Here is a 72,089-nt window from a genome sequence, read left to right on the forward strand (position 1 = left end):
ATGAGGTACAACCTTGGAAATTTCTCCATTAGTGGCATACCATTATCAGTCCAAGGATCCTCCCAGAATCTAAACTTTTCACCTCCACCCACCTTCCAAGCGGTTTCCCGTTTGATTACTAGGTTCTGCTGCTGCTGATGAAGTGAAACCAAATCCTTCCACCATTTGGATTAATGATTTTCTCTTATGCCTTCCTCCAATGCCCTCCATCCACCATACTTTGAGTTGATTACTTTTGCCCATAGCTCCTCCTGTTTGTGAAAGAGGTCCCAATGCCATTTCGCCATCAAAGCTGAATTAAATATCTTGATGTCTTTAATTTCGAGGCCACCTTTGTCTTTTGGTTGACATACTATCTTCCAATTGACCCACGCAATCTTCCTATGCTCTGATCCTCCTCCCCAAAGAAATCTTCTCTGAATGGCTTCCAATTTAGCTATTATTTTTTAAGGCACCCTGAAAAAAGAGAAAAAATAAATAGGAATTGCTGTTAGGACTGCATTTATGAGTCACTCTCCCCCCAAAGGATATGTGTCTGTGTTTTCAATTGGCTAGTTTTCTCTCACACTTTCTGATCAGAGGATCCCAAAGCTCACTACATCTTGGGTTATCCCCAACGGGGATACCCAGGTATGTGAAAGGCAAGGACAAGATTCTACAATTCAGGTAATCAGCCGCCTCAATGCACCATTGCTCATCCTTCCCAATTGTCCCAAAGCTGCTCTTAGCCAAATTTATCTTTAGTCCAGAACACATCTCAAAACTTCTCAAAATGGATTTAATTGTCTTCACATTCTGCATTGTTGCCTCCCCATAAAATATGGTATCATCTGCGTACTGTAATATGTTGACAGGTGTATTATTTCTCCCCACAAGGAAGCTGCTGAATATACTCTTATCTAGTGCTTCTCTCATCAGTCCAGTTAAACCTTCAGCAGCTATGTTGAATAGAAGAGGCGCTAGTGAGTCTCCTTGCCTTATTCCTCTGTGTGGTATGAATTCACTTGTGGGGCTACCATTGACCAAGATAGAAATTGAGGCAGATGTGAGCAACCCTCTATCCAACACATCCATCTAGGGCAGAATCCAAGTCTCTTCATCATATATGATAGAAAAGCCCATGAAACTGAATCATATGCTCTTTCATAGTCCACTTTGAATACCAAACATGGCTTACATTGCCTCTTTGCTTCCTCCACTGTCTCATTAGCTATCAACACACTGTGCAACAAGTGTCTTCCACTTATAAATGCAGACTGTCTCTCATCAATTATGCCTGGTAATACCTTCTTCAATCTATTCGCCAGGAGCTTTGCCACAATCTTATAAATACTACCTATTAGTGAGATAGGTCTATATTCATTAAGATTTTGTGGGTCTTTCACCTTTGGGATGAGGGCGATGAATGATGTGTTGCTGCCCCTCGGGAATATCCCATTTGCATGGAATTCATGAATGAAACGGTTGATGTCAGGCTTTAGAACCTCCCAGAACTGTTTGATGAACTTAAAATTTAAGCCATCTGGTCCAGGACTTTTTTCACTTCCGCAATCCCATACTGCCGCCCTTATTTCTTCACCAATGAAAGCTCCCACCAGCAAGTCATTTTGGTGCTGACTAATGCCACGGAATCTGACTCCATCTAGGACTGGTCTGCTGTGATCAGATTCACAGAATTTGTTGCTGAAGAAGCGGAGGACCTCTTCTTTCACTGTTGTGGGGTCATTGTTCCAAGCGTCTTCAATATGTATTCCTTTGACTGCAGTGTTTAATCTTCTAGAATTCATCAACAAGTGGAAATAGCGTGAATTGCAGTCCCACTCTAATTGCAGTCCCCCTCTTACATGTTTCTTGCTTCGTAATTAATTCATTTTAGTATACTTGTAGTTTATCAATGAACCAGATTCGATTTGAATCACTAATTGTATAACTCTAAGTACAAGCATAATCCCTATGGAATTCAATACTCAATCTTACCATTTTAATACTACTTGTACAATTTGGTACGCTTGTCAAGGAGTCAATAACATGACAGAACTAAAATATTTAGATTTATCCTAAAACCGCACACAACTCCATCTTTTATCTATCCATTTCATTATGCTTGATTCAAGACATGTTAAATCTTGAATCTCACAATAATTGCTTTCCCTGATTTGGAAAAGATATAATAGACTGGACTGTATTACTTTTAGATATAAATTTTTGCTGGGTGTGACAGATTAAAATGATTTTTTTAAATGCTCTTACAAGTTTTCAACATGGCCCTAAGTCCCTGAAGCAGATCTAGACATGGATTGGTGCGTACAAGTTACATGCTAGAGCACGAAGCAAGTCTAAAATGAACGGAAATAAGAGTTGATGGTCAAATGTATTTCTTCAGAAAAGACTGAGGTTTCTTCATATTATGGACTGCAATTAATGATGGGATTTTGTTTTTACTCATGGAAGTTTTGGTAATAGTTGAGGATTGGTTTTTTTTCGTGTTATATGTTTACACAGATTCCTCTGCAAAACATGACAAAGAAATGCTGAAAATTTTATCTTCAATTATTATTATATTTTGCTAAAAGAACATATTAAAACAAAAAAATAAGAATGTACTTCAGGCGGAAGAATATTGAAAAAGAGAGAGGAAAGCAATAAGCCAATGTGGCTAAAAAATGCACCAAAACTGGCCAATCTCTTTGAATATTAGTTATAAAATTTACTCATGAGAAGAGAGATCCAAAGAAAAGCCACAAATAAACATAATCCCATAGCATAGCCAGACCAAAGGGATGCACGATAAAATGAAGGCATCCCTCTCCAACCAATTGAGACACATAAGAAATAAAAGGATAAGAGACAAAAAGTATTGGGCATAAGGATTCCCAACGCACAAAACAACAGTTAATCATAGAACATAAACAGGGAAAAAATAAAACCAAAATGGACATAAAAAATTTGGATAACCTGCTTTTAGATAAAGTCTCAGAAAATTGTTACATATGAAGCAGCCTAAAAGAAATGTTGTCAAAATTGAATGACAAATCAACCTCAGCTGAATTTATACATTTAAGTGCAGTATTAATTTAGCAGGGGAAAAAACGAAGAGGATTATATAGATCAATACCTTCAATTTTTGGAGCAACATTTCCAAGGGACAGCTTGCTGAACTTCAAGGAAGAAATTCCAGCTGGTCTGTACTCTTCCAATATCGGTTCAACAGATTCTCTAATCACCAATGTTGCTGCCTAAAAGTAAACATAACCCAAATCAAGATAAAGTCAGCAATTTAAGCAATGCAGGAATACTCTTCTGAAGCACAGATTTGCAAGAAAACCAAAAAAGAAAGGTCTCCTAGAGCCTAAGGAAAGAAAGATGCACGTTGCAGAGAACAGGCACATTTTTTTTTTTTTGCATATATAGAAAAAATGTGTTGTTCTCTCCAGACATAAGGATTAGATTTCAGGTTCTTATCACAGAAACAGCCTCTCAACTCAGGGTAAAGCTGCATACATCTAATCTTCCCCAGATCTCAAAATGGTGAGAATTAAATTAATTGAGGGAAAGGAGGAGAAATACAACTAAAAGGTGTGATTCAGGACAAGTAGGCTGATCATAACCATATATTACAGTAATGTTCATATCACCTCAGTATGTGGTTATAATTGATGAGAATAAACATGACAAAATGAAGGAATGGGTTATCAGAAACAGCAATCTGATAGGTACTGGTTGAAGGAATTTAGTGTCTCCCCGTAATCATCAGATCCAACATACTCTCTTTTCCTCCTTCAAACTGAACAACTACTGGGGTGTTAGAACTAGGAAACAATATTGTATCATACCATAATAAATAAATAAATCTAATCAAAATTACAATTAAAAATATTGTGTGAAAAAAATAACATACTACAGAAATAAGGGAAACATCAAGAGACATAACATAGAAAGTTTAGTAAAAAATTCAACAAACAACACCTCACAATTGTTGTAGAATATCAGACAAACATATAACATGTGTGAAAGTTTACTCACATCTGCCACAAATGGCCAAAGTTTGGACAGCTGCTTGTTTAGCCATTTCACCTGAAAAGGCATGCAAGGAAGGTCATACACAGAGCACATGCACAGTAATCAATTGGGAAACAAGAGACAATGTTTCTATATTTTGAATTTGCAGCTGCATTTGATGCTTTGCCAATAATATATACGGATTAACTGGAATAATAGGAGAGCTGTGTCAAATCACTTCTGTAGAAAGCTAAGTAATCACAATAACGGACAGGACTCTCACCTGCTCATATACAGGAAAAGATATCCATTCAGGAAAATTATCCCCACAAATTTTCTTTAAATCATCTCTGTTAAGGGACCCAAGGAGCTTAATGTCAACTGCCTGTAAAGAAAAATGAAGAATGTTAAGATAAGGAAAATAAAATAATATATATATATATATATATATCTTTACAGGTTAATACACTTTTTTTTGTTAAATATAAACGTGTTCAGTCCAGAAGTGCCCTTGAGTCTTGTTAGTGCTGCAGTGCACAGGATACAGACATATGACTGATAAACTTGTAACTCATAACAGAGATAACAGTGTCAAATGTTATTAGCAAAGGTTCCTGGTTTAAATGTTATTCGTAATAGACCACTGCGCTGTTTCACACAGACTTACATCTATGCACTTATAGATGTGTACTTCATCTAACTACAGACTGACAATTCCAGACCAAGATATATTTCTTGTTTCAAAATTAATATGCCACTCCGATTATGGCAATGGAAATTCTAAATTCATTTTATCATTCCTCAATGCAGGATTCAGAAAAGGAAAGAAAACATAAGATGACACACAAAACACATGCACCCACCAGACATATGTATTATTCAAAAAAGGAAAGTTACTTGGTTTGAACTTTGAACATAACGATAAGTTGATCAATTTGAAAGTATCTGCGTCCTGATTTTACAATTTTCCCTCTTTACACTTTGTTACTCATTGGCGAGTGTAATTTTTCAGTTTAAATCATATGTAGGCTCTATTGGATTGTGGAACAGCGGAATGCAAAGGGAACCAGGGGGATGGAAAATATTCCTGTGTTTGGATGCAACTTTGGCCAGGGGGTGGAAACCCAAAACTGGAATGGTTCTTGCCTTTTCAAGAAACTCTTAATGATCTTCCAAGATTTTCTTTCAAAAATTCAAAGACTCAGCTCACTGATTGATTGCATCTTTCAAATTCATCAACTGCTCTTCAACGTTGCCCAGCACAATGAAATTAAAAAAAAAAAAAGTGCACCAATAGGTTATCGTTAGCCATTCCATGAACCCCTTAAAGATCTTCCAGATTTTCATTTAAATATTCAAAGATTTCACTCACTGATCCATTGATCATCAACTTTTCTTAATTCATCAACTTTTCTTCAACATTGCCCAGTACAATGAAATCCATAATTTTTCTTCAGTAGTGTTGACGAAACCCAATCCTTGGTGATTTAATCGTGGGCGATTTCCATCTCAACAAAAGAAATTAGGCAAATTCCAACAACTTTCCCAAACTGTACAAAAATTAGCTACAAAAATTATGCATGTCGTTAGCCAAAGCGACTTCTTCAGTAGTGTTGACGGTGTCAAGTCAAAGCCTTGCATGGTACATCGGAAGAAGACGACAGTAGTCGTCGCCTGCTGCAAATAAGTTGGCAGAGGCAAAGATCATATTCCTTTGCCGTGACCACTTCACCGGCGTTGACATGCACTACACCAGATAGATCTATGCTGTTACAAAGGCTCTGTAATGCGTGGGTCGTAGGAAACAGGACAAGTTGATGTTTTAGGATTAAAAATCAACAGGAGCAAACATGAGTCTGTGTAAAGCAGAAGGTGCACAGCTTCAGAGTGTAAGGGTATTGTCTTAGGGACACTCAATCTTGGAATTGATTGTTCAGAGAACAGAAAAATGCCTAGACATTGGACTCACCAGCACCTCTCCAAGTGAAGTAAATCAGTTCTGAATAGTTAATATATATAGACAAACCTGTTGTCTTTCTTTGTCATTTGAGTTTTCAAAAATGTAACCGTTGGTGAACTTAATAATTACTTTCAGAATTGAAATAATGGTTTACTTGAATCTACTCTAATAATCTAATTTCTTAACAACAGCATACTCTTTCTACTGGTGTCCTATTATGATTCTTTCTCACATTGATTACACATCTTCTATATGAATGACATACTTTAACTATAAAAATAAAAAAAATAAAAAAATTAAAATGCACCACTAGATTATCATTAGCCATTCCAAGATTTTCTTTCAAATATTCAAACACTCGCTCACTGATTGATTACATCTTTCAAATTCATCAACTGTTCTTCAACGTCGCCCAGCACAATGAAATTATAAAAATAAAAAAAAAGGCACCAGTAGGTTATCGTTAGCCATTGCATGAACCCCTTAATGATCTTCCATATTTTCATTTAAATATTCAAAGATTTCACTCACTGTTCCATTGATCATCAACTTTTCTTAATCCATCAACTTTTCTTCAACATTGCCCAGTACAATGAAATCCATAATTTTTCTTTCCAAAACATTGATCATCAAAAACCCGAATTCGAAATAAGCAGAACAAACCAAACCACCATACCTTTGCAATCCTCTTGGCGCTACGGTACGTCATCATACGTTGCCACGCAGCCATCAATGCAATGCCGAGTACCATCCCCAGAAAAATCCCAGAAAACAACCCCATTTTTTCTCAGATTCCAAACAACTCTACCCTTTCAATACAAAACCTGAAAACACACACCAAAATCAAATCAAAACCGAAGATACCCAAATGAAAAAAGCACGCAAATTTAAGAAACAAACCATCAAACCAAAACGGAAACTTACAGTTAGATTTGAGAAAAGGATCACAAAGGGTCAAAATTGGGGAAATGAACACCAATTGGGATGAGAATTGAAAAAGACACCAAACGGTGCAACTGGAGTTTTGTTTTTCTATTTTGTAGTTACGAAAGAATCTCTCTTTGTGTATGTGTGTTTCAAAACTGTGATATTTTTCTTGTTTGTAACGTAAAATTGAGGGATTGTGGTGAGCTCTCTGCCTCTTCCTCCGCAAGATTGGAATGAAACTTGTAAGGGACTGAGTCTAAACTCGTTCGACATCATTTTACCATCCTTCCATTTTCTTTCCTCGATGCATTTATTGGTTTTTTCGGCATTTTCACTCTTAAAGCAAGTTTCATTTTCTTCATACACATTACACGTGGTCACGTCCACCTTTTTTTTCTTCCTGTTTTAGTCGTGTGGGGAAAAAAATAACCTTATATTATAGTAAATCTATAAAATAATATTAAAATAGTATTTTATCAATCATCAAGCATTTGAATCCTGGTATGCAAATACATTATTATTTTTTTTTTTGGTAGAGAACACTTGTAGTTTATATAAAAAAAAATGTATTTTATCAATTAAATTATTTTAATTTTTTAAGTAAAAAATTTAGAGCAAGCAGAACATCTGACGAAAATAGAAAAGTCTTTTGCAAACAAGTCATTGGTTGAACATCAAATTCAACAAGTGTAAAATTATTGACAACAAAGACAATCAACTCACTCATCCTCTCTGAGAGCTTATGCACATACATATTGTTTGTCTATATTCCATACGAGAGTTTTCAAGTCATTTTCTTAAAGATTTTGGGTTATGTTTTTTGGTTGGTGCAAGGAAAAAAAAACTAATTATAAGTGTACAACTATTTATCAATATCGCGAGTGAATATGGGTCCTAATCATCCTGTCCAAGATACAACTTTCTGAGCTTGCAACAAAAAACAATCAACTCTGTTATTCTATGTAAGGGCTCATTCACATATTATTTGTCTATTTCAAATGAGATTTAATGTCATTTTAAAAAAAATGGATAGTGGAATGAAGAGAGATGTTGTAAAAAGGAGAAATTATGAAGATACAACTTTCTGAGCTTGCAACAAAAAACAATCAACTCTCTTATTCTATGTGAGGGCTCATTCACATATTATTTGTCTATTTCAAATGAGATTTAATGTCATTTTAAAAAAAAATGGATAGTGGAATGAAGAGAGATGTTGTAAAAAGGAGAAATTATGATTCCATTTGTTTCATTGTAAAATTGAGGATGAAACATAATGAATCAGGATGAGTCATATTGATTCGATCACTACTTAAGGAATTTTAAATAAAAATAGACTATTAAAACAATTATATGAAGAAAATAAAATTGGTAGTTATTTCCAAAAATTAATTTGATGGTAAAAATATTTCGGATACTAATGTAATTACATGCTAATCTTAATTTGTTGGACCAATTCAAGAGTTTAAAAATAAGATGAAATCTATTATCCTATAGTAGGCATTTGTTTCACAGGTAAATCATTTAATCCCCAGAAAACAAGAAATTTTTTTACTCCTCGTCTATTATTGTCTATTATTAAGTAATAAAAAAATTAATCACAAATATAATTTATATTTAGATAAGCAATAATCTCGTCTTTAATTCATATTTAATCTCAGCAAATAGGATAAGAAATAATTATTCCCATAAGATAAAAATCTCTTTTTGGTGAATAAAAATACACATATATCCTCCTACCATACATTACCCCGCTTGTATATTTTTTAACAAACTAAAAAAAAATATTTCAGTCATTATTATATATATTCCTAGGGGGAAAAATGTCAAATAAACACGTTTTAATTACTTTCCAGCATATAAAAAATATTCTCAATATTTTTAATAATTAATCAAATATATAATATATTTGAGAATAAATATTCTCATACTTTATTCCTATGAATAACAATTCTCATACTAAAAATATTATCCGTGAAACAAATATGACATGGTTATTTTTTTTATGAATCAGAATTAATTAATAAAAGACAAGAATTCATTCATCAAGATATAACTGGGTTAAATAATGCACAAGGCTTTGCCCATACAAAGATTTAGTTTAGTGCAACCCATTTATTAAATATATAAGACAGATCAAAGCTTTTGTTAAAGACTTTTTAGCTAAACAATATGGTCTCAAGCCATCTAAAAGGCCTTATATAGTTCAGCGATCTCAAGTTAATTATTTGACAATTATAACTTACGACTTTTATAAACTTATAAACTTCATTTCATTGTTTCACATCAATTAGTTCGTGATGAGAAGGAGAAAAAAAGCTAAAATATGCAACTTACTTTTGATTATGCCAACGTAAATTTTGATTAAGACACAATGTTTGTCTATGATTGACATCATAGCTGATAGCTCCCTTTCATTTCCGGAATCATCGTTGGTGTAGAAAAATTTTGCCCATCAAGAGTTGCTCAATATCTAATTAGAGTAAATGGTTAATTTATTCTTTAAAATTATAATATACTATTACTTTAGTCTTTAAATTTAACAAAATTAATAAAATGATATTTTAATTTGTTTCATCTAGCTCCTTAGTAATGTCCCTAAATTTAATTACTTACAATTTTTTACCCTATCACATATGTCGTCGCTTGATATATGTAAATTTAGATTAAAGTGAGTGACGAATTATAGTTTTTAATGACTTTTTTAAAAAGTTTTTTAATTCTAGAGACTAAAGTCACAAGGAATCATAACTTTAGAGATTAAATTGATAATTTACTCATGTACTTATTTAGTCTTTATAGATTATAATATCTCTGGTGTTTTATATAAAAAATAATTAATCAAGACTTATGGTAATAGTAAAATTAGTAAATTTTAATTAATAATGTAACAAATTTAAATTATTTTAAAAATATTCATAAAATTAAACGGTTGAGTGATTTAATGACATTGTTCTTAATTCAAGAGACATTTCCTTCTATCAATAAAATAAGTGTAACTTATATTGTGAATAACTAAATAGATGTATCCACCTACATGAAAAATAATTGAGGGTGTAATTAATAGACTTTACATTATTTAATTAAAAATTTGAAAAGAAATTTTTAATTAATACATTATATTTCTTATAATTTAGATAAAAAGTTATATCTAATTATTTCTTATATGACTTTAAAAATTAATTTCTGTATAAAATAAATGAAAAAATTTAGTCGCTATAATATCTTTATTAATACAAAATGGCCCCTACCCTTGCATTCTTCCTAAAAAGCATACATTTTTTGTAATTTGAGATTTACGTATGTTAACCAAGAATGTTTTGAAGTATAATATGAAAGGAAGTCCCTTTTCATAGGCTTATCTAAATGAATATAACGATTTGCATTTTAATTTTTCATATCATCAATCAAATCATCAAAAGGCAATTGAGTTTGGTATGGTAAGAAAATTCACCTTTTTAAGGGATATATAAAATTCCACTAACTTTATATTATAACTTTAAGGTGATTGGGATGCTTTGAAAGCTTGAGTTTGAAAATGGTAACTAATAGGTGTCTCTTTTATGGATAGAGTAATATTTATTACTTGAGAGATTTAACTTTTATTACTTAAAGGATCAAGATTAAAAGACCATAATCAGTTGAGATGGCATTGCAGTTTATTAGATACCGAAAAAACATGTTTTATTATTGAGATGTTGGTTTAGAATCACCATGATGATCTCGAGCTCTTCCACTCTATTGTTGTTTACAATTTGTGTAAGCGTTCCATTGTTTGTTTGTGTAGAAATTTATTATATTTTACGATGCTTTATAATTTATAGATTTTAAATTTCTGGACTCTTACTTTAAAAATCAATCAATTTATTTTATTCATTTGCTTAAAACTTGATTTTATACAAATTACTTAACCCAAACAAAATTCTTGTGTGAACTATACTAGATCTTACCATTTAATTAGTACTTATAGGATTTAATTCACTCATCAATTGATTAAAAGTATGATAAGAAATTCTGCTTTTAAATTCCACTTGTAAGGGATGTATAAAAAACGACTAACTTTATATATAACTTTAAGCTTGTTGGGATGCTTTTTTTTTTTTTTTTTTCTATCAACTAACAATAAAACAACTAAGAGTTAAATTACATTGAAATGTATCCAAATATATAGCACAGACTATGTAAATTTTGAAAAGAAAAATAAAATAGTCAAAAATAAAAGTGTTAGAGTCTTGTCGCGTGTTAGCCTTATACTTTTAATTTTCACGCTTTAACTTTTTTTTTTAGTTTAATTATTATCCAATATAAGAACAAGAAAATAATCTTATCAGGCTATATAAATTATTAATACGATTTTTAAAGTGACTAATAAACTTATCGAACATAATATAATTATAATTAAATAATAATATGAATACTATTTAATTTATTATAATTATTTTTCTTTTTTAACACATTATGCACTTTATCATACATTTTTCTTCTTCTTGCCACACATCTTACTAAACTTTGAAAAGAAAAATAAAATGCCCAGAAAACATGATTATTCAAAGTATCGTGCAACCAAAAATTACAACAACTTCCACTTCTTACTGTTAACTACAAAGAAGAAGAAAAAAGAAAAAACTCACAAATGAAAGAAATGTAAAAGGAAATGAGAAAAAAACAAGTCCAATATTTCGCCGTCCGCGGAAACTCTGAGCTGTAACAAAAATTATCCAATGATGCGTACCCACCGTAAGCTAACCTATTCCTCACTGAAACTGCAGCACCAACGCCGTAACGAAGCCGTAAACAACCACGCGCACGTCGGCACGGGTCGCGAACGCGCCGCCGCTGGGAGACTGTGCCACCGTGATCGGCGGAGACTGAGCGGCATCGGGACCCGGCGGCTCCTGGTACGGCGGCGGAGGCGGCTGGTTGAGACTCGGCGGCAAGCCGAGACCGCGCAGGACGGCGATCTCGAACGCCAAGCCGTGCTGGCACTGCACGCCGTCGCCGGCGTCGGAGAAGAAGTAATTCGGTCCAACTATGGTCAACGGCACAGCAACGGTCAACGCTTCGCCGAAACCACGGCTTCCGCCGTTGTACACGAAGGTTCCGTTGTCGGAATCATCGGCGGTGCAGTTCAGATAGGTCGTCTTGTTGTAAGTCTGAACCACCGTTTGGTTCGAGTTCGTATTGAAAACTAAAAAATTAGCAAAAAGAAAAACAAGAACACAGAAAATTAATTGAATTAGATTTTCGCGTTTGCTTCATGAAATTCTGAGAGTTGAAAAAAGTGAAATTCGCGATGAGTTTAAAGATTCGATCGGATTTCAATTTCATGTTGATTTTCATTTTGCATTTGTTTTCGCGGCAATAGAACAGGGGAACTGTAGGTATTAAAGGCGTAAAACGACGTCGTGTTATGAAAAGCGGAATAATAATGTAATGAGAAGAGAAAAGAGTGAATGAGTTTACTTACTGAGATAATCGCCAAGGTCGAAGGTTTGAGTAGAAGCCCAAGAAGAGTAGTTGGTGGCGGTTGTGTTGGTGGTGGAGTTGAAGGACCATCCGGCGGCGCCACCGACAGTGTGGTTATGGTAACCGGTTTCGGCGGCGGAGACGACGGTGATGAGGAGGGAGAAGGCCGTGATGTACGCCGCGATGGGTGGCGCCATTGCCGGTGATGTGGTGGCGAGATGTGTTACAGTGAATTTGTAAATTGCGTGGTTATGTATACTTTGTCTATAATTTATTCTTTTAAAAGAAATCTTTTTAAGTGCATGAAACTGCGTGCAAATGAGGGGTTGACTGTGTTTGATAACATGACAAAACTTTTAGATAAATATTTATTTTAGTTTTCAGAAGTATAAGACAATAAAAATTGAATTTTTAAAAATGAAAAATTTAGATTTAATTATTGAATGTATAAAAATTAAAAAATTGGAAAGATTAATTATGTTATTAAATTTGTAAAATTAATTTATTATTAAATTTTATCATTTGAGAATCTATTAGACAATAAATTATATTTTTTAACAATAATTTTATATTAAATTATAAATTTTAAGAATTAATTTGTCATTAAATTATTTTACATGATTAATTTTTTACAATTTTTATATATTCAATAATTAAATTTAAATTTTTTATTTTTTAAATTAATTTATTGTTGTCTCACATTTTTTAGGAATAAAGATCCTAAAATTAAAAACAATGTTAATGTATCTAAAACATATTAAATAGAAATGAATATTCATCGTTTATATCCTAATATCAATAATGTATATAAACAAATGCTTTAAATTAAACATTAATGAAAATTATTAAAAAATAAACAAAAAAATCATATTTAAAATACTTAAAAATCCTCGTTTCTAAACTGGTCTAAGGAGAGTTGGTGCTTACCACGTAGGTTCCAATTTTGAAGACTTCAGAAGGTCAAAGCTAGTAAGGCATGAGTTGGCATTTCTCTTTCTAAACTTTCTTACAAACATTAATTAATGTGTGGGTCTAACTAAGGTGGGGAAGATTCTAAGTGGTCCACCGGTGAATTTATCTACAATAAAAGAATAAAAGGTTAAGTATTGATTAATCTTTTATATATTTAAATTAATTTTGTAGAGAATTTAAATTAATCTTTTTAATCAATATTAATTACTTTTCTTTGTTTTTTCATTTTCATAACCTAATTCTTCCACATCACTATTTGCACCACCATCTGCTCCCTTCTAGATTTTGGATTTTCTTTTTCCAATCTACACAAGTGGCTACACCAACAAAAAAAGTAATAATTTCATTTTGATTTCCATCAAAAAAAGTAACAACGATTTCTAATTTCAAAGTGCATTCATTTGCTTTCTAGCAACTCCATCTTCTCCCAACCATGCATATTGACTAGTATCTAAACGAGACCCATATTGACTATAACCACCCAATTTGTTCAAAAATCTCAATTACAGCAAACAACTAAGATATTTTCCTACAAGTGCAATTTTCGAAAATTAAACTACAGAATACCCAACTACAAGAGCACATACATCTACATCTACAACTATGTTAGTGCACAAGCAACACCCCATAGCACTAACAGAATTACACAGCAACTAATAAGAGATCAAAAAGAACCAATCAATGGGGAAAAAAACATAGGTGCCATAATTGTCAACATGGATAATATGTCAAAATGATTTCATGAGCGATCTTCACAGTGTAAGAAATTTCAGAAGGTTCAACCATTGCACCAATCTCACATTCCTCCCCTTTATCTTCATCTTCTTGGGGTTCGATGACTGTCATGCTGCCCCTTTCTTTGCGTGTGATGATTGTAATGTCATGTTCTTCTTCTATGCACTTGAGATGCCTTTCTGTGAAAGGATTTTTCCACATAAAAGGGTGCATCGATGGTGCAACATAAAATGGCTTCTTGCGGTCCCATGCTTGTACAATTCTTGTCAGTAGATCGTCACAAATCCCTCCCACAATCTACAACACCATAATATCTCTAAAAGTGAAAACTAAATAAGAAGTATACAGAACACAATATTGGTAATTTTCAACTGCATATGTACATAAAATAGATGTAAACATGACAGCAAGAACTGAACATCGATCTTATAATATATAGGAGCATATTTATAGACATAGACCATAGTAGATGGTTCATGTACTAAATAGTAGTAATGGTGATTAGTGAATACTGGCTTTTAAAATAGACAATATGAGGGGGAAAAAGAGAGTAAGAGTAGCATAAATGAAATGAGAATGTCAAAATAAATATAACTATATAAAAACGATAAGATACAAAATGATTGTATGATAGAAGATATTAGTGTGACACCATTTTAAAAAAAATGACAAAATCTATTGAAGTGTGGTTTGAATATGAACAAATAAGGCCATTGAAAGCACAATAAAGGACAGTATATTACATGGTATTTAGTCATGAGAAAGGAGAAGAAAAAGATCAAGAAAAATACTAAACGAAGTTGTTAACAAAAATCTCAGTAAATAATAATAATGCCACAATATCTTTGAAATTAGTCTTTAATCGACTCATACTGATCGCAGCCAACCTCTATAGGATATTGTTGCTGTAGTAAATGATTCATAATTAATGATTAATCTAAATTGTATAATTTTAGAAAAGACAATTTGTTTAGTACATAGTAAAGTCGCTATCAATCATATGACAATGTAGAGAGAAAGAGCCAAAATCTGCATAGTTTTAGGGGTTTGATTACCTTGGCAAGGGTGTGTGCCGATAGTGGAGCAATGACCATGATATCAGCCCATTGAAGAAGTTCATTGGCAGAATTACTTCGATAAACATTTAGACCTTTAGGAAATAATGATTCTGTATCAATAAAACGTAACGATGATTTTGTGAAAACAACACTAATTTTTGCCCATCCTGAAAACTCTAGACAAAGTAGTCTGAATTTGAGCGCATCAATACATCCACAAGCAGCAAGTAGAATCCGAGGCATCCTCGGAACAGTATGAAGCCGAACTCCCTCAGACATTGCTTTTGTAATGGCAGGATTTGAGCAATCCATCACCCTCAGATTTCAACAATAATCATGGTTTGTACCTTGTCCTGAATTTTTCAATATATAACCATATCTCAGTTTTCATCCATCAGCTAGAACATCTATTAATGCTAAGAATCATAAAGGAAACATCACAAGCTAATATATTCACTCGTGCACGGATTAAAAACTGTAATCAATATACTGACCATTAAATAATTGTAGATGATTGTAATTAACATGTTGAACATTAAATAATTGTATGAAAATTAATTCCATATAAATGAATCTGATACCATACTTTAATTCAAAATATTTAAACTTAGGTTTATAGATATTTTTCTCACTTATATGATACACAATCTTTTTATTTATACTCGATGTGAGATTTTATATTACACCAACACATTCAATCATAAAGGACCATCAAGAAATAAAGTTGACAACTTAAGCAAACTGAAATAACACAGTTGAATTGAGTTGATGACAAACCAAAGAAGATTTTGCTTTCACTATTTGACACTTTGTAAGGCATATTAATTCAGAGACCATGCATGATCACACCAATAAGAGGCAGAACTGAATCTTGAAAAGGACGAATTCTTTTCTATCATACACATCACACAACAAGAAGTGCACAAACCATTATTTAAAATTGCATAAAGGTTGGAAACTTCGATCAAAGATTTTGCTTTCACTTTTTGACACTTTGTAAGGCATATTAATTCAGAGACCATGCATGATCACAGCAATAAGAGGCAGAACTGAATCTTGAAAAGGACGAATTCTTTTCTATCATACACATCACACGCAACAAGAAGTGCACAACCCATTATTTAAAATTACATAAAGGTTGGAAACTTCGATCAAAGACTCGATTTTGAAGCCTTTAACATTGATATGGTGCTCGAGAATTCATCACCAAATGACGCAAAACGAAAGGGAAGAATGAGAAAAGCAAAGAATGGAAGTGTAAAAGAAAGTCCATCACCTTATGATTTGATGATTGACAAAACGCTCTTTCTCTTTCTTTCAACAGCTTTCAAAATCCGAAGAAGAACTGAGACACGTGGCAAGTTCAAGCTTTTTGAATTTACTCCGAGGAACCTGTGACTCGCGGCATTTTGTGCTGAGTGTTAAACATTTGTTTTGGACCTATAAGAAAAAAATGAGAATGTTACTAAGGACACCCAGCAATTTAAGTGAAGTGACAAAAATATCCTTCACTTAAATTTTAAAAACCCTCTCTCGCATTAATGTTCCTTCCTCGTCTGAGTGCTACGACACCGTCTCCCTTCTCACCTTCTTCCTTCGTCTTCTTGCTTCCTCTTTGTCGGTTTCTATCGTGCCACCGCCATTGTCGGCTTTGAGGACGTCTCCTTCGTTGCGTGCTATTTTCGCCATCAAGATAAGCTTTCTTGTTCTTCGTTAATGGCATTAATGGTTGCTTCGTGCTTGTTGGATTCCATATAACTCATTGTGAATTACATAATTCGAATGAGTTATACGGATCAAGTGAAGATAGAATCAAGAATTAAAAAAATTTAAATTATAATAAAAAATAAAATTTAAATTGTTTTGGATGAATAAAAAATTTAAAATTTATAAATTTCAATTTAGAAACTACACATTAGGAAATATTCTAATAAAGATGATTTTTTTTTTGGATAAAATATGTTTAAGATCATTGTAAAATATGAAAAATATTAATTTTGTTTTGTATTAATTTGGTCCCTCTAAAAATAGAATATATTTTTATTGATTTTCACTAATAACTCTATTAGAAGATCTCACGACATGGCTAACAAATTTAATTAGTTTCTCTTTATCTTCTTAAACACACTTAGAAGACACCAAAATCTACTATTGTTTTGTCTTTCCCCGGTCCCACTGTGAGAAAATTACATAAAAAGTGACAAAAATTATGATTTTTAGAGGATTTTAATCACTAGAAATTTTTAATTTATTTTAGAAAATTTTAACTGCCACAAATTATTTAGTTCATTTGTTAATCAAATTACACATGTAAGTCTGTTAGTTACCTTAGATTAGTGTCCAAAGAAATTATAACTGAAGATCAACAAAAATATGTTCTGTTTTTAGAGAGATGAAATTAAACAAATTTTTTTATAAAAATAAAATTAATATTTTTTAAAATTTTAGAAGACCTCAAACATATTTTATCTTAATTTTTTTGACTGAATAAATATGATATTAAGTGCCCCAGTGTTGAATTATTCATTTGTTATATGTAACGGAAAGTCAAAATATGAACATATTTATTATTTGCAATTATGTGTTCAAATAATAAGTGAGTTACATATTAATAACCAAAGTGCTAAAATTTTAATTAGACGAGTGTCGTAGATCATTTACAAAAATATATTAACTCTATTTTCCTTTTATAGTAGGTTTATAATTTTCCAAATACAAATATGAAGTTTAGTATTTTAATTTAAAAAAATAGTTTTTTTTATTATTTTAGATCATCATATATTACTTAAAACATTCCCTTGTATTCATATCTTGTTTTGTTTAGTAAGATTAACTGAAAAGTTAATTGAAAATTAAAAAAAAAAACTAGTGAATATCAAAATAATTGAGTTGATAATTTAAAATTATTAAGCTAACACATTGAATTTCAGGTATTTGATAAAATAATTTATTTGACAAAGTAAACATGATGTTAATAGGTGCTCCGATGTTGAATTATTTAAGTTAAATGTTATTTTTCATTTATTATGTTTTAGTATTGTTTTTTTTGGTATATTAAATTTAAAAGTTTTATTTTTGGTTCTTTACGTAGAACATCATTTTGATCCTTTATATTTTTAAAAGTTTCATTTTGGTATTTTAAGTTTTAAAAGTTTCATTTTGATCTTTTATGTTTTGAAAGTTTCATATGTTCCTCTATGTTTTTGAAAGTTTCATTTTGGTCATTTATTCTAATTTTCATAATCAAACGTTAATGTGTCGCTAATTAAAATTTTGAAATAATTAATTTGAAATAGTGGTGGCTAGAATCGTCACTATTGTTTTAAAATGCATTCAACCAGATACTTTTCTAACTTCTATTATCTTCTTCTGCAAATTCCATAAGCATCACAACATAAACAATGCAACTTTTGTCTACTTAGATCTACAACCTCCTTAGCACTACAATCATGACCAACAAACAAATCAGATCTACAACATTCATCCACCAAACAATACCAATATTATGTCACCCAATAACCACACCATGACCCAACACCAACATAGATAAAAATATTTGGGTCCCAATGGTGATGAAAAGTTTTAGATCTAACGTTGCAGCGGTGATTTTGTGTCTTGTTATAATTTTTAGGTGCACTATTTTAAGTTAATTATTTAAAAATTAACATAACACTAATGTTTGCTAACGAAAATCAAAAGAAAAGACCAAAATAAAAATTTCAAAAATATAAAGGATTAACGAAAAACATAAATAATCAAAATGAAACTTTTAAAACTTAATGTATTAAAATAAAACTTTTGAAAAGATAAAAACCAAAATAAATATTTTAAAATTTCATTTACTAGAATGAAAAAAAAATACTAAAACATAATGAAAAAAGTGACATTTAGTCCATTATTTATTTGTTATATGTAACAGAAAGTCAAAATTTGAACATATTTATTATTTGCAATGTGTATTAAATAATAAGTGAATTAGATAATGATGACCAAAGTGTTAAAATTTTAAAAGCAAATTACACAAACCCTCTCATGTTTGGACATATTACACATGCATCTCCTTTCTTAAAATGTATTTCTTTTGCACCCCCGACCGAATCTATTAATTAACATTGTCATTGTATTTGTGAAAGGTTGAAATTACCCTTGATAGTTCTCAAATCCCTCATTTTGTTGCTCCTTCACATGTCCTAAAACCCCCGAAATGTGTTATGCTAGGTTTTGAGTTCTCTCTCGGGTTTCATGACCACCATCTTCATCTACTAGGATTTCAATAGCCACTGTATGCGTCTGCTTGGGTAAAAAGTAGATTTCTCTAGTGGTTTGAGTTTTATGATATTCATATGCTAGGATTTTCTCTGATTTCGGGTTCCATGGTGGTGTTTGGCTTCTATGTCGGCTTTGACGATTGTGTTTGGTCGATGGTTCGAGTTAGTCATTGTAGGTTTGCTTGTGGTTTGACCTGAAATGTGCAACATTGAATGTTTGAATTTGTTAAGGTGCATGTTTCATGTTTGTATTTAAACCTTAGAGTTCAGTTTTTTAATATGGTTAATGCGATTTGAGTGGGTTTTACTGTTTTTGTGGACCACTATTGTTGTTTAAGACAACTATTGTTGTTTGAGACAATTGTTGTTGTACATTAGCACTGTTGTTGGGGACCACTATTATTTTTGGATTTACTGTTGTTCATAGGGTAACTTTTTTTGTTTTTGGGGACCACTATTGGATTTACTGTTGTTGTTTTGATTACTTGTCTTTCTAGTTCTGTGTTATTGACCCATTGTTTGACTATTTTATTATTTGGTTGTCAGCATGTAGGAAACATAATGGAAGACCATCCATATTTGGGTCTAGATCTAGGGAATGTATATTTTTTGGTCTATTTTGTGGAATTGAGAGGGCAAACATGTCACCTCAACAATGTGGATCCTGATAAGTATGACTTTTATGATGTGATTGATGACATCTATAATTTTTGTAGCCGAATTGGGTTTGCTTCCTTATAATGCTTTCATTATGTGGTTTCAATGTGCTAATGGTAATTATCGTCCCCTGGCTAATGATTTTGATGTTATGTCAATGTATGTTGGAAATTCAAATATTAGTTGTATTCATTTGTATGCGACCAGAAATAAATGAGTTTTTGCATGAATCTCTTTTCATTGAAGTTGCACCTGCTATTATTAAATATGTTATTGAACAACATTGTACTATAACATTTGCTGGATGGGATGAATTCCAAGTAAAGGATGGATTCAACAAGTTTGTTGTTAAATTGACTGAAAAAAACATGCTAATGTAATTTTTGGTAGATCTTGGGCTTGCCATGCAAATATGTTTGTTCTTGTATAGCTTATAAAAGAGACGATGTGGAGAACTATTGTGACAAGTTTTTCACATATGTCATGTGGATGGAGGCCTATTTTGAAATTATTCATCCAATGCTTAATATAGATGTGGACAACAAAGATGAATATGATTCTATATAAATGTAATATTTGTTTATGGGAAGAATCTTTTAAGTATAGACCTGTCTTTTGCCAAACAACTTCATGTGAAGGGGTTGTTTTATGAAAAATAAGCCTATTATTACTAGATACTAAATAGAGCTTTATTTTTTAATTATTTGAGACAACTTTATTTTGAAGATACACAATAGTAGGTCAATTGAGAGCGTAGTTTATTTATGATTGTCTTTATTATGTTATGAATGAAATTAAGACAAATAAATTACTTTCTTATGAGTTGACTATTTTTATCCAATAGTCTAATTTTATAATTAGTTATGAATTGATTCTTAGTATTTTGAATATAACAGAAATGAGAATGAGAAAACGAACCATCACAAGTTCATATTCACCCTTGCACGGATTAAAAACTATAACTAACATATTAATTGAACTTCAAATAATTGTAGGAGATTTAATTCACGTTAGAATGAAAGAGTTCAGACCATCAAGGCAAAGCAAGCATATTTTTTTTTTATAATTTTAAGATTTTACATATATTTTATATATTTTTTTACTCAAACTATGAGATTGACAATAAAAATAATACTCCATCCGTTTTTATGTATAAGACTTAATTATTAATTCATAAAAATTAGAAAAGATAGTTAATTTCGTTGATAGTAATAAATTTATCATAAATTCATATATTTTTAAAAAAATTATCTTTGTAATTAATATTTCTTTTTCTTCTAATTATTTATCAATAGAGTCTCTCTTATTTAAACTAAGATATGTGTAATCTAAAAATAATTAATAGAAGAAGTATTATAAATACGTGTGTGTGTGTACGGAAGCAGTAATATACGACAGATGCAAATAAAAAATAAAAAAAATTAAGTAATGCCATTCGTAAGTGACAAACAATAATCTAAGTGCTAGATTCTGGCTGCAATTACGCAAAGCATTAATGGAAGCTCAAAGTGATCAACACAAGAGCTTTTCAACTATAATGTTTTTTTTTTATCACTAAAAAATCTTTCTATATTACTACCATTTCATCATCAATGACACATATTTTTGGACAAACAAGTACTAGCATGTTTAGTCTAATTTATGAAAATCGCATAATCATGATTTAGACAAAAGCTAGTTTATAGTTATTCAGATTTTTTTTTGTCATTTCCATTCGTATTTTTTCAACATGAAATCCTCGTATAGTGCTAACAATCTAAATCGCCCATCAATTTATAAATATATATCTATTTCTTCTAAAAATAGGCAACAATTTCTCTCACATATTTAAACTCATGCATCGAACTAGTCCACAATCTAGTTAAAAAATAAAATGATATCCCAATCTGGCTTTCCATAATCACCTGTCATTCGACAATTTCTGATTCATAACAGTAATTCTGCAAAAATTGTATATGTTGATTGAAGTAAACCACAACACAAGTAAGAATGAACTTTTCCCTCATATAGAAGCACACTGCAACTACATATAATCACAATGGATGCAACTAATAAAATATCAAAAAGGACCAATCAATAGAAGAAAAAAATGAAACAAATAGGAGCCATAATTGTGAACATGGCTAAACCCCACCAACATTCTTTTTCTGAAACTTCGAATAAGAGATCATAACATTGCGGGAAATGTCAGAAGGTTCAGCCATTGCACCAGTACTATATTCCCCTTCACCTGACCTCTGTGAAATAGGTGGGATGAGAGAAATGCCAAGCTCATCAATGCACTTTTTGCAATGCTTTTCTGTCGAAGGATTTTTCCACATGAAAGGGTTCATCGATGGTGCAACAAATATTGGCTTCTTTCTCGGGTCCCATCCTCTCACAGTACCTGTCAGTAGATTGTCACAGTATCCTCCTGCAATCTACAACACCGTATCTACAAAAGTTAAGATAAGAAATGTATAGAAGAAATTGACAACATTTAACTGTGTATGCACATACAATAGCTAGAAACTTGCACGTAGCCCCTTTACAAGATGTAAGCATGACGACTGACATTACATGTTACAAATGAACATATATTTATATGCATAGTAGACAAGAGAAAAAGGAAGGTGTTTATCGCAGAAATGATAATGTTAAGATGAATGTGTAATTATATAAGAAATAACAGGATACAAAATAGTTGTATCCCAAAAGATGATAGAAAATTAATTAAGATGATTTAGACAAATAAAGAAGACCGCCTAGAAGCACAAGTGAGGAGAATAGATTCATGGTTTTTAGTTGTATGAAATAGGATGGAGGGATACCAAGAAGAATATTGAATGAATTTTTTGATTAAGAGGAATTTCATGATAAATATTATCTCTAAAATTTTGGTTTTTAATCAAACTAATAGCGTGTCTTGTTGTGTGTCGCGTCCTGCAAGATTCACGTCAAATTCCCACGTTAAAGAAGAAGCTACTCTCTTGTAACTTCAGATTATCACGTATTTGATCCATGTTTTTGGAGGTTGGACATGGATCCAAACACACTATAAATGGTATAATGTGTAGCATAGCCGACCTCACTTACTAGGACATGACTTTTATTGTTGCTATAGTCAAGTAGATGATTCATCTGAATTGTATAATTTTAGAAAATTAAGCCAACTTGTTTAAAACATAGTAAAGAGTCTATCTACCATATGACAATGTAGTTAGAGAAGTTTTAGCGGTTTGATTACCTTGGCAAGGGTATGTGCCGATAACGGAGCAATGACCATGATATCAGCCCATTCAAGAAGCTCAATGTCCATTCTCTTCCAACTATACCATTCATACTCATCATAATAAACAAATACACCATTGGGAATTGATGCTCTATCAATAAAACGCAACGATGATTGTGTGACAACAGCTCTTATGTCTGCCCATTCTATAAAACAATGACAAAGAAGCCCAAATTTTACAGCAGCAACGCATCCACAAGCCGCAAGTAGAACTCGAGGCTTCCTCGGAACACCAAGTTTTGCCTCAGACTTTGCTTTAACACTGGCAGAATCTGAGCAATCCATCACCCACAGATTTCAACAATAATCTTGGTTGTACGTTGTCCTGAATTTGTCAATATATAACCATATCTCAGTTTTCATCTATCAGCTACAACATCTATGCATATCCACATTAATGCAAAAATTCAAAAAACCAACCATCGTGAATTCATATATACCACCTCTACTAGATGAAGGGAATGAAGATTCATTCTTGTTACAGAATCATAATCGCAGCCTCACAAACATGTAAAATCACAACTTAAGCATAGGGATCATTAAGAAAGAGAGAGAGAGAGAGAATTGCTTGTAACATTAACCTAATCATACGGATAATCAAGAAAGAAAGTTGTTAAGGCATATTCAGAGACCATTCATGATCACTGCAAGGAAAGGCAGAACCGAATCTTGAAACAGACGAATTTATTCAATCACGCACGACCTATTATTCAAAATTAAACGAAGATTGGGAAATCCCATTAAAGAATCGATTTTGAAACTTCTAACGTTAATGGGTTGCTCGAGAACTCATCACCAAATGATGCAAAAGCAAAGGAAAGAAGAATAAAACAAAAGAATGGAATTGTAAAAGAAATTCCATCACCTTATGAGCTATAAAATTATGAAATTATGATTATTGAGGAAGCTCTCTTCTCTTTCTTACAACATCTTTCAGAATCAGAAGAAGAAGAACAGAGAGATATGGCAAGTTCAAGCCTTTTGAATTTACTCTGAGGAAGCTCTGACTCGCGGCATTTTGTGTTGTGAGACCGAGAGTCAAACATTTGTTTTTGACCTATAACAAACAAATAATAACCCCAAATTAAGCCCATAACCAATTAGAAGTAATTTTTTATTTTATTTTTTGAAATTCTATTCATTTAATTTTTTTTATACTAAATCATAAAATGGAATGACATACTAATATATTTTTTAAATGGTAATAAAAAATTAAATTTGAATTGTTTATTATAAAGAAAAAAATTGGATAAATGCCCATCTTCTTGTTGTGTGGAAGAAAGTGTGAGATGGTACCATTGATTCTTTAAAGATGAAAAAAATTTAAATTTAATATCCGAATATAAAAAATATGACAAATTGATGATGCTAATAATTTAATGATAAATTGATTTTAAATTTTATAATTTAATATCAAATTAATCTTTAAAATATAATTTAATATTAAATTGATCTTTGAATATTAAAATTTAATTATAAAATGATCTCATAAATTTAAAATATTTTAATGAATATGATATTAATAATTGCTTAAATGTTGATTTATTTATGAATAAATAGTAATGGAAATTAAAATTTAAAAATATTTGCAATTATATGTATTAAATAGTAAGGTAGTGAGAACAAAAGTGCTAAAATTTTAATTAGACTAGTGCTAGAAGGAGCAATCACAAAACTATAGTAGTATTATCTTTGTTTTCATTTAATAGTAGGTTTATAATTTTCCATTAAACAAATATGAAATTTCTTATTTAGTTTAAGAGAACGAGTATTTTTTTTATAGTGGAGAATTTGCTCAACTAAGAACATTCACAGTTTCATTAGGTTATTTTTCTTAATTAAATTTGTTATTCGTAAAAGACTCAAATTTAAGATTTTTTTCAAGAAAACAAAACATATATTAATTAACACAATATAGTTTCTCCGGTGTCCCCGTTACTTAGGGGGTTTTAATACTGTTGGATTTTTAAGCAATGGTAATTAAGTACATTATTATGTCATTATTTTGATATTTAATGATAATTTTATAATATATATTTTAATTTAATCCTTGTATAATTAAAATATTTTTTTGAAATTCTTTTCTCTTCGTATATCTTTCTCAGTGTCTAGACATTTAAACTACATTTAATAATCAATTTTTATGAAAAATACCTTTTAATATGTTGTTAACCCCACACAAATAAAAGTTCACATAACTTACTGTGTCATTGCATTTATTATTTATCTAAGAAGTGACAATTAGTGAAGCACTACATGTCAAAAGAAAATCTTTTAACTCGCACCCTTCATTCTTTGATCCACGACCAAAATTCCCAATAATGGCCGACGATTTTCTCCGGACACCCCTCACACTCAAGATTTCCTTGTTCTTCTTCATTGTCGCCACCTTCCACTTTAGCAACCACTAGTCTAATTGCTACGTACCAGCAGTTTGTATTCTTCAGTCAATGATTCAACCTGGACCCGAAATGGAACCCGAGATGTGTATATGTTTGCTGTTCAGGGTTTTGGTTTGAATTGAATGTGATTATGTTTGTTGCGAAGAGATGTTTGGTTACGTGAGATTAAAAAGTACATTTTTTTAAAAATATTTTGAATTTTTAATTATACATGGACTAAATTGAAATATATAATTATCATTAAAAATCAAAATAATGAGATAATGAACTAGTTTGTTTAAATTTATTTATTAAAATAAATGTTTATTTTAATAAATAAATAGGTTTATGATTTTTAGTGTTTTTGTCTAAATTATTGTTTTCCGCTTTAAGAAGTAAATTCTATATACTTATTAAAAAATACTTATTTAAATTTTTTTTAATTAAACAAACTCAACCAATATAGTTGGATTGTTATTGGTTTATAAACCAACAATATCAAAATTCCTCAAATTAACTGACACTTTAGAAACTCTCTCGACCCAAAAACTTATGTGTGTGGGCGTGGTTGAGTAGAGTCTCGAACTGCACATGTTGGCTTGGAGAGATACTTTTGATAGGAGGAAAAATCTAAAAAATAAAGAACTCCGACGCTCAAGTAAAAATATGAGTGAGGAGAACAAAGCAAAATATATGCTTAAGTAAAGCTTGAGTGAACAAGGGAGAGAGAGGCAAGCTTGTTGCTCTGAATGTGTGATGGGATGTGTAGAGGATTCAATGAAACTTATATGTACAGTGGTTGAGTGCGATCGCTGGTCCTTGTTTGTAAGATTGTTGTAGTGTAGATGATTTCCGACTTGTAGATAATAGCAGAGAGCTTATAGATAATATTAGAGATAAACATTTTCTTATAGATAAAGGTAAAAGATAATTGTATCTTGTAGATAATACGTGGTCTTACAGATAATTCATTATCTGCATATCAATAGATAAATATATTCAAATATTAATAGGTTGGAGATTTGGCCATTAAGAATGGAGCGTTAATTTGCACTCTTGTTACAATCACATGACCATCGGATTGATGTGTGACTCGAAGTGTCACATAAGGGCCTGCATGTATTTTATGGACCCTATACAATGCAATATATAAAATCTACTGGTGTACATTTTTATGCTTAAAAACTAATAGCATCTCTAATTGTAGCTCTCATTGAGTTCTTATGCACAAGAATCATTCCAGTTCACGGTTGTAGGGTTAAGTTAGAAGCATGGTATAAGAATGGTTCTTATATAATTAACAATTCTTAACAATCACTTGAATATAACTACAAGTGGGTGTTTTAACTTTTAATAAATTATTATATATTAATTAAATATAACTACAAATTTATAAAACAATTAGGCTTATAAAGCATAATAATTTTTTTTTAAATCTCGGTCATCACCATTCTTTTATAAAGATGTTGCTTTTTGTATGCAGGGTCCAGGCACATGCTTGCCTTCCCTTGTACATGAATTGAACCCTTGAATTAAATTTGTCGTTGTTACAGAATCATAACCACTTCCTCACAATTAATTTACGCATATGCAAAAGCGTAAAACATTTGTATGGAAGAGAAATGTCACTTCACGCTCTTTTGAGCATAATTTTTTTTATTGGTTAAAATTGATCTCACATCTTAATGATTATTTTTCTCTTTTAATTTTGTATTTTTTAATACATTTTAACTAACAAAAAAATATGTATAGAGGAGTTTATTAAAAAGTATCTAGCACTTCTCTTTATGATATAATGACTCATTTATGAAAGGGTGATTTAGTGTTTGACACCTTCAAAGGCAGTCAAGTATAAAAATATGAAAAGAAATGTAAATAAAAAAAATCATTTCACAAAAAAAGACATTAAAGATTAGATTTATTTTAAATTATAAATATTGAAAATAAAATATATTATTATTATTATTATTATTATTATTATTATTATTATTATTATTATTATTATTATTATTATTACTTCTTTTGCTCTTAATTATAAGATTATTTTAAAAAAATTATTTATCTTTTTTATAAGATTATTTTTTAAATTTCTAGATGTATTAATTATTTTTTTTATATATTTTTATTTAATTATTCTCTCTTCAAACATTAATGAGAATTAATTAAGTGAATAAAGAGATAAGAAATTAAAAGATTAATTTTAAAATGATAGTATAGATAATTGAAAATTTAATACAATTAATTAAATTAACTATTTTTTTTAAGAAACATAAATTATTTGAAAGAGTCATAATTAGGGACCGAGAAAATATATTATTATTATTCTTAAAAATATTAAAATTACTTAAATTCTATTTGATTAGGTTAAACAAAAGTAAGCATATAAAGAACAATACGTACTTTCCACCCTATATGATGAGAAAGAAGATTCATATTTGTCAGGAACGAGAGAAAGAGAATGAATTGCTTGTAACATTAATCATAGGGAACATCAAGAATTGTAGGAGATTGTAGTTAACATGTTGAACATTAAATAAATGTAGAAGATTTTAATCCAAACAGTATAGACTTTTAAGACTATCAAGATAAAAAAGGAAACATATTTATCAAACAAAAAGGAGCATATAAGAATACCATACCACCTTTGGATGAAGGGAATGATGAAGATTTACAGAATCATAATCACAGCCTCATCAATATGTGAGAGCATAAAATTAACATTTGTCGAGAGAGAGACAGAATTGCTTGTAATATCATATTGATCATAGGGATCATCACGGAAGTTGATAACTTAAGAAATAATACGTACAGTTGAATTGAGTCTGTGACAAACTAAAGAAATTTGCTTGCACCTACAACTACAAACGAAAGGGTGATTCACCATTCCACACCTCATAAGGCATATTCTGAGGCCATGCATGCATGAGCACACAGCAAATTAAAAAGAGGCAGAACTTAATCTTGAAACAAACGAATTTATTCGACCATTCACGCCACACACAAAAAAAAGTGTACGACCCTTTAGTGCAAATTACGTAAAGATTGGGAGCTCCGATCAAAGAATCGATTTTGAAACTTTTAACGTTAATGGGGTGCTCGAGCTTTTCCATCGGATTTTCTATGGGGAACCTTCTAATCGCAGCATTTTTGTGTTGTAACCACTCATGAGAGTCAAACATAATATTCTCTTTGGACTTTAATTTCAAGAATAAATATCTTCATTCTTACATTGATTTACTCACTCTTCACGCACAAGTGCACAACACTAATGCGTCCCTTCCCTAGCCTCTTCTCCTCTCCAAACATTAATTACTTCGGTCTTGTTTCTTCTAGATTCATGAGACGACAACCAAACCTCATTCGTGGATCATGGACTGTGATTTCCTTAGATTAATTAAGGTGTAGGCATATTATTGTTTTCTTATATTTTCGAATGTGTGATCATAAGGATGATATTTTTTTTACTGGAGAAATGCTTTTGGAATATACAAAATGTTTTTTATTTTTATTTAATGCAACCTTTTAGCATTAAGTACCTGAGTTATATCCTCTGCTATCATGAACATTCAGAAATAACTAGTTTGTTGCCATATTTTGATTAGGACGTGATATGCAATGCAACTTGAAGTGTTGAACTCAGTTTGCACTCGAATTCTACATATATATACCACAAAAATTCACTAAAAAAATAAAATGATTTCCGAATCTGGCTTCCCTTAATTATCATCATCACTCTTGATTATTATTTAATTTCTTTCATATATGTAATTTTTTTTATTCACATTAATAATGTTGTTATTCTTTTATTGCTCAAGTAGTCCAAATTGGTAGTAATTGATAATTGACTCAATAATTTCTTGTGGGATGACACTACACTCATTTTCTTTATTATGCGACACAACCAATACACTTGCCAGGAGCAAGATTTGATACTTCATTAATCTTTTATACCTCTAGCAAATCTTTGTTAGGCGTCATTCAGAACTGAAGGATGCTAAAATTTGTGGAGTTGTGGGGTCATCCTTATGCTTTTGAGAACAATTCAGTTACATGATGAATTAGAATTAGAGTCCTGTAGTACACCAAAAAAATAAAAGAATTAGAGTTTTGTAAAATCTAGTAATCTTTTTACCATACCGACTTAAAGGTCCCTATATGATTATCATTGCTTAATTACCTGCACAACACGGATTAGGATATCCACTGAATCATTAAACTCTCTATACTCTAATAAGGCTCACTTCAGAGGATTCTAATCCGAACAACACTATCTTCAACATTCATGACATTTAGTTCTCTGCATTACGAGAGCATTTGTTTTGTCTTACCAGTGCCACACAACTCAGTACCAATATTTGTTGGAGTACAAGTGTGAGGTAAAGTTTCACGTGAGTAGAAGTGAAAAAGTTAAGCACCATATAAGTGAGGGAAAGACCCATTAACCTGAGTCTTAAAATTTTAGGTTAAAGTGTGGCGTGAAATTCTCTTAGGTGGTTGCGCATGGCTTATTGATGTAAATCTCTCCGATGTTTAAGACCCATAAACTTCCTGTGGCAATAAGTAGCCACAAAGGGTCTGAAGAAGTTGTGGAAACTTATATTGCTGACTACTTCTCATTTGGAAGGGACAGATCGGTGAACTCGACTTAACCAAAACCAACCGCAACAACAAGTCGAAGAAGGTCTTCTTTCAGCAAATATTAGTCTAGATGGACCAAAAGTGCACACAGCAACTTCCGGAGAAGAGCTAGAACCCCTATTGAGCAAGGTGGGGTACGTTTCTCAAGTCCTCATCCTTCATATATGGACGTGACAGTGGCCAAAAAGGGTCTTATTGTCCTCTTAAGGGCAAAGAGAAGCGATGACGATGAACTACTTCTTGACACGATCACTGTCAAGCACTATTTTGTGCCTGCATCTTGTTCTCATGGTGTCTCTCTTGTGGCAAAGATTCGTAGTGATAGTGGTGATGGAGGTTTGAATGTTCAGCTAGAGAAGCTTTGTGTATATTCAGCCCAAACGTTCCATGCTGACCATGTTTGATGTCAAAGGAAAAGGGTGGGGGCCTAATCTTAGTAGTTCTGATTGTGCAATTGAGCTTTCTTCCAACCAAAACAATGGTGCTGTGATTAGCAGTGGTAGCAATAACAATCCTTCAAATGCTAATCCTATGTATGCTTGCTTTCTATGTATACGCAACTTTTTAAGAGATGAATGAAAAAAACATGGTTGGAAGGAAATATTTCACTAAAGATAGTCAACAAAATTTCCTAATGGAAATTAATCATTAGCAAAACCTATGGATACTTTTAACCAAGCTTCTGTTATTTATTTATAGTAATGTTCAATTGTTAATCTAAAATTCATTTTTTCAGACTTAGACTTAATGTGTGAGCTATTCTATTCTCAAACAAGTCAGATACAATACACACAAATAATAAGCTTACTTATGAAAAGGAGCCTCACATGTTACTTTATCACACAAATAGGCATTCAAATACCTTAGCCCTGCAACATCCAAATATAGATGCCTGTTGAAAAACTGCAACAGCTAAACTATTAAATAAAAGGAAGGAATTATTACTGCATGTCTTCTATAATCCAATTGAATAATCATATATATAAAGAATGACATTAATTTGTTAGAAGAAATTTTTCTTCACAGTTTCACTACCATTGTCCATTATTCTATCCTTATTTAACTGACAACAACTGAAAATTATTTTGTAGCAAATGCAACTGAATCCTCCTTTTTAACTGACAAGCAAAACCAGGCAAGATAGTATGAAAATTCCTTAATGGCCAGGCTTTTCAAATCCCCTTATCCAAAATACAAAAGATAACATACTCCACAAACAAACAACGCCACTAATCAGAGTAAGAAATCAAAATAAGCAGGAAATACAATTAATAGCATGTGATGTCATAGTATAGTATATTTATTAAAATAGTGGATGCTACACGGTTTGGTTAGCAACAAGAGATTAATTAAGATGCTTAATACTGAACAATTCTTTTTATATAGTTATTATTCTTTTGTTAAATGGTTTTTCATTTCAATTTTGCCAGTTCTTTTCCATGACGTGCCACCATTGCAAGTCAGGGTCCATTTATTTATGCTTTTCCCTGTAATTTTTATCTTGTACTATTTTCTTCCTACCCATCTTGCATTGGTGAAAACAACCCGTAAGCTAACTAATATTGGAAAATTTTACATTATTACCAATTTTGAAGACTCATTTTGGATACTGTACATTATTATGTGAATGGAATCAAAGTAAGGAGCTACTTGCAGGGGATTCTCAAGGATTGTTCAATACTGATATCAGGCTACACAATCACTAGTATATCTTTTACTAAATGTGAGGGAAAAAGGATAGGTGATTCCTCTCTCTAACCATCACTTCGACACACTTCTGCAACAGAAGCATCTTCACAGAAGCAAACACATTGCTAACATTAAAAAACAATTGGCATCCTATTGCAAGATTCTAGGAGCTTCTTTCCCATTGATTTATATTATTGTTAATCAATTAAACGTAGCAGAAAAGAAAGAAAAAACATTACATTGCAAGGAAATAGAAATTCCAGCCTACAGCAATCCCCAAATCATGTATCCAGAGCAACATGTTAGCATGATTAAACGTCAAAACATCTTGTAGTACCCGGAATTTTGAATCTGTTCCTTCCTTGGACTTGTTAAGCTTCGATCCTTCCTGCTAGAAAAACAGAATCATAACAAAAAGACAACAAGCATATAAACGTATAAAGAAGAAGAGAGGGGTAAAAACTGAGGATATATTTCAGATTTGTAACTTAGATTTTGCACACTCTGAACTTGTTACAGCAAGAGCTTAAATAGAGAAACTAACAAGTTCCTAATTGGCTGAAATAAACATTAACTTATAGCTAATCTAAAATAGACATCATTAGCAAACAACTACAAATTGCTTCTTCTGAACACAAGAAACCTTTAAACGAACTTACAAACAACCACAAAATCTGTAGAAAAATCTCAATTGCCAACACTCCTCCTTGAGATTTTTCTTCAACACTCCAAGCTGATCTTAACCTTTCCCACATCTATAGAGGATCACCTTCAAGTAGACAAGCATTTGCATCCTCACCCTAAACATAAATTATATCATCTGAAACAAGAATACTTGCAACCTCATTCCACTTTTGATCTCGAAGAACCTTAACTTTATGGTGATAGACAAGCCATGACAATTGTAGCAACTTATCAACATTGTACTCCTCCTCTTAGAATTTTATTTTTATCTTGATAAGGAGTATGAAAATCCCAACAAAATCTTTCCAATCAAGAGATTTACCTCTTGCATTTTCCAAAGCAATGACCAAAAATGTTGTAGCTTTCATAACCCATAAAAAAGGATTCACCATAAAACTCCAAAACTTCAAAAACTTGTTTTCCTTCTTTTCTTCAAGTTTGTTCTGGGCAAAGAGGTCCATCTTCTTAGCATCTTTTGTTGTAGGCCCATTTGAATCACACTTTTAGATTCTGAAATGGTTCCTCCTCAACTGGCATGTTTTCCAACTTCATAGCTTCTTTTAACACAACATGCGTGGGTTTTTTCTTCCATTCCACTGGAAAACTTTTACCATATAGTTGTAATATACCAATTGATCTAATCAGAGATTATTTGTAATATTCTTTTTGCCTTCAATAAAAGATGTATTTCTTCCTCCCTGCGCTCTCTGTTACCCTTGTTCTACATTAATACTGTCTTCTCCACATGAGTATATTACAATCAAGAGAAACCCAAAAAACATACAATAAGTACCTAATGTCCATCCACTGTCATCATGAACATTCTCGTAAATAACAACTAGTTTATTTTATTGACATGCCTTGCTTCATTCCAAGGCGATCAATGTTAAAAATTATTAATTATGTATTTAGTTTGGTGGTGAAATTATGGAAAAATTAGTACATGTTTTTTGTTAAAATAAAATTACTTTTAATTAAGAAAAATCATAGTAAGGTTGAAGCAATCAAGAGTTGTTTAAGATTCATGTAAAATTAGTTTTGATCTTTTACCTGTTATATTTTCTCTCACATTTATTTTAATGTAACTTAATATTTTTATATCTATTTCATTTAATTTTAAATTTTTTTATAGGGTTATAAGTTTTATTTCCAAAGTAAAAATATTATACATATATTTTTTTAATTTAACAATTAACATGAAATTAAAAAAAAATACTACATGGCTATATATTTATTTAATTCAATTAAATCTGCTCATCCAAAATCAGTTCTTCACATTCAAATACACACACTATAAGGAAAATACCTAAACTGGTTTGCTATTAGTACCTAATGATGCTACTGAGCACAATGCAATGTGTGTTTATCAAGAAGAGCATAACATCTACATTTACATATCTAAGTAGAGGTGCACAAGCAAGTGAAGCAACACCCCTAGCTAGGAGACATAAACGATACTGCTCAATGAAACTATGATAAAATCAAATGTGACCACACTGGGCTAAAAAAGGAGCCAAAACAAAAGGTCCTGGTAAGAAGCCATCCATTATCCACACTTACACACCATAATGTTCAAAGTTGCCAAACCTGACCACTAGTACTAGTACTACCCTCTTTCTGCTTCATTTTTTTATTTTGCTTATTATAAGAGGCTTTCACATCTGAGCATATGATAGAAGGATCAGCCATTGCATGCTCAAGTTCCCCACTAGCTGTACGTTGTAACTGATACAGGTGCATTTAAATGCCGTTCTGTGAAAGAGTCTTCTCATGTAAAGGTGCTCATGGATGGTGCAACGAAAAATGGCTTGTTGTAGTCCCATGCTCGCACAATGCTTGTCAGAACTGCATTCATGAATAGAAGAACGAAATGAGTTGTCCAATCTTCATTCAACGGTTCGAATTAACTAATCATGACTAGTCTTTACAACAGTAACAACAAGGTATTCTCGGTTACATTAAATATCATGAAATAAAATTAGATTAAAAATTATAATTATCGGTAAAAAAAACCTGAAAGAAAAATAAAAAATTAAATCAAACTTCCTCCTTTTTTTTTGTATCTGAGACTATTAAAGCAAGAAGCTAAAATGGGGGGATACTAGCACTTTTCTTTCCAAAACTCATGTCACATATCCAAATCCCAAATCCAATTTTATGACCCGTACCTAGTGTGTGTTAGATGTTCTATTAGAAATAAGTCTAAATTATAACTCGGGTAAAAGTTTATTTCGCATAATCTTTAAATAAAATATAGTTTTAAAGTTGATTAAATAATTTAGTCCTATGTATTGTTGCAAATTTTTAATTTGATCTCTATACGGAAAAAAGAAGCTTATTCAATTGGTGCTTATATGTGCAAGATAAATGTTAAAGATACTTTTTCCAACATTTTCTTTCCAACATTTATTGTGATTGTTAAAATTTATCAAAAATTATAATGATTATAACTTCTAAATCATGAAAGAAAATTACAAGAAAAAGAACACATTAAAATTGATAATTTTCAATAAAAATAAACTTTTATCATATCAGATAAAGAGTAATGTTAAAAAGACAGTGTCAAGCAAACAAAATGTCAGATAGCATTTCTCATATGCTCAAAACCTTGTCTATTTATTATCTACGAGTACGTTGATTTTGTTTGATTTATTCCATTTGTTCACCTTATTTATCGTTTATGAAGTTATTTAATTATTTAATCAGTTTAAAACAACTAAAAATTAAGTATATTAGTTAACATTTTATTTACAATTTATTCAACTCATTAAAATATTATTTAATTATTTGATAAAAAAATAACCAATGCACACAAATTAAAAAAAAAATTAAATATTTCAATGCACGTGCAACGCACACTAAGAACTAAGAACTAAGAAGTAAGATCATATCTGAAACTGGTTTGCCTTTCGTATTTCGTACCTAATGATGCAACTGAGCACAATGCAATATGTGTATATCAAGAAGAGCATAACATCTACAGTTACATCTAAGTATAGAGTGCACAAGCAACCACTCTAAGGAGACATAAACGACACTGCTCAACGATACTGTGATCAAATCAAATGTGACCACACTATAGTCTATACACCATAATGTTCAAAGTTGCTAAACCTGACCACTACTAGTACTACTACTACCCTCTTTCTGCTCCATCTTTTGCTTCTTATAAGAAGCTTTCACTCTTGAGATAATGGTAGCAGGTTCCACCATTGCGCGCTCAAGATCCCCATTAACAGGTACAGGTGGGATGAGCATGATGCCAAGCCCATCAATTTCACCTAAATGCTCTTCTGTGAAAGAGTTTCTCCATATACAAGTGCTCATGGATGGTGCAACAAAAAGTGGCTTCCTGTAGTCCCATGCTCGCACAATCGTTGTCAGAAGATCGTCACACAACCCTCCCGCAATCTACAACATGTTTTTACAAGTAAGAAATAGAAGAAAGAGGCAATTTGCAAACCATAATGATGTTCTTAAAATAGAAGAAACATGCACACAACTTACAACTCAATGCATGATGTAAACGTTAGATTTGGATCCTTTTTATTGTTAAGTCATAGGACATTCGTAAACCTCATGCCTGCCATGGATAAATGCAAAGCTTGCAGTAAAAGCTTGCAGAGAAAGTTAAAGAGAGAAACTAATATTGAAGAGAATGAATAGCATGAATGAATTAGCTCACAAAGTTAGTTATTACAGTTGATTATGTAGTTAGTTGTAAGGGTAACTAACTATAACTAACTAAGCTAACTCTAATTAAGTAGAGAATAACCAACTAAGCTAACTCTAGTTATATAATGATTCATGTTAAGAGCTCCCCTCAAGTTAGGAATGGATATTAGACATTTCTAGCTTGGAATATAAAAACTGAAAAGCACCAGGGATGAGGGCCTTGGTGTAAATGTCTGCTAGCTGATTTGTAGAAGACATAGGAAGAAGTTTCACAAGATCATTCATCATCTTCTCACGAACTATGTGGCAATGAATTTCAATGTGCTTTGTTCTTTCATGAAAAATAGGATTCGCCACAATATGAAGAGAAGATTTATTATCACGGTATAGTATAGCAGGATGCTGGAAATCAATTTTAAATTCTTCCAACAAATAAGTAAGTCATTGTAACTCATAAGTGGCACTAGCTAAGGCCCGATATTCAGCTTTAGAGGAACTTTTGGACACAGTAGCTTGCTTCTTAGATTTCCATGAAATCAATGAATCACCAAGATACACAACACAACTAGTGATAGATCTCCTAGTATCAAGGTAGTTAGCCCAATCTAAATCACTAAAACCTTTTAAATGAATGTTACTAGCAATAGACAGAAAAATTCCTACACTTGGAGTCCCTTTGAGATATCTAAAAATTCGAAAAGCAGCATGGTTGTGATCTGTGGTGGGATCAACAACAAATTAGCTCAGTTGTTGCACAACATATGTAATGTCTGGCCTTGTGTTGGTCAAATAGATCAACCTCCCTATTAATCTCCTATAAGAGGAAACATCTTCTGTTGAAGTAGGTGACCCTGAGTGTTGATGCTTGGTGGTGTAATCACAAGGTGTAGAAACTGGCTTAGAACCAAGCATGTCAACATTATTGAGAATGTCCAGTGCATACTTTCTTTGATATAGATTTATACCAATAGAGCTTCTAGCTACCTCAAACCCCAGAAAGTACCTAAAGTCTCCTAAGTCCTTAATTTTGAAAGCATTGTCAAGTAGATTTGTAATTCTTTGAATTTTAGACAAATCATTGCCTGACAAGACAATGTCACCAACATAAACCAGCAAAATAACAATTGTGTTGCAACCATGCTTAATGAAAAAAGAATGGTCAGAAGTACATTGCTTGTATCCATGGGAAATCAGAAAAGATGATAATCTTGCAAACCATGCTCTACTAGCCTGTTTCAGGCCATATAGATATCTTTGAAGCTTGCAAACTAGCCATGGTCTAGCTACTTGCATACCCTGAGGGATGACCATGTAGACTTCTTCATTTAAATTACCATGTAAGAAAACATTGTTCACATCTAGTTGTTTGAGATGCCACTTATTAATAGCAGCTAAAGCCAATAAAAATCTCACTATGGTTAGTTTAACTACTGGAGAGAAAGTGTCCAGGTAGTCTTGTTCTTCCACCTGAGTATACCCTTTTGCCACTAATGGCTTTATACCTCTCTATGGAACCATCAGATTTGTGCTTGATCTTATACACCCATTTACAACCAATTATAGTCTTGTGATGAGGAAGATCAGTGAGAACCTAGGTATCATTAAGCTCTAGTGCTTTGATCTCAACATTCATGGCTTCAATCCAATTAGGATCCTTAGATGCTCCATTGTATAACTGAGGTTCAACACTTTGTGTGATAGATAAAACAACATGGTGATAGGAAGAAGACAATTTGGTATATGAAAGGACAAAACTAAGAGGATAAAGGCTAGTAGTACCTGTAGAGTGATTGACAACAGTTGGAGATGGATATGTGACATGAAAGTCTTTATATTTACTTGGTCTGTGTATTTGTCTCATGGGTCTTCTAGATGTATGAATGACTTGCTATGAGGCTGAGGGATCAGAATCATTATTGGAGGCAAACATGACAGGATCACTTGGTGGCTCTAAAGATGAATCATTAGACTAATCAATGGCATTGGATGAAAGAGTAGGCATAGGTAGGACAGTGATAGGATCTGGTTTATTTTGATCAGTGAATGGAAAACAATCTTCATAGAAAATGACATTTCTAGAGATAGAAGTAGACTTGGTCTTGAGATCAAAAGTGATATATCCTTTTGTGTGTGGCTTGAAACCCAAAAAGACAAAAGTAACAACTTTTAGGTCAGGCTTCTTTCTGTTAGCTCTCAAAGTACTTGAAAAACATAGACAACCAAATACCCTTAAAGACTCAATATCATATACATCTCCATGTAGTTTTTCATAAGGAGTTTGATTACCAAGGAAATGGGTAGGCATGAAATTAACAAGGATAACAAAATGAATCAAGGCATAAGACCAAAAAGTAGATGGTAAATTAGATTGAAATAACAAGGATCGAGTGACATTTAATAGATATTGATGTTTTCTTTCAACAATCTCATTTTGTTGGGGAGTTTTAACACAACAACATTGATGTATAATGCTAGTATCATCATAGAATTGTTTCATAATAAACTCAGATCCATTATCTGATCTGATAACCTTTATTTATTTTTATCCAAATTGCCTTTCAACATTGGCAACAAAGTTCTTTAAATGAGGTTGTGTTTCAGATTTTGAATTCATAAGGAAAACCCAAAGAAACCTTGAATAATCATCTATAATAGTGAAAAATATTTGTAACCATTTAAAGACGTTACATAGAAAGGGCCCCAAATATCAATATATATAAAAGCAAAAACACAAGATGAGTGAGAAATCACTGCTAGGAAAAGACAATTTTTTTTTCTGTTTTAAATGATGACAATTGACAAGTTTCACATATGAATTGTTTATCTGATGTAAGAATAGGATAAAAAATTTTCAACAACACCAATCTTTCATAAGATGGATAACCAAGTCAAAAATGCCACAAATCTATAGGTTTTTTATTACATGAAAAAGTTGAAATGCTAGAAACACTAGAGCAGATAGGGATGTAATGGAATTAGAACTGCAATCCCTATAAGGCTTGAGAGGAACCATGTTGAGTTTGTAAAGACCTTCCACTATATCAACTGTACCAATCCTCTGGAGGTTATGTGTATATTTTGTATAAAGCATTTGTCATTCATGAAGTTTAGTTTGCAAGACAAAGAAAAGAATAATTTAGATACTGAAATCAAATTGAATTGAAAACTAGGTATGTATAGAACATCCTCAAGGTATAAAAATTGAGAAAATTGAACTCTGTCTACATGAGTTGTAGTGGTTGTATGACCATTAGGGAGTCTAACAATCACAAAGTTTATATTTTTACATAAAGAAAAAAAATGAGGAAAGGTTGTAATATGATCTGAGTCAAGGATCCACTCATCTTGATTGGTCTTGCTTACACTACAAGTAATGGATAGTACACTACCTTTGTTGTTAATTGTACCAAATTGATTCACATGTGAATTGTTATGAACTATGTTTTGCTATTGCAACAATGCCATCAAAGCTTTATACTGCTGAGAGGTTAGCTTTACATCCTCATTTTGTGTTTCTTGTTTCCTTTCTTGGAGTGAGCTATCACCTTCCTCCTTTTCTGCACTAATATTGTTAATATTTGAACCTTGAGATTTGTAAAACTAGTGTCCAAGAGGATAGCCATGCTCTATGTAGCATTCATCTACAGTGTGGTTAGTGAAAGCACAATATATAAATAGTTTACTTCCTCTTCCTCCTGAGTTTCCTCTACCAAAAGCCACTTTGGTTTCCTCTTCCTCCTCTGGAAGCATAATTCTAAGGAAAACCATTTTTCCTATAACACCTATCGATATTATGATTATCTTTACCATAGAAGGTGCAAAAATTTCCTAAATTAGATGAGTTGGTGTTAACTGCATTAATCAGACTAGTGTTTCCCATTATATCATTACTTGCAAGTTATCTCTCTTGATGAACAACATATGAGAAGACCTTAGCTATGCTAGGCAAGGGATCCATCATTAATACATTGGATCTAACAGTATTAAACTAATCATTCAAACCTATGAGGAACTACATAACCCAATCTTGTTTCTTTCTCTCTGTAACTCTAGTAAGAGCATCACACACACACTTTGAATAACATGAACAAACTGGATCACTTTCCAATTCATCCTAAATAACACACAATTTTGTAAAGTAATCTATTATAGATTGATCAGAGCATACCCTACCTCAACTTTTTCCTTTTTACCTCTTGGATCAGAGTAATCCATCGCCAACAAATTTCAACAATATCTATGTCCACATTAATGGCATAAAGATGTCACTTTCGAGACTGGATGGACTGTCCTCCATAGGAAAATTCACTCGCAATGCTATTGATTACAACTCTGATTTGTTGGGCGGGTTCCTATTCTTGTGGAGGTTGTCACTCACACCGCTGTTGCTGGTGTCTCAGTCAACCTTGGTCTTCTGCTCTATATCTTCTTTTGTCTTCTTCATAGTTCCTATGTTGCTCCTATTGGTGTCCTCCAAGTCTTGCTCCTGCTTAGTGGTCGTCCGTCCATTTAACAAACTAGGCTAAGTACCCAGCCTGTATAAGTTCTTCTCTATTATGACCAATACTACAATGATACCTACATTATATGGTTGTGTCTGACCCTAGCTAGGGAGGTTTCATCTAGGGTAGCCTAATTGGTACCTCCAAGTTGAAAGCTTCCTCAAGAATCGTAGTGTGATTGGTCGTTAGGGGTGTGCAACGCTCGTACCTAGTCCCTTTTGGGAGAGGTTGGTGCTTGTCCCACTTGTACCTCATGTCCGGCTTGTGTAAGTCGGTCTTGGTACTTTCTTCTCACTTGTTGTGCTTCTGTCCAGCTTGTCGAACTTCATTTTGGAATTTGTACATTTCTTCCATCTCAATGTAGCCCTTGGCTCGTTTGCGTAACTCGTCCATGATATCGGGGGGTTTTTAAACAAACTGTTCGGGAACTTGTCAGGCATCTAGATGCATGTCTGGATCTATTGTCCCATCATACTGCTCAAGGTTGAGTGGTTTCCACCCCAAGGGTATGTCTACCCTGTTGCATAGTGCATGTAGGAGAGACATAAGACATCTGGAGTGTTGATTGTGCGTCGAGAGTGTGATTCCCCTTGGGTGCACTCATGCAAAGTGTAGGCAAAGTAGTCTTTGCCCTGGGGACATCAGACACGAGCCTTCAGCTGATCATGGTCAGTCTTTAGCTTTCTTAGCTCCTTTTCGTAGCATCACTCCATCTTTGCAATGCGGTTTTGGAGATGCTTTAGAGTATTTGTGTCTGTCATAGTTGTCAGATAAGGATGAGAGTCTTTGAGAGGGGTCTCACGTCTTAGGCCAGAGCGAGTGCTAACCATGGATGATCAAGAGAGAGTTGACGAGAGACCACATGATATGTTTTACCGCAGACCCACAATGGGCACCAAATGTACTTACCAAAATTCGGAGCTAGCACACGTTAGGGAGGATGTGGCTGTAGTGGGCTCTTAAACTTCGCACGTTAGATTTAAGATGTGCCTTTGTCAAGAGGACAGGATGGGGGACCTATAAAACAAAGGACTTTGATGCTCAAGTAAGTGAGTTAGGAGATAAAACAAGTATATGCTTAAGTACAAGCTCGAGTAAGCGAAAGAAAAAGAAAGAGAGAGACATAGGCTTGTTGCTCGTGTGCTGAAGTGTGTGTGATTGTACGTGTTGAGGATTCAATGGAACATGGTATTTATAGGAGGGGAGCGTAGTTGCGAATCCTTGTTTGTAGGGACTGGTATAGCCTTTGTAGATAATTTCCAACTTATGATTATCTATATCACAGTAGGTGCACATATTTCCTGATTTAAATGAGTTGGTGTTAACTGCATTAATCAGACTGGTATTTCCCATTATATCATTACTTGCAAGTTATCTCTCTTGATGAATAGCATATGAGAAGACCTTAGCTATGTTGGGCAAGGGATCCATCATCAGTACATTGGATCTAACAGTATTAAACTGATCATTCAGACCTCTGAGGAACTACATAACCCGATCTTGTTTCTTTCTCTCCATAACTCTAGTAAGAGCATCACACACACACTTTGGATAACATGAACAAACTGGATCATTTTCCAATTCATCCCAAATAATATGCAATTTTGTAAAGTAATCAATTATAGATTGATCACCTTGTTTGATAGATGGCATGTCCTGCTACAATTCTGAAATTCTCATCAAATCCCCTTGTGAATACCTTGACCTCAAATCCTTCAATATGACTCGTGCATCATCCATCCAAAGAATGCTATGTCTAATCGAAGGTGAGAGTGAGTGAACAAGCCAAGCAACCACCATATTATTGCACCTCTTCCAAGTTGTATGAAGTGTACGATTTGATGCATATCCTTGAATGGATCTATCGACAAATTTATCTTTATTTTTGGCACTTAATGCAACAAGCATTGATCGACTCCACAAAGTGTAATTTGTTGAATCAAGAATTGGAGAAACCAGTGCAGTTGCTAGATTTTCTCCTGGACGAAGATAGTATGGGTTGTGGATATTCAAAGATTGATCTTGCGAAGATGACTTGGTATTCATGATGAAGAAATTGAAAGAAAACTATAGAAGAAGCAAGGGCAGAGAGTTCCGCAACATAGCTCTTCAATGGAAGAGCTCTGATACCACCATAAACCTCATGCCTGCCGTGGATAACTACAAAGCTTGCAAAAGAAGCTTGCCGAGAAAGTTAAAGAGAGAAATTGATATTGAAGGGAATGAATAACATGAATGAATTAGCTCACAAAGTTGGTTATTATAGTTGAGCATATAGTTAGTTGTAAGGGTAACTAACTCATAACCAACTATAACTAACTCAGCTAACTCTAGTTACATAGAGACTAACAAACTAAGCAAACTCTAGTTACATAATGATTCATGCTAAGAGACATGGCCAAGAAAAAGGCTATCTTGAGTCCTACTGGTAAAGAAAATGGATTCTTGAATCAGCTTTGTTGGATGAAGATAGGATCACATCTGGGATGTGTATTTTAAGTTAATTTGATATACAAAATAAAATATGAGTTGTCCAATCCTCATTCAACGGTTCCAATCAAGTGATTGTGTGAATGTGCTAAATGTGTGACTCCTACAACTAATTGTTACGGTGTAGGACTAGTCTTTACAATAATAGCAACAAGGTATTCTCTGTTACATAGATGATACGATGTCATTCCAAATCATAGTAATAAAAATTGCATTCTCTCTCTCCAACACAAACACATTGTACTCAACAACAGAGAAGCTAGATTCAAATCCAAGCATGATGATTAGGAACATATATAATAGATTATTCATCTCATGACAATGCAGATAGAAAAAAACTAAAAACCACTCAAGTTTGATTGATTACCTTGCTAAGAGTATTTGCTGACAATGGAGCAATGACCATGATTTCAGCCCAATTACAGAGCTCAATGTGAAGCATAGGATCACCTAGCTTTTTCCAAGTTCTCCAATCTTTCTCATCACGATATACAGTTACATGCTGGGGAAGTGTTTGTTCATCAATAAAACGCAAAGCTGATTTTGTGAGAACTACCTTCACCACTGCCCATTCTGCAAAACTACGACAAACATTCCCAAATTTTACTGCACAAACACTTCCACAAGCAGCAAGCAGAACCCGAGGCTTCTCTGCCATAGCTTTTGCCTTGGCTCTTAAGTCAGCTCTTCTCTCCCCAGAGGAATCCATCACCAACAGATTTCAACAATATCTATGTCCACATTAATGCAAAGTAGTATTAGAAAACCAATCATCTCATTCACACATGCACGGCTCAAAAACTCTTATTATCATATTCAACACTAAATAACTATTGGAGATTTTCATCCCTTGAGAATGGAACAGTTTAGACTTTAGGCCATATCAAGACAAAGGAAACACTTTCATCAAACAAAAGGGAGTACATAAGAATACCGTACTACCTCTAGATGAAGGGAAAACAAAGATCAATTCATTTTTGTTGCATAATCATAATCACAGCCTCACAAATACGTAAAAAACATAAATCATTTATCAGGAATGAGAAATCATGAGTTGTTTCTGACGAGTTTAGATGGGAATCATATAAAGTATAAGCTGGTTCACGTTAACAACACCTACAAATTAAAGTTACAAACTTTTAAGCACACAAGATTTCAACTAGAGGGAGAGAGAGACCGTCTCAGTCAGAGGCTTCATACTTTTTAAGTTCAGCTTGAAGATCAAGAATTTCTCTCACGTTCTTGTTTCTAAAAAAAGAAAAGGAAAAAAAATGTCAAAAATTGAATCAGATACAAAGGAAGCATACGGTTGATGACTTATTTCTAGTTTCTATTATCCATACATGAAAAAAAAAATGATATTAAACACAAAGAAAGATATAACATAACAAAACAGAAAGAACATAGTTGAGTTGAGTCCATGACAAACCAAAGAAGATTTGCTTGCACATGGAAATGAAAAGAAATCAACATTTGACACCTTTTAGCACATTTTCAGAAACAATAATTCTTGATCACAAAATGAAGAGATAAAACAGAATCTTGAAAGAGAAGAAACCATTCTCTCATACACACGACACACAAAAAGAAGTGCATGACGACCCATGATTGAAAAAAAAGATTTTGAAGCATTGAACACTGATGGGGTGCTCCAGAATTCACCATGCACCAAATGATGCAAAACTAAATGGAAGGAAAAAAGAAAAGAAACAAAAAAGAAAGAAAGTGAAGAAGAAGTTCCATCACCTTGCGAGTATGTATCTCTGACGAACTTTCTTTCCCTTTACCGCTGCAATGAGAATCAAAACAAGAACACAGACGAAACAGTTTCAAGATTTTTGAATTCTCTCAGCTCAGAGGAAGCTATGGAATAAGACTTCATTTTATTCACTCAATTTGTGAGCTGGCTCTAACTGAATTTGTCTTTTAAATAAAACAAATAAATGAATTCAACTTCCCCCGAATAAGTTAGTCTCTAAACATTTACAACTTATTACTATTTTGTTATATATTTTACAACTTATTATTGTTATAGTCTTTCTAAGTTACATTATATATTCCTTTAATTAGGACTTACTTTCAATTTAGTCCCTAAATGATATACGTGACGACGTATATTACTATGTTCAATTGAAAAATTTGACTATGTAATTATGCCAGTATAAGTATAAACAGTGCATTAGAGTAATTTATACCACATTAAATTAATAAACCAATAGAACATAATGAAAGACAAAATCAATTTATTTGAAAATCTAACAATAATAAAACACTTATTACAATAGATTATTGTTTCAGTTCGTTATAATGATATAGCAACAAAAACTATCGATCACTATATATTTTTTGGGGGGACATGTTGATCACTATATATATATATATATGTACAACAAGATTTATTTATTATTAATTATTTATTTGCTTTAGTACAGACTCATATGTTTGCTACTCGGTCAATCATTATTTATGATGAGATTTTTTTATTTTTACTTAAGTATTTTTACTCAATTAAAAATATCATATTATTTTTACTTTTTTCTATTATTTCTGTGGTAAATTATCGATTAAGAAAACCTCTAAATTATAACTGGGGTAAAAGTTTATTAATCATAATCTTTAAATAAAATATAGTATTGAAGTTTATTAAACATATAGTTTTACCCCTTTATGTATTTCTCTATATGTCCCCTTTACGTAAAAACTTATTCAATTGTTTCATATATGTGGAAACCTTACCGATTGGTCCTTGCCATTATACATCGATTGTTAACTTCTTAACTTATGTATTCTTAATTTATTTTTTTATACATGTAGTAGTGTATTCTTAATTTAGTCCATATATATGTAGCTAGCATATTCTTAATTTCCATGCCCTTCGGTAATGTGTTGGTGTCATTAATTATTTTTACATCATTGTTTTGTATCTCATGTTTTTGTATGATCTCACGTTCACTATACTTTGTAATTTTTCATATTCATTATTTTGTGTTGTTTCATGTCATGTAGACTTATTTTCTATGAGCATATTAACTTTTAGTTTGATTTATTCCATATGTTCGCCTTACTTATTATACTTATCAAGTTATTTAATTAATTATTAAAGTTGTTTAAAACAACTAAAAACTAAATTCCAAATATAAGTATATTAATTAACATTTTACTTAGAATTTATTCAACTCGTTAAAAAGTTATTAAATTATTTAATAAAAAATAACCAATAATGGACACCAAGAAGGGTCCTTAGTCCTGACCATCATACAAACACACCTTAAAGGTCAAAATTGCTAAACCTAACCACGATTATTCCTTTCCCTCATCTTTTGCCAATAATAAAGTCTCACAGTTGAGTAAATGGTGGAACGTGGAAGGATCAGCCATTGCGCTAACCTCAGATTCCCCACTAGGTGGGATGAGAGTGATGCCAAGCTCATCAATGCCAATGCAATGCTGTTCTCTGGAAGGGTTTCTCCCCCCCCCCCATAGAAATGTTCATGGATGGTGCTCTCACAATACATGTTAGCAGATTATCACACATAAAACCTCTTTTCCTAACAACTTATTGCTATTTAAAATTTTAGATCAATGTTTTTATTTTTATTTTTATATGTTAGTTGTTAGCATATTTAAATTTAAAACAAAATTATTTTTTATTTTTATCTGCTAACTGTTAACATATTTAAATTATTTTTTAAAATCATTTTTGTTTCTATCAGCTAGCTATTAACATAATTAAATTTAAAAACAAAATATTCTCTTGTTAATTTAAATTTAAAAAAAAAATCTTTTTTGTTTCTATCTTCTGGCTATTAGCATATTTAACAATTGAAACAAAATTTTTTACCAACTCCAACACTTCACTTGTGCTTTCGGTTTTCAAATAAAATTATTATCACTCATCCATTTCTTTTTTCACCAAAACATTTCAATTATGTTTATATTATTTATTGATAACTGCCGAACTTAGATATAATTGATAGTCAAATCAAACAGAAATTGTTAAATTAAATTTCTTTACTTTACTATTATTTTTATTATTTTTATGTGAATAATCAGCATTTTAAAACCATTTTAGTTCTTTACTAGTGCGCTTTAGAGATAAATGGGTGCAGAAACATAAAGTTACTGCTCTATGCTAACATAAAATCACAGGCTGAATTTGAAAATTGTTTTTAAATTTACTGCTCTATGCTAACATAAATGGGTGCAGAAATTGTTTAAATTTACTGTTATTACTAACAAAAAATGGGACAACATAAAATCACAGGCTGAATTTGAAAATTGTCTCACGATTTTACTGCTCTATGCTAACGCATTTCTAGCTAGGAAATGCAGCTCCACCATAGATCGAATGCAATGTAAGAAACGCTTAGAATCACAGCAAGAATTTTCTTCACACGGACTCATTATTCATCAAAGACCTAGTATACTGTTCTTGGAAATTATGCCTTTGCTTTTGAGGAAGTCATCCGCAGCAAGGGTTATAGAGTTGTAGTGGTAACATTGACCACTTAGGTTTGTGAATGTTTTGCAATTACCTCATTACGTTTGATCTATATACTTGGCATGACACATTAAGCGTTTAGTGATTTATAGGACGAGAGAGAGAGTGTGTGTTGATGTCGTTTTGTTTCTTTTCCCCCTTCCTCTTTTTTTTTTTTTTAATTTTTTCCTCCTTGTACGAATTTCTTTTATCCTTAACTGCTGCCATAGTCGGAATTCCATTGTTGGAATTTCTTTCCCTCGCCGTCTTAGAATCCCATCGTAGAAGAGAAAGAAAAGGAAAAAGAAAAAGAGTTTATATGTATCTTGTTGACTCTTTGGCAAGTGTATCAATTCGCTTTAAGTAGTAATTTTCGGCAATCGAGTATCGTTTTCACAGAGATTTTATTACACTTTTATTTAATACTCTTCAATTTGTAAGTAAGAGATAAATAGTACAAAGCAAGAATAAAAGCAAGAGTAATTTGTAAAATCAAGCAATCAATAAATTAATTAAGATGAGGATGTTAAGGCCGGACAAACCTAATTGGCCTACGATGCATGAATTTATGATGTTTCATTACCAATGTAATTGAACATGTTCTACCCACATCTATCAGTTTACTTGCCCCTGATGTCTCACGATGACAAGCCTATTTCAATTACTTATCTCCCAAATGCGTTTGTGAAGACTCAATAATTAAAATGCATTAAGATTGAATTCTAGATGTTTACTAAATGCATGGACATTGGGACATTAGGTGTTACCAGGTATGATCTCGTTCCATCAAGCTAACCTTTTCCTCTCTGTGGTTCATGTTCCATTTCTTGACTTGAATTTTGCTTCCAGAACCAGTGTTTCTCCAATGATCAGTAGCATCTCAAGTGTTGTACCTTTCAGAACAAGCTAAAGAATTATGACTTATCATGCAATTATTTATTCAGAAAACACATACTGAATTCTAATATTATTACTACCACTTTTTAAGTTCAAGACATAATTTAACAGAAGGACATCAACTACATTTAAAAATAAAGACATAAAAACATCAAAAACATGAAAAAAAACATAAAGACATGGAAAACTAAGATCATGTGCTGCTTTGGCCCAGATCTGCCCATGGGCCCCAATTTGTTGCTACCAAGTCAGCAATAAGGTCTTCATCAACTGCAGCATCCTCTCCGGCTCTGGCTTCGGCTCCAGAAGGCTCCCCCCCACTATGAGTAGAGGGCTGGGCTCCTGGCCATGCGACCTGCTGAATATAGGCCTATGGAGTCGTGAGAGGTGGATCCATCTTCAGGTGCAGGGACAATCGATGCAGGTCCTGAATAATGATCTGTTGGCCCTTATAGAGAGACCCGGGCATCTGTCCATGCATATCCAACAATGTTGAAGTGGATGCCGGCGGAGGAATAGGTGCCTGAGATGAAGGCTGAGAAGGAGGCTGAGGAGGAAAAGAAGCCTCTGATGCTGATGCTGGGGCTCTGGTGCGTGTGCGGTGGACCCCTGGAAATGTGATAGATAGGTCGGCGGGGTTCCAGCAGTTCTTCCGAATATAAGTAAGGTTGATCACAGGACTGGGTGACTCAAAAATCAGGGTATCACAGACAACCCCCTGAATGTCACACAGCGTTGTGATCAACACTAGAAACCCAAGCCATATATGAGTCGGGCCCTGTCGACATTAATATCAGAAGTATGTGAGGTAGGAGCAAGATTAAAATAAGAAAGGACACTCCATGTCTGAGCGAGTGACGTCAGGTCCTTTTGCAGCAGCTTCCAGGGGAACAAAACGTCGCCTAGTGTACACAAGGTGGCAACGATGGCCTCGTGGTCTGGAAGAGTGTGGAGGTACTGGGAGTAAGCTGGGTACTCCTCCCCATCTGCAAGGATGACCGGGGTGTCGAGGAAGTCATTAATCGTCTCTGCATTGAACCTGACCACCTACCCTTGAACCCTGCAAAACTTTAGACTTCGATCCTCTGGATCATATAAGTTGGAGTAGAACTCCTTCACCAGAGCGACATCAATCCTCTTCTCTGGCAGCCTGGTCAGGACCTAGTCCCATCGATGCCTCTGGAGCTCCTGAAGGAACTCATCGAACATCCCGAGTGCAAGCTCGACGTTCCTCTCTGGAAGAATGTTCCGAAGCTGAAGGTTATCCTGATATCGATGCCATGCGATCTCTGATGTGAATCGAGACGAATCCCAGGTGGATTCCTCTCTGGGAGTGGGCACAACTCGACGTTTACGGGCAACCATCTGAAAAGAAAAGAAAAAGAATAAGAAGAACAGACTGCAATTAGTAAACAGAGGGGGTGCAAATAGAAATTCAGATAGGGGCGCAAACAATAAAATGGGGGTGCAAAAAGAAAAACAGAGGCTGATGGGCTTGAAGGCCCAACCGCTTTTAGCGCCTTCTTCCTGGCTACTGCTGGCACGTGCTTAGCGCCATGGTTGCGCGCTTAGCGCATTTGTTAAAGTCATGAGCGCGCTTAGCGCCTCGGTGCATGGTGTTCCATCTGCTGTTTGGGCAGGATTAGCGTGCTCCCCTTTCTTCTTGAAGTTGTCTGTTCTCGCTAAGCCTCTTTGTAGGGCATAGCGTGATGGTACCTACAAATCATTTTGGCAACAATCCAGATTCCAAATCTTACCTCGTTTTGTGAAAATTGCGTGAGAGGACTAGGAAGGTGAGTATGTTCGCAGGAAAACGCAGAGAAAGAGTGCAAAGGGAGTAAGAATGCGCAGGAAAGGGGAAAGGGAGAAAAATTGATGTCGCTGTAATTTAAAAATGAGTAGAGGGAAGTTGAGGGGTTGGGCAGTTTCGAAACTGCCCAACAGTTATGGTATACGCGCTTAGCGCGCAGGAGCCGCTAAGCGCACCAAGGGAAGCGTCCCTTGGTATTCCCTTTCTTAAAAAAATTTTAAAATTTAAAACATACCTTGGCACTCAGCGGGTGTACGTGCTGAGCGCAGATGACATCATGTGCGCGCTTAGCGCCTATATGCGCGCTAAGCGCGTGGCTTCGTGTAGCCCACTCCTTTTCTGCTGTTTGCGCCCCTACTGCTGTTGTTTTCACCTGTTGGGCTATTTTTTTTTTTTTTAGGATTACAGAAAAATGACTACATTTGTACAAAATATGTTGGGTTGCCTCCCAGCCAGCTCTTAGTTTATTGTCTTTAGCTAGACACTAGGCTTCCTTCAAGGGTCATTCAAGTAGATGATGGTCTTCAATCTCTCTAGTTGTCCACCATTATAGACCTTTAAGCGCTGTCCATTGACGATCCATTTCTTCTCAAAATTCTCTTCTCTAGGGTCTACCAACTCAACTGCTCCATGAGGTCATACTTCTTTGATTATAAACGGCCGTGACCACTTGGATTTTAGCTTACCTGGGAATAGCCTTAGCCTTGAGTTAAAGAGTAATACCTGCTGTCCTGGCTGGAATTCTTTCCTCTGTAGCTTCTTATCATAATATGCCTTCATTTTTTGCTTATAGATTCTGGATGACTCGTAGGCGTTTAGTCTCATTTCTTCCAATTCCAGCAACTGTAATTTCCTCTTTTCTCTGCATGTATTATCATCAAAGTTGAGCAATTTGAGAGCCTAATATGCTTTGTGCTTCAACTCCACTGGTAAGTGACATGCCTTCCCATACACTGGCTGAAATGGTGATAAGCCGATGGGAGTCTTGAATGTTGTCCTGTAGGCCCAAAGAGTATCGTCGAGCTTCAAGGCCCAATCTTTTCTTGATGATGCAACTGTCTTTTCAAAGATTCGCTTGAGTTCTCTATTGGAAATTTCTACTTGGCTGTTTGTTTGAGGATGAAAAGGCGTTGCCACCTCATGTCTTACATTTTAGTGCTATAGGACTCTCCTCAACTGATTATTGTAGAAATGTGTTCCCCCATCGCTAATCAAGGCTCGTGGGACTCCAAAACGGGAAAAAATGTTCTTCTGTAGAAATTTTATCACCACCTCGACATCGTCTTTTGGAGTGGCTATGGCCTCTACCTATTTGGAAACATAATCCACAGCTACCAGGATATAGACATTCCCGTATGAAGAAGGAAGAGGCCCCATGAAGTCAATGCCCCGACAATAAAAGATCTCTACCTCCATGATGTTCTGTAGGGGCATCTCATTGCTTCGAGAAATCCCCCCTGTTCTCTGGCATTTATCACAACAACGCATAAACTCGTAAGCATCTTTAAAAATAGAGGGCCAGAAAAAAACCTGATTGTAGCACTTTTGATGTTGTTCTGTCCCCACTGTGGTGACTGCCATAGGGTGAACTGTGGCAATGCCAAATAATGCTTCGTGCTTCCTCATTTGTGATGCATCTCCTATATAGATTATCAGTCCCTGCTCTGAACAAATGAGGATCATCCCACACATAGAAGCGGGTGTCATGCAAGAATTTCTTCCTCTGACTCCAATTAAATTCTTTTGGAATGATTCCCGTGGCTCTGTAGCTAGCCATGTCCTCAAACCAAGGTCTGGTGGCAACCTGCAAAAGAAACTCATCAAGAAATTCTCCTTTTACCTCTAGTTCTTCCTTGGTGATTTCTTCATTCTTTAATCGGGACAGGTGATCGAATACCACATTCTCGGATCCTTTATTGTCCTTGATGATGATGTCAAATTCTTATATCAGTAGGACCCATCTGATCAACCTCAGGTTAGAGTCTGTCTTGGAAAGCAGGTGCTTAGTGGCAACATGATCTATGAAAATGGTGACCCTCGACCCTATCAAATAAGACCTGAATTTCTCCAAGGCAAAGACAATGGCTAGCATCTCCTTTTCTGTGGTGGCATAATTCAGTTGTGCATCATTAAGGACCTTGCTAACATAATAGATGACGTGAAATACCTTGTCATGCCTCTGTCCCATAACTGCCCCCACTGCATAATCGATGGCATCACACATTAATTCAAAGTCTTTACTCCAGTCTAGTGCAATCATCACTGGTGCAGTAGTGAGCTTATTCTTTAGCATCTGAAATGCTGTTGAACATTCTTCATCAAACTTAAAAACCACGTCCTTATTCAGTAGATTGCTTAAGGGCTTTGAAATCTTCGAGAATTCCTTGATGAATCTCCTGTAAAAACCTGCATGCCCTAGGAAACTTCTGACACCTTTGACATTCAGTGGTGGCAGCAACTTCTCAATGACATCTATCTTTGCCCAATCAACCTCAATCCTTCTAGCTGAGATCTTGTGGCCCAGGACTATGCCCTCCTGAACCATGAAATGACACTTTTCCGAGTTTAGTACCAAGTTAGTCTCTACGCACCTTTGTAGTACCATCTCCAAGTTCTTCAAGAAGTTGTCAAATGAGGGTCCAAAAACCGAGAAGTCGTCCATGAATACCTCAAAGCTTTTCTCCACCATGTCTGAAAAAATGGCCAGCATGCACCTCTGAAATGTGGCTGATGCATTATATAACCTGAATGGCATCCTTCTGTAAGCAAAGACAAGGGCATGTAAAGGTCGTCTTCTCATGATCTCTGGGGTCCACCGCGATTTGGTTGTAACCTGAGTATCCATCCAAAAAACAATAATATGTCTGTCCTGCAAGCCTCTCCAACATCTGATTCATAAAAAGTAAGGGAAAGTGATCCTTCCTTGTGGCTTCATTTAGCTTGCGGTAATCGATGCATATTCGCCATCAGTGACAGTTCATGTAGGTATCAAGTCATTCCTTTCATTTCTTACGACTGTCATTCCGCCTTTCTTAGGTACCACCTGTATTGGGCTTACCTAAGCACTGTCGGAGATGGGGTATATGAGCCCAGCCTCCAGAAGTTTGAGCACCTTTTTTCTTACCTCTTCCTTCATTGTTGGGTTCAATCGTCTCTGGGGTTGTTGGACTGGCCTGTAATCGTCTTCCATCATTATCCTGTGCATGCAGTAAGCAGGGTTGATTCCTTTGAGATTGGATATGTGCCACCCAATTGCTTCCTTGTGTTTCTTCAAAATGTCTACCAACATGTTTTATTCTTCTTTTGTGAGTGCATTACTGATCACTACAGGTTTAGCGTCATCTTCCTCCAGGAACACATACTTCAGATGATTGGGCAATATCTTCAACTCTACCTTCTTCTTCTCGGACGGAGCCTCATTCTTTAGTGTCTCAAAATCAGCTTCTCCCTCAAGAATACTTTCTTGTCGATCCAAGTCCTCCAAGCAAGCCTTCAGATCTTCTTCCTCTTCACTGGTTAGGCAGTCCGGCGCATTTACCATGGCTTTTTCCAGTGAACTCTATGGTGTCTCGAGAATACTGACGTCTTCTTTATCAATCTCCTTCACTCTGAAGCACTTCCAACCCTCCTATGGGTACTTCATTGCCTTGAAAAGGTCAAAGGTTATCTTTTGATTGTCAATACTCAACTCTAAGCTTCCATTCCCCATGTCCACCACACAGTTGGTAGTCAACATGAAGGGTCTGCCTAGGATAAAGGGAATCTATGTGTCTTCTTTGATATCCATGATAACAAAGTCCACCAGAAAAGTGAAGTGGTGTACCTTGACCAGGATATCTTCTACCACCCCGTATGGTCTTGTGATTGAGCGCTCCGCCAGTTGAAGCGTCATCTTGGTGGGATTTATCTTCAAGTTTCCAATTCTTTTGCACATCGATAAAGGCATCAGATTGATACTTGCCCCCAGACCAATGAGGGCCTTATCTACCGCTTCCTTCCCTATGGTACAAGGGATGGTGACACTTTCGGGGTCCTTGAATTTCTTGGGTAGCTTCCTCTAGATTATTGCACTGCAATTGCCCCTTACCACAATATTTTCATTGCCAATATACTTCCCCTTCTTGGTGAGGATGTCTTTCATAAATTTGGAGTAGAGGGGGGGCATCTGCTGTAAGGCTTCCCCGAATGGCATTGTGATTTCTAGCCCTTTGAATATTTCCAAGAAACGCTTGAAGTAGCACTCCTTGTTCTTCCTGGTGGGTGCCATAGGATATGGGAGATCCTGTGGGGGGGGGGGGGCTAGTGATTCTTCCTTCTTGGCCTCTCGTGCTATCTGACTCTTGATCTTAGGAGGTGAGACCTCCTTCTCTTCTTCCTCTGCCTCTTTCTCTTGTTCTTTCTTCTCTGTCCTTCATTCCTCTGACTGGTCATCTTCTTCTGCCTTACCCATTTCCTATGCTCTTTTCTAGCCTCGGGTCAACACTGCCTTGCATTCTTCCTTTGGGTTCTTTTCTGTGTTAGCCCCAAAAGTTCTAGTGGGTCGTTCGGCTTTTTCTTGAGCCAATTGGCCCATTTGAATCTCCAGATTCTAAATGGTTGTGTCCATGCTTTTCTGATGTGACCTTGTCTCCTGGATGAATTGCAGCAGTAGTTCCTCTATGTTGGTAGGTTTCTCTTGCTGATTCAAACCCTTGCTGGGATGCTGGTACAGTGGCTGGTTCCTGTGCTCCTCGTATTGATTTCCTTGATTCCTCCAGCTTGAGCCTTGTGTGAAGTTTCTTCCTTGATTGAATCCCGGTGGCTAGTGATTAAATCCTGTTGCCCCCTGATTGAATCCAGACAGATTTCCCTGGTTGTAGCCTTGGAATTCGTGGCAATGTGGTATGCCCATGTAATTTACTTCTCGAGAGGGATCTTGTTGGACTGCACATTGTCCAGGCTCATGTGTCCCTCCACATGTGAGGCATCCTTTTGCATGCATAACAGAAGAGTGGGAAGAACTTACTGCTTGTAATTGTTGAGGCAACTTGCTGAGGGCTTCTGTAAGGGCTTCTATTTGTCTGGTCAGCAGCTTGTTTTGTGCCAGAGTTGCGTCTTGCGTGGTGAGCTCCAAGAGGCTTCTTTTTGTCGGGACATAAGTGCAATCACGAAGGATGGCTTGATCACTAGCCGCCATATTCTCGATGAGCTCCATCGCTTCTTCAGGTGTCTTCAGCTTGATCTTACCTCCTGCGGTGCATCTAGTAGCTGCTTCAATTGAGGTCGCAGGCCATCTATGAAGATGTTTAGCTGTACCGGCTCACTGTATCCGTGTGTTGCTGTTTTTCTTAGCAACCCATGGAAACGGTCTAGCGCTTTGCTGAGGGATCATCTGGAAATTGATGGAAGGAAGAAATCTTCATCTTCCCTTCAGCGGTCTTTGTTTCTGGGAAGCACTTCTTTATGAATTTTTCTACAACCTCTTCCCATGTTCTTAAGCTGTTGCCTTTGAAGGAAAGCAACCATCTTTTTGCCTCTCTTGCTAGTGAAAAGGAGAAGAGGTTAAGGCGTACTGCATCTTCTGGAACTCCGGCTATCTTGACGGTGTTGCATATCTCTATGTATAAGGCTAGATGAGCGTATGGATCTGCATTTGGGAGACCATGAAAGAGGTTCCCCTGAATCATCTGAATAAGAGAGTGAGGGTAGGAGATATTGGTCGCTTGGACTTCCGGCTTTGCAATACTTGTGAAGAATTGAGGGGTGACGGTACTAGAGAAGTCCTCTAGTGTGACTCTTCGTGCCGGCTCCCCGTCCATCTGAGTGTGATCTGGAGAAGGAGAAGATGAGGTGTAACTGCTTCCTTCTATGTCCTGCTCCCTTCTTCTTCTTGCAGCGTTGTTACGTCGGCAAGTAGCTTCAATTTCTAAATTAATGGGAACAACGTCTACAGAATAATTCTAAGGAAAAAAAATTTCCTCCTGAGTTTCCTCTACCAAAGCCACTTTGGTTTCCTCTTCCTCCTCTGGAAGCATAATTCTAAGGAAACCATTTTTCCTATAACATCTATCGATAGTATGATTATCTATATCACAGTAGGTGCACATATTTCCTGATTTAAATGAGTTGGTGTTAACTGCATTAATCAGACTGGTTTTTCCCATTATATCATTACTTGCAAGTTATCTCTCTTGATGAATAGCATATGAGAAGACCTTAGCTATGCTAGGCAAGGGATCCATCATCAATACATTGGATCTAAAAGTATTAAACTGATCATTTAGACCTCTGAGGAACTGCATAACCCGATCTTGTTTCTTTCTCTCCATAACTCTAGTAAGAGCATTACACACACACTTTGGATAACATGAACAAACTGGATCATTTTCCAATTCATCCCAAATAATATGCAATTTTGTAAAGTAATCAATTATAGATTGATCACCTTGTTTGATAGATTGCATGTCCTGCTACAATTCTGAAATTCTCAGCAAATCCCCTTGTGAATACCTCGGCCTCAAATACTTCAATATGACTCGTGCATCATCCATCCAAAGAATGTTATGTCTAATGGAAGGTGAGACTGAGTGAACAAGCCAAGCAACCACCATATTATTGCACCTCTTCCAAGTTGTATGAAGTGTACGGTTTGATGCATATCCTTTAATGGATCTGTTGACAAATTTAACTTTATTTTTGGCACTTAATGCAGTAAGCATTGATCGACTCCACAAAGTGTAATTTGTTGAATCAAGAATTGGAGAAACCAGTGCAGTTGCTAGATTTTCTCCTAGATGAAGATAGTATGGGTTGTGGATATTCAGAGATTGATCTTGCGAAGATGAATTGGTATTCATGATGAAAAAATTGAAAGAAAACTCTAGAAGAAGCAAGAGCAGAGTTTCGCAACATAGCTCTTCAATGGAAGAGCTCTGATACCACCATAAACCTCATGCATGTCGTGGATATTGAAGAGAGAAATTGATATTGAAGGGAATGAATTAGCTCACAAAGATGGTTATTACAGTTGAGCATATAGTTAGTTGTAAGGGTAACTAACTCATAACCAACTATAACTAACTCAGATAACTCTAGTTACATAGAGACTAACAAACTAAGCAAACTCTAGTTACATAATGATTCATGCTAAGAGACATGGCCAAGAAAAAGGCTATCTTGAGTCCTACTGGTAAAGAAAATGGATTCTTGAATCAGCTTTGTTGGATGAAGATAAGTTCACATCTGGGATGTGTATTTTAAGTTTGATATACGAAATAAAATATGAGTTGTCCAATTCTCATTCAACGGTTCCAATCAAGTGATTGTGTGAATGTGCTAAATGTGTGACTCCTACAACTAATTGTTACAGTGTAGGACTAGTCTTTACAACAATAGCAATAAGGTATTCTCTGTTACATAGATGATACGATGTCATTCCAAATCATAGTAATAAAAATTGCATTCTCTCTCTCCAACACAAACACATTGCATGCACTCAACAACAGAGAAGGTAGATTCAAATCCAAGCATGATGATTAGGAACATATATAATAGATTATTCATCTCATGACAATGCAGATAGAAAAAAACTAAAAACCACTCAAGTTTGATTGATTACCTTGCTAAGAGTATTTGCTGACAATGGAGCAATGACCATGATTTCAGCCCAATTACAGAGCTCAATGTGAAGCATAGGATCACCTGGCTTTTTCCAAGTTCTCCAATCTTTCTCATCACGATATACAGTTACATCCTGGGGAAGTGTTTGTTCATCAATAAAACGCAAAGCTGATTTTGTGAGAACTACCTTCACCACTGCCCATTCTGCAAAACTACGACAAACATTCCCAAATTTTACTGCACAAACACTTCCACAAGCAGCAAGCAGAACCCGAGGCTTCTCTGCCATAGCTTTTGCCTTGGCTCTTAAGTAAGCTCTTCTTGCCCCAGAGGAATCCATCACCAACAGATTTCAATAATATCTATGTCCACATTAATGCAAAGTAGTATTAGAAAACCAATCATCACATTCACACATGCACGGCTCAAAAACTCTTATTATCATATTCAACACTAAATAACTATTGGAGATTTTCATCCCTTGAGAATGGAACAGTTTAGACTTTAGGCCATATCAAGACAAAGGAAACACTTTCATCAAACAAAAGGGAGTACATAAGAATACCGTACTACCTCTAGATGAAGGGAAAACAAAGATCAATTCATTTTTGTTGCATAATCATAATCACAGACTCACAAATACGTAAAAAACATAAATCATTTATCAGGAATGAGAAATCAAGAGTTGTTTCTGACGAGTTTAGATGGGAATCATATAAAGTATAAGCTGGTTCACGTTAACAACACCTACAAATTAAAGTTACAAACTTTTAAGCACCCAAGATTTCAACTAGAGGGAGAGAGAGAGACCGTCTCAGTCAGAGGCTTCATACTTTTTAAGTTCAGCTTGAAGATCAAGAATTTCTCTCACGTTCTTGTTTCTAAAAAAAGAAAAGGAAAAAAAATGTCAGAAATTGAATCAGATACAAAGGAAGCATACGGTTGATGACTTATTTCTAGTTTCTATTATCCATACATGAAAAAAAAAATGATATTAAACACAAAGAAAGATATAACATAACAAAACAGAAAGAACATAGTTGAGTTGAGTCCATGACAAACCAAAGAAGATTTGCTTGCACATGGAAATGAAAAGAAATCAACATTTGACACCTTTTAGCACATTTTCAGAAACAATAATTCATGATCACAAAATGAAGAGATAAAACAGAATCTTGAAAGAGAAGAAACCATTCTCTCATACACACGACACACAAAAAGAAGTGCATGACGACCCATGATTGAAAAAAAAGATTTTGAAGCATTGAACACTGATGGGGTGCTCCAGAATTCACCATGCACCAAATGATGCAAAACTAAATGGAAGGAAAAAAGAAAAGAAACAAAAAAGAAAGAAAGTGAAGAAGAAGTTCCATCACCTTGCGAGTATGTATCTCTGACGAACTTTCTTTCCCTTTACCGCTGCAATGAGAATCAGAACAAGAACACAGACGAAACAGTTTCAAGATTTTTGAATTCTCTCAGCTCAGAGGAAGCTATGGAATAAGACTTCATTTTATTCACTCAATTTGTGAGCTGGCTCTAACTGAATTTGTCTTTTAAATAAAACAAATAAATGAATTCAACTTCCCCCGAATAAGTTAGTCTCTAAACATTTACAACTTATTACTATTTTGTTATATATTTTACAACTTATTATTGTTATGGTTTTTCTAAGTTACATTATATATTCCTTTAATTAGGACTTACTTTCAATTTAGTCCCTAAATGATATACCTGACGTATATTACTATGTTCAATTGAAATTATGCCAGCTGCAGTATAAGAATAAACAGTGCATCAGAGTAATTTATACCACATTAAATTAATAAACCAATAGAACATAATAAAAGAGAAAATCAATTTATTTGCAAATCTAACAATAATAAAACACTTATTACAATAGATTATTGTTTCAGTTCGTTATAATGATATAGCAACAAAAACTATCGATCACTATATATTTTTTGGGGGGACATGTTGATCACTATATATATATATATATATGTACAACAAGATTTATTTATTTGTTTTAGTACAGACTCTATATGTTTACTACTCGGTCAATCATTTATGATGAGATTTTTTTATTTTTACTTAAGTATTTTTACTCAACTAAAAATATCATATTATTTTTACTTTTTATTTTTATCTGCTACTGTTAACATATTCAAATTATTTTTTAAAATCATTTTTGTTTCTATCTGCTAGCTATTAACATAACTAAATTTAAAAACAAAATCTTCTCTTGTAGTGGTAACATTGACCACTTGGGTTTGTGAATGTTTTGCAATTACCTCATTACGTTTGATCTATATACTTGGCATGACACATTAAGTGTTTAGTGATTTATAGGACGAGAGAGAGAGTGTGTTGATGTCGTTTTTTTTCTTTTCCCCCTTCCTCTTTTTTTTTCCTCCTTGTACGAATTTCTTTTATCCTTAACTGCTGCCATAGTTGGAATCCCATTGTTGGAATTTCCTTCCCTCGCCGTCTTAGAATCCCATCGTAGAAGAGAAAGAAAAGGAAAAAGAAAAGGAGTTTATATGTATCTTGTTGACTCTTTGACAAGTGCACCAATTCGCTTTATGTAGTAATTTTTGAAAATCGAGTATCGTTTTCACAGGGATTTTATTGCACTTTTATTGAATACTCTTCAATTTGTAAGTAAGAAATAAATAGTACAAAGCAAGAATAAAAGCAAGAGTAATTTGTAAAATCAAGCAATCAATAAATTAATTAAGATGAGGATGTTAAGGTCAGACAAACCTAATTGGCCTACGATGCATGAATTTATGATGTTTCATTACCAATGCAATTGAACCTGTTCTACCCACATCTGTCAGTTTACTTGCCCCTGATGTCTCACAATGACAAGCCTATTTCAATTACCTATCTCCCAAATGCCTTTGTGAAGACTCAATAATTAAAATGCATTAAGATTGAATTCTAGATGTTTACTAAATGCATGGACATTAGGACATTAGGTATTACCAGGTATGATCTCGTTCCATCAAGCTAACCTTTTCCTCTCTGTGGTTCATGTTCCATTTCTTGACTTGACTTTTGCTTCCAGAACCAATGGTTCTCCAATGATCAGTAGCATCTCAAGTGTTGTACCTTTCAGAACAAGCTAAAGAATTATGACTTATCATGCAATTATTTATTCAGAAAACACATACTGAATTCTAATATTATTACTACTACTTTTTAAATTCAAGACAGAATTTAACATAAGGACATCAATTACATTTAAAAATAAAGACATAAAAACATCAAAAACATGAAAAAAAAACATAAAGACATAGAAAACTAAGATCATGTGCTGCTTTGGCCCAAATCTGCCCATGGGCCCCAATTTGTTGTTGCCAAGTCAGCAATAAGGTCTTCATCAACTGCAGCATCCTCTCTGGCTCCGGCTCCGGCTCCAGAAGGCTCCCCCCCCCTATGAGTTGAGGGTTGGGCTCCTGGCCATGCGACCTGCTGAATATAGGCCTATGGAGTCGTGAGAGGTGGATCCATCTTCAGGTGTAGGGGCAATCAATGCAGGTCCTGAATAATGATCTGTTGGCCCTTATAGAGAGACCTAAGCATCTGTCCATGCATATCCAGCAATGCTGAAGTGGATGCCGGCGGAGGAATAGGTGCCTGAGATGAAGGCTAAGAAGGAGGCTGAGGAGGAAAAGAAGCCTCTGATGCTGAGGGTTTCTCCTCCCCATAGAAATGTTCATGGATGGTGCTCTCACAATACATGTTAGCCGATTATCACACATAAAACCTCTTTTCCTAACAACTTATTGCTATTTAAAATTTTAAATCAATGTTTTTGTTTTTATTTTTATTTTTATATGTTAGTTATTAGCATATTTAAATTTAAAACAAAATTATTTTTTATTTTTATCTGCTAACTGTTAACATATTTAAATTATTTTTTAAAATCGTTTTTGTTTCTATCTGCTAGCTATTAACATAATTAAATTTAAAAACAAAATCTTCTCTTGTTAATTTAAATTTAAACAAAATCTTTTTTGTTTCTATCTACTGGCTATTAGCATATTTAACAATTGAAATAAAAAATTTTACCAATTCCAACACTTCACTTGTGCTTTCGGTTTTCAAATAAAATTATTACCACTCATCCATTTCTTTTTTCACCAAAACATTTCAATTATGTTTATATTATTTATTGATAACTGCCGAACTTAGATATAATTGATAGGCAAATCAAACAGAAATTGTTAAATTAAATTTCTTTACTTGACTATTATTTTTATGTGAATAATCAGCATTTTAAAACCATTTTAGTTCTTTACTAGTGCGCTTTAGAGATAAATGGGTGCAGAAACATAAAGTTACTGCTCTATGCTAACATAAAATCACAGGCTGAATTTGAAAATTGTTTTTAAATTTACTGCTCTATGCTAACATAAATGGGTGCAGAAATTGTTTAAATTTACTGTTATTACTAACAAAAAATGGGACAACATAAAATCACAGGCTGAATTAGAAAATTGTCTCACGATTTTACTGCTCTATGCTAACGAATTTCTAGCTAGGAAATGCAGCTCCACCATAGATCGAATGCAATGTAAGAAACGCTTAGAATCACAGCAAGAATTTTCTTCACACGGACTCATTATTCATCAAAGACCTAGTATACTGTTCTTGGAAATTATGCCTTTGCTTTTGAGGAAGTCATCCGCAGCAAGGGTTATAGAGTTGTAGTGGTAACATTGACCACTTAGGTTTGTGAATGTTTTGCAATTACCTCATTACGTTTGATCTATATACTTGGCATGACACATTAAGTGTTTAGTGATTTATAGGACGAGAGAGAGAGTGTGTGTTGATGTCGTTTTGTTTCTTTTCCCCCTTCCTCTTTTTTTTTATTTTTTCCTCCTTGTACGAATTTCTTTTATCCTTAACTGCTGCCATAGTCGGAATTCCATTGTTGGAAAAGTAAAAGAGTTTATATGTATCTATTTTTTATTAGATAGGCACTAAAGATTTACAAAAATGAAATTTGAACTTTAGTATATTTATATAGAGAAAAAATATATTTTAGTCTATAGTTTATACGTACATAAACAGGTCAAACTATAACACTTAAAGCCTAGTACCTTTCACTTAATAGGCTTTAAAAAAAACTCAATTTTTACCTTTTTTTTTTAGTAAATGAGTCAACCCTTTGGTCTATTTACACCCTTAGTAGAAGGAAAAGAAAATTATAATTCTTTACTTTTTTAATTAATATTACATTTTTTTGTTTATTTTTTAATCCATAGTATGTATTGTTAGCCCATTTAACTACCGGAATTGCACAAGGCAGATTCAAAATAGGAGTTCCCCCTTAATTAGGAAGTTCTTGTAGGGGGTCATCCAGTTTGGTTCCTCCTCTTCTCCGGCCATAACATCCTTAGCATCTATGTTGGGAGTTTGGAGCGTCTCCTGGATGATAGTCTTGAGGTGCTCAACCTTCTTGGTGTTAGCCAGCTTGGAGAGCAACTCTACTCTAGTATTGCTCTCCTTGGGATGTAGTACATTAAGAAACATTTGAAATTAGCAATGAGAGTCTTCGTGATGTGATAGTACTTGAGCAACATTTTTTCTTGGTCTGGTATATGTTGGCAACTTGTCCTTGGACAAGCTGCGAGTCTGTGTAGCATCACAACTTCTTAGCTCTGACTTCTCTTGCTAGCTTCAAACTTGCAACGAGCGTCCCATACTCTACCTAGTTGTTTGAGACTCTGAAGTTGAGCTTGAGGGCTTGCTCTAAGGTCATATCGTCAAGGCCTTCAAGGATGATCCATGCCCTACTTCCTTTTACGTGGAATGCATAGTCAAAGTAAAGGTTCCACCGGTCTGGGGTGGTTATGTCATTTCCAACGAATTCTACTAGAGAGTCAACCATTGTGTCTTCATGGGCCACGAGGTTTTTACTGGATGTCGAACTCTGAAAGTTCTACAGATCAGGCCACCATCCTTCCTGCAAGTATAGGTTTTCTCAAAAACCTACTTGATAGGATAGTTCATTTTAACTACCACTTGATGACTCTGAAAGTAGGGCCTAAGTCGTCGGGCAGAGGTAATGAGTGCTAGTGCCACCTTTTCAATCATCTGATAGCGCTGCTCGACGTCTTGGAGTATGTGGTTAGTGAAATAGATAGGGAGCTAATGATTCCCTTCATCTTGTATGAGGGTTGAGCTAACAACTTCGTTAGTTACTGAGAGATACAGGAGTAGGGGTATTCCTGGAGTGGGTTGACTCAAAACTGGCGGTGCGGCTATGGTTTTCTTGAAAGCCAAGAAAGCTTGTTCACAAGTCTCGAACCATAGGAAGGGCACAATTTTCTTGAGCAGTTTGTAAAATGGTTTCGCCTTTTTGGAGAACTTCAGGAGGAACCTGGACAAGGATGCTAGCCTACCATTCAATTTGTGGACTTCTTGGACATTGGTCGGGCTGTGCATCTCCACTATGCTAGTGCATTTGTCAGGGTTGGCTTCAATTCCTCGGTGAGTGATCTTGAAGCGAAGGAACTTGCCTTCGTCTACCCCGAAAGTACATTTTTCAAGGTCTAGGTGCATGTCATATTTGCAGAGTTCCGCAAAGACTTCTTCCAGGTCTGCCACATGTTGGGCTATGGTTTGAGACTTGACGACCATGTCATCCAGATATACCTCGACGTTTTGTCCGATCTGTTGTTTAGAGACTCGCTCCATTAGTCGTTGGTATGAAGCGTCTGCATTTTTTTGGCCGAAAGGCATGACCATGTAGCAAAAGTTGGAATCTATGATGATGAATGTCGTTTTCTCCTTATCTGGAGTGTGCATCCTAATCTGGTTGTATCCAAAGTAAGCGTCCATGAAGCTTAACACCTAGAACCCAGATGCTTCATCGACTAGCCTGTCGATGCTAGGCAAAGGGTATACATCTTTGGGGCATGCCATGTTCAGATCAATGTAGTCGATGCACATTCGCCATTTGTTGTTGGCCTTTTTGACCATGACGATGTTGGCAAGCCAGGTGGAGTACTTGACTTCTCTAGTGAAGTTTTCATTAAGGAGTTTGTCTAGTTGTTCGTTGACAGCTTTGCATTGTTCTTCTCTCATCTTTCTTTTCTTCTATGATATTGGTTTGGCCTGGGATAGTGTTAACAGTTTGGCAAGTCCACCAAATGTCCAAGTAGTAAAACTCGGATGCCCGAGTGTCGAATTCAACAGGGATTTTGTGTTGTACTTATATTGAATACTTTTCAATTTATAAGAGGATAAAAATTAAGGAGAAGGGTAAAAGAAAGAATATCCAACAGGAAATTATAAATAGTAGAAAACAAAAGAATTAACTAGGGAATTCAATGGAATGCGAATGTTAGGACCTAGCATGTCTTGTTTGCCTAGGATGTATGATTTTATGATTTTTTCTTTATCAATTCAAGTGAATTTATCCTACCCACATCTATTCATTTACTTGCCTTTGATGTCTCATGATGAGAAGCCTATTTTATTTATCTACCCCCCCAAATGCCTTTGAAAATATTCAACAAATAAAATGCATGATGCTCGAATTCTAGATGTGTGCTTGAATGCTTGGGCATAAAGTTATCATTCTATGTCTAGCAATGATTCCCTTATGATATCTTTTCTTTTTGTTCTATTAGCAGTTACCTTATGTCGAGCGTCTAACCCCTAAAATTAATGCATGCATACCTTCTTTATATCTTAATTAGAAATTATCTTCTGTCGAGCACCTAACCCCTAAAAGAATGTAAAGATGAAGAATGCATGGGAGATAAATAGAAAATACAATAGGATAGAAAACATTTGTCGCATTGATAAATAGTTAGGAGTACATCATACATCGCTTTGTCTTTTTAGGTCTGTCAGGCCCTAACTAGGGGTTTAGCCTCTCATGGCCATTAAGGGCTTTACACTGAAATGAGGGTATAAGAACTGATGGAAGAAAAGAGGTGAAAGAAAGAAAGGGAGAAAATAGTGAAAGAGAGACGAGAATTCCCTAAAGAAGAGTTCTCAGACTTTGGTAGTAGTGAGAATGCTCTAAGACTCGATGTGTCATTTCCTCTTAGCCTGACTCTCTATTTATAACTGTTGAAGTGGACTTGGGCCTTCGTACGCGCACTTAGCGCTCTCTTCCTCACTCAGCGCAGGCTGGATCTCGCGCTTAGCGCCTGCTTCTCGCTCAACGCCATTGCTATCCTTCGCGCTCAGCGCGTGCTACGCGCTAAGCAAGCCTATGGGCTAGGCCTGATGTTGAGTTCTTTTTTCTTCGCTATTTCTACAACTTTTTGCTTTTAGTCTCTCTAGTTTTTATATTTGCAACCAAGATTTGAAAAAACATCAATTCTTATCAATTAGGCACAAATAACTGTTAAATAATTATTTTTAAAGACAATTTTACTTTATTTTATATTATCAACAGTACAATTATTTAGCAGTTATCAAAATCCCATAAATTATAACTTTGTTTGTCTCCAAGCAAATCAAAATAAGAGCAGGCTCTAAATGCTCCAACACTTTCAATAGCTACAATTTTTCAAGTTCCTTCGGCTAGTCCTTTTTGCATTTGTCATCATCTTGCAAGGGAAGCATAAACAACATTGAGATGGAATTGGTTAGTAGCAGAAATCAATCAAGTTGGCTCACCTCACTTTCCTCACAAGGTTTAGTGTTTCCCTCTGTGCACAAGTGTCTGGGGTGAGTGTTTGAAATTTTTACGACCTGCAATTAATGTTCCCAAATTTTGTTTCATCTCAATTAAAGTTATTCTTAATTACACTTGGTGGATCACTAAGGACTTTTACTGCCTTGTAATGGGGTCTGGCTAAACAAGAAATTATGATTTTTCTATGATTTCAAAAATTAGGGTTATAAGAGAGCATTCATCCTAGAAAACTTATACTTAGCTTAGGCTTCATTTGTTTTCTTCAACCTTAGCACTTATGCAATCTATTTTTCTTATTTCCAACCTTCGCACTTATGCCACATATTTTTCTGCCCTTATTTTTTTATTTTTTTTATTTTAGAAAACTTTGGGCCTACAAATTTTTAAGGGTGCCTTATTATGTGTTGCTCTACCTTCCTGAGGCTAATTTTATCCTAGCCCTCCCCCAAATTAAGGGATTATTATGACTTAAAACCTTTATGCTCTCTTAGAACCCTAAAACAAGGTCAAAGATATCAAAAGTAGGCTCAGGGGTTTTATTTAGACAAATAATCACTAATTTTTGGCTCAACAAGGGTGTAAAGGATAATTTTCATCAAAGGTTGGCTTTTTGGCTGAGTGGCTAAATTAAAAAAAGAAACATGGTCTTGATCATATACACCTTATGTATCTAACCTAACAGTCCAAGAATGATGCAAAACTAGGAGCTTAAAAACAGACGTTTTCTCACAAATAAGTTCACACAGCTCATCGGGACAAGATAAAGTTATTGGCTTACCGAATCATAATTCCTTTCCACCAAGCTAACCTTTTCACTCCTTGTGATTCATGTTCCACTACTTGATTGACTCTTGCTTCCAAGAAACCAGCATTTTCACAAAATTATCATGCAGCATTTCAAGTGTTGAGTCCTTTCAGAAAAAGCTTAAATAGTGACCTCACAATTATCATGCAATTATTCAGCACAGAAAATAACATACTAAATTCAAATAGCATTATTTATCGACCAAGTTATATTTAAAGACAAAATTCAAATAAAAACATCAAAAGAAAAGATAAAACATCAAAAGCATAAAAACTAAAGCCCTGTGTCTCCTCCGCCCAAGTCTGCCCATGGGCCTTAGTCAGTAGTTGCCAGGTCCGCAATGATGTCCTCCTCAGCTTCGACCATGGTGTCTTGGACTCCAAAAGGCTCACCCCCCCTTATTAGTAGAGGGCTGGACTCCTGGCCATGCAACCTGCTGAACATAGGCCTCTGGGGTCGTGAGTGGTGGGTCCATCTTCAGGTGAAGAGACAGTCGATGCAAGTCCTGTATGATGATCTGTTGTCCCTGATATAAGGACTGGAGCATTTGGCTATGTGTGTCTAGTGGAGCTAAAGTGGATGTCTGTTGATGATGCACAGCCTGGGATGGTGGCTGTGAAGGAGATAGGGCATCTGGTGCGGCGGCTCTAGCACGAGTACGACGGGCCCCTGGAAATGTGATGGATGGATCTGCGGGATTCCAACAGTTCTTCTTTATGTAAGCCAAGTTAATCACAGGACTCAATGACTCAAAGGTCAAGGTGTCAGAGACGACCCCCTGAGCGTCACAAAGTGCTGTGATCAATGCTGGGAACCCAAGTCTGGAGGTGTTGGACTGGGCGATCTGGGTGATCTGATCGGAAATGAAACTGCCCAGGTCCATGTCCATCTTCATCACCAACCCGTATATCAGTCGCGCTCTGTCAACATTCAAATCAGAAGTGTGAGAAGTAGGGGCAAGGTTAAAATAAGAGAGTACGCTCCAGGTCTGTGCGAGCGTCGTCAGATCCTTCCTCAATAGCTTCCAGGGGGCGCCATCAGCGTTTAGAACAAATCCACCCCCAGGTATGCACAGGGCTGTTGTGATGGCCTGATGGTCTGGGTACGTATGTAGGTACTGGGAGTACACCGAATAGTCCTCTCCATCAGCCAAGATCACTGGGGTGTCGAGGAAGTCATTGATCGTCTCAGCGTCAAACCTGATAACATGTCCTCGCACCCTGCAGTATTTATGGGATCCATCCTCTGGGTCATAAATGTTGGAGTAGAACTCCTTGACCAGGGCAACATCAATTTGCTTCTCCGGGAGTTTGGTCAGTACTCGGTGCCACTGCCTCCTCTGGAGCTCCCTAAGAAAATCATCAAACATACCGGGGGCCAGCTCCACGTTCCTTTCCGGTAGAATGTTCCGGAGGTGAACGTTATCTTGGTACCTGTGCCAAGCGATCTCAGAAGTGAACCGAGAAGAATCCCAGGTGGATTCTCCTCCTTGTGCAGGCACGGCTCGGCGTTTTCGTGAGACCATCTGAAAAATACAAAATAGACTGCACTCAGTAAAAACAGGAGTGCAAACAGAAATTGGAAAAAGAGTAAGGAAAAGTAAAACAGCTTGTTCTCGTTAACAACACCTACAAATTAAAGTTACAAACAAGATTTCAACTAGAGGGAGAGAGAGAGTCTCAGTCACAGGCTTCATACTTTTTAAGTTCAGCTTGAAGATCAAGAATTTCTCTCACGTTCTTGTTTCTAAAAAAAGAAAAGGAAAAAAATGTCAGAAATTGAATCAGATACAAAGGAAGCATACGGTTGATGACTTATTTCTAGTTTCTATTATCCATACATGGAAAAAAAATGATTGCAAAAAAGAAAGATATAATAATATAACAAAACAGAAATAAAATAGTTGAGTTGAGTCTATGACAAACCAAAGAAGATTTGCTTGCACGTGGAAATGAAAAGAAATCAACATTTGACACCTTTTAGCACATTTTCAGAAACAATAATTCATGATCACAAAATGAAGAGATAAAACAGAATCTTGAAAGAGAAGAAACCATTCTCTCATACACACAACACACAAAAACAAGTGCATGACGACCCATGATTGAAAAAAAAAAAGATTTTGAAGCATTGAACACTGATGGGGTGCTCCAGAATTCACCATGCACCAAATGATGCAAAACTAAATGGAAGGAAAAAAGAAAAGAAACAAAAAAGAATGAAAGTGAAGAAGTTCCATCACCTTGCGAGTATGTATCTCTGACGAACTTTCTTTCCCTTTACCGTTGCAATGAGAATCAGAACAAGAACAGAGACGAAACAGGTTCAAGATTTTTGAATTCTCTCAGCTCAGAGGAAGCTATGGAATAAGACTTCATTTTATTCCCTCAATTTGTGAGCTGGCTCTAACTGAATTTGTCTTTTAAATAAAACAAATAAATGAATTCAACTTCCCCCGAATAAATTAGTCTCTAAACATTTACAACTTATTACTATTTTGTTATATATTTTACAACTTATTATTGTTATAGTCTCTCTATATTACATTATATATTCCTTTAATTATGACTTACTTTCAATTTAGTCCTTAAATGATATACGTGACGTAAATTACCATGTTCAATTGGAAAATTTGACTATGTAATTATGCCAGTATAAGAATAAACTGTGCTTGAGAGTAATTTATACCACATTAAATTAATAAACCAATAGAACATAATGAAAGAGAAACGCAATTTATTTGCTAATCTAACAATAATAAAACACTTATTATAATAGATTATTTTTCCATCACTATATTTTTTTTGGGGGACATGTTGATCAATATATATATATATATATATATATATATATATATATATATATAACAAGATTTATTTATTATTAATTATTAATTTTTTTAGTATAGACTTTACTCAATTAAAAATATCATATTATTTTTACTTTTTTCTATTTTTCTGTTGTAAATTATCGATTAAAAAAACCTCTAAATTATAACTGGGGTAAAAGTTTATTAATCATAATCTTTAAATAAAATATAGTATTGAAGTTTATTAAACATATAGTTTAACCCCTTTATGCATTTCTCTATATGTCCCCTATACGGAAAAATTTATTCAATTGTTTCATATATGTGAAAACATTAGGGGGTGTTTGGTTTGGTTGTTTTATGTTTTTATTTTCACTGGAAATAGAAAATGACGATGAAAATGCGTTTGGTTGGATTTTTGAAAATATTTTCAGTGAAAATATTCTCTCAAACGAACAAAAAACTGGAAACAATAAAATCTTATCTTCGGTGTTTACAGTTGAAACCAGGAATCTCATTTTGGGTAGAATGAAAATGCGGTGGCAAGGAATGTAATTTTAAGCAAATCTAAAAATATATTTCCTTTTAAAAACGCATTTTCAGTGTTTTTATTTCTTGAAAATAGAAAACAAGAAGTCAAACCAAACATGTTTTCAAAATTCTAATATTTTAAAAATGAAAACAGTTTTCAAAAAATAAAAACAAAAGATGAAAACAAAAACTAAAAATACAAACCAAACACACCCTTACTAATTGGTCCTTCCCATTATACATCAATTGTTAACTTCTTAAATTATGCATTCTTAATTTATTTCTTTTGTAGTAGTGTATTCTTAATTTATTCCATATATATGTAGCTAGCATATTCTTAATTTCCATGCCATTCGGTAATGTGTTGGTGTCATTAATTATTTTTACATCATTGTTTTGTATCTCATGTTTTTGTATGATCTCTGTTAGACAAGTGACCTCAGATATCTTCTGGTTGAATTAAGATATTACAAACTATTTTCCCAATTAAAATTCTACTTTGATTTTAATGCAAGTTCCAAGTTCCCTTAAAGATAAATTTCTAAATGATGATTCAAAATAACCAACCAAAATGTAAATGTAAAGCAACAATAAATAAAAGAGTTTAAGGGAAGAGAAAGTGCAAACTCAGTTTTATACTGTTCGGCCATATCCTTGTGCCTACGTCCAGTCCCCAAGCAATCCGCTTGAGAGTTTCACTATCTTGTAAAAACCCTTTACAAGTTCTGAACCACACAAGGACAACCCTTCCTTTGTGTTCAGATTGCTTTACAACAAGAGGCCATCGGTCTCTTAATCCCTTTTCAAAAATAAGAAGAAGAGAAGAAGAAATCTCTCTTGAAAGAGATAGATTAAACAATGAAGCACTCAAATAATTCCTTATTGAATTGCAAGTGTTTTGGCCAAGAAATATTTTAGAGGATAAGACAATTTTGCTTTTGAGAGGATAAGACATTTTGTTCAAAAAAACTCTAAACAAATTCGTGTTCCAAGACACATATATATAGGCCTTTGATGGTCATTCAAAATCCATTTGAATAGATGTAACTCTTGGAAATTATTTTTTGAAAATCTCCTCTGGTAATTGATTACAAGACTTGTGTAATCGA

The 72,089-nt window shown here is 34.3% G+C and overlaps 5 protein-coding genes and 1 pseudogene across 5 annotated transcripts in view; all 6 read right to left on the reverse strand.

Annotated features, from left to right (window-relative positions):
• LOC114395033 (synaptotagmin-5-like) overlaps window positions 1-7,200 on the reverse strand; it is a 13,637-nt gene extending 6,437 nt beyond the window's left edge. The window contains exons 1-5 of the mRNA XM_028356721.1: window positions 6,884-7,200; window positions 6,636-6,783; window positions 4,283-4,384; window positions 4,024-4,074; window positions 3,116-3,236 (exon numbers count right to left, since the gene is read on the reverse strand). Of these exons, the coding sequence (XP_028212522.1) occupies window positions 3,116-3,236; window positions 4,024-4,074; window positions 4,283-4,384; window positions 6,636-6,740 (379 nt within the window). The 5' untranslated portion in view covers window positions 6,741-6,783; window positions 6,884-7,200. The remainder of the gene's footprint in view (window positions 1-3,115; window positions 3,237-4,023; window positions 4,075-4,282; window positions 4,385-6,635; window positions 6,784-6,883) is intronic.
• A 4,191-nt stretch (window positions 7,201-11,391) lies between these two features.
• On the reverse strand, window positions 11,392-12,630 carry LOC114395198 (cucumber peeling cupredoxin-like). The gene is made up of 2 exons (XM_028356913.1): window positions 12,351-12,630; window positions 11,392-12,071 (listed from the first exon to the last, which is right to left on the reverse strand). Exons 1-2 carry the CDS (start codon window positions 12,544-12,546, stop codon window positions 11,638-11,640), a joined length of 630 nt encoding a protein of 209 aa, XP_028212714.1. The 5' UTR covers window positions 12,547-12,630; the 3' UTR covers window positions 11,392-11,637.
• Window positions 12,631-13,902: 1,272 nt separating this feature from the next.
• On the reverse strand, window positions 13,903-15,426 carry LOC114397408 (probable phosphopantothenoylcysteine decarboxylase). Its single transcript, XM_028359450.1, has 2 exons — window positions 15,112-15,426; window positions 13,903-14,353 (listed from the first exon to the last, which is right to left on the reverse strand). The coding sequence occupies exons 1-2, from the start codon at window positions 15,424-15,426 to the stop codon at window positions 14,033-14,035; spliced, it is 636 nt and encodes a 211-aa protein (XP_028215251.1). The 3' UTR covers window positions 13,903-14,032.
• A 6,500-nt stretch (window positions 15,427-21,926) lies between these two features.
• On the reverse strand, window positions 21,927-23,626 carry LOC114394944 (probable phosphopantothenoylcysteine decarboxylase). Its single transcript, XM_028356623.1, has 2 exons — window positions 23,266-23,626; window positions 21,927-22,459 (listed from the first exon to the last, which is right to left on the reverse strand). Exons 1-2 carry the CDS (start codon window positions 23,593-23,595, stop codon window positions 22,163-22,165), a joined length of 627 nt encoding a protein of 208 aa, XP_028212424.1. The 5' UTR covers window positions 23,596-23,626; the 3' UTR covers window positions 21,927-22,162.
• Window positions 23,627-32,253: 8,627 nt separating this feature from the next.
• LOC114397409 (probable phosphopantothenoylcysteine decarboxylase) lies at window positions 32,254-44,078 on the reverse strand. Its single transcript, XM_028359452.1, has 4 exons — window positions 43,737-44,078; window positions 35,940-36,113; window positions 34,290-34,427; window positions 32,254-32,406 (listed from the first exon to the last, which is right to left on the reverse strand). The coding sequence occupies exons 1-4, from the start codon at window positions 44,076-44,078 to the stop codon at window positions 32,254-32,256; spliced, it is 807 nt and encodes a 268-aa protein (XP_028215253.1).
• A 472-nt stretch (window positions 44,079-44,550) lies between these two features.
• Window positions 44,551-58,495, reverse strand: LOC114397410 (annotated as a pseudogene).
• Window positions 58,496-72,089: the final 13,594 nt, after the last annotated feature.

The sequence above is a fragment of the Glycine soja genome, chromosome 18, assembly GCF_004193775.1.
Source record: "Glycine soja cultivar W05 chromosome 18, ASM419377v2, whole genome shotgun sequence".
Taxonomy (NCBI): domain Eukaryota; kingdom Viridiplantae; phylum Streptophyta; class Magnoliopsida; order Fabales; family Fabaceae; genus Glycine; species Glycine soja.

Excerpts from the sequence above, each read along its gene's own strand:
- LOC114395198 (XM_028356913.1), bottom strand. The coding sequence starts at position 12,546 with ATGGCGCCACCCATCGCGGCGTACATCACGGCCTTCTCCCTCCTCATC. Across the intron at positions 12,072-12,350 it reads CGACCTTGGCGATTATCTCA|TTTTCAATACGAACTCGAAC; the intron begins GTAAGTAAACTC and ends CTAATTTTTTAG.
- LOC114397408 (XM_028359450.1), bottom strand. The coding sequence starts at position 15,426 with ATGGATTGCTCAAATCCTGCCATTACAAAAGCAATGTCTGAGGGAGTT. Across the intron at positions 14,354-15,111 it reads CGGCACACACCCTTGCCAAG|ATTGTGGGAGGGATTTGTGA; the intron begins GTAATCAAACCC and ends ATGGTGTTGTAG.
- LOC114394944 (XM_028356623.1), bottom strand. The coding sequence starts at position 23,595 with ATGGATTGCTCAGATTCTGCCAGTGTTAAAGCAAAGTCTGAGGCAAAA. Across the intron at positions 22,460-23,265 it reads CGGCACATACCCTTGCCAAG|ATTGCAGGAGGATACTGTGA; the intron begins GTAATCAAACCG and ends ACGGTGTTGTAG.
- LOC114397409 (XM_028359452.1), bottom strand. The coding sequence starts at position 44,078 with ATGGATTCCTCTGGGGAGAGAAGAGCTGACTTAAGAGCCAAGGCAAAA. Across the intron at positions 36,114-43,736 it reads CAGCAAATACTCTTAGCAAG|ATTGCGGGAGGGTTGTGTGA; the intron begins GTAATCAATCAA and ends AACATGTTGTAG. Across the intron at positions 34,428-35,939 it reads TGCTCATCCCACCTGTACCT|TTACAACGTACAGCTAGTGG; the intron begins GTTAATGGGGAT and ends CACCTGTATCAG.